This window comes from Periophthalmus magnuspinnatus, chromosome 18, assembly GCF_009829125.3.
Source record: "Periophthalmus magnuspinnatus isolate fPerMag1 chromosome 18, fPerMag1.2.pri, whole genome shotgun sequence".
NCBI lineage: Eukaryota > Metazoa > Chordata > Actinopteri > Gobiiformes > Gobiidae > Periophthalmus > Periophthalmus magnuspinnatus.
Window position 1 is genome coordinate 12,274,303 of NC_047143.1, and position 72,089 is coordinate 12,346,391.

The 72,089-nt window shown below is 42.9% G+C and overlaps 2 protein-coding genes across 2 annotated transcripts in view; both read right to left on the reverse strand.

Annotated features, from left to right (window-relative positions):
- si:dkey-183c6.7 (urea transporter 1) overlaps positions 1 to 22,948 on the reverse strand; it is a 72,688-nt gene extending 49,740 nt beyond the window's left edge. Inside the window, exons 1-4 of the mRNA XM_033983348.2 lie at positions 22,899 to 22,948; positions 20,494 to 20,683; positions 18,497 to 18,625; positions 10,226 to 10,415 (exon numbers count right to left, since the gene is read on the reverse strand). Of these exons, the coding sequence (XP_033839239.2) occupies positions 10,226 to 10,415; positions 18,497 to 18,625; positions 20,494 to 20,683; positions 22,899 to 22,935 (546 nt within the window). The 5' untranslated portion in view covers positions 22,936 to 22,948. The remainder of the gene's footprint in view (positions 1 to 10,225; positions 10,416 to 18,496; positions 18,626 to 20,493; positions 20,684 to 22,898) is intronic.
- An 8,737-nt stretch (positions 22,949 to 31,685) lies between these two features.
- syt4 (synaptotagmin IV) lies at positions 31,686 to 50,150 on the reverse strand. The gene is made up of 6 exons (XM_033983719.2): positions 49,929 to 50,150; positions 45,791 to 46,176; positions 44,167 to 44,400; positions 42,405 to 42,728; positions 38,385 to 38,502; positions 31,686 to 34,482 (listed from the first exon to the last, which is right to left on the reverse strand). The coding sequence occupies exons 1-6, from the start codon at positions 49,960 to 49,962 to the stop codon at positions 34,172 to 34,174; spliced, it is 1,407 nt and encodes a 468-aa protein (XP_033839610.1). The 5' UTR covers positions 49,963 to 50,150; the 3' UTR covers positions 31,686 to 34,171.
- Positions 50,151 to 72,089: the final 21,939 nt, after the last annotated feature.

Here is a 72,089-nt window from a genome sequence, read left to right on the forward strand (position 1 = left end):
AATGGGAAACATCCCAATTTTTCCCATTCATGGGAAAAATATTAGTTTCATGGAATAATGTGAAATTTGGCACCATGACTCTTCATGTCATCCTGATCAAAAAAGTCAATCAGACCCAAGTCATATTTTTCACTGGGTTGCCATGGCGATGCGCGAAAGCGCCCATGTTATCCTAATGGGAAAATTTCCAAATTTTCGTACATTTCAAAGTCTTATAACGACTTATTATCGTCAACGACGAACATAAAATTTTGCACAGTGATTCTTCAGGTCGTCCCCGTCAAAAAAGTCCAGGGGGCCAAGTTTGTATTTTGCACGGTGTTGCCATGGCGATGCCTGGAAAAACCAAATTTTGCCATTTTGTGCATCAGCACTTCCGATGTGTTTTGACTTGTTTGGTGACAAGTGCAGCCCAAAGCCGCAATAAAAAAGGGACAAGTGGCGCGTTAGCGCCACCCACAGGGAGTGCCGGGTCGGCCAAGTGCGAAGCACGGCCCGCGAGGGCCGTTCGATGCCGCTTGCGGCTTTAATTATTATTTTTATTTCTTCCTCTTCTGCTCTTTGAGCAGTAATTTGACCCCCTGAACATATTCAAAAACTCACCAAATTTTGCCCATAATTCAGGTCTGGCGAAAAATTTATTTTTTTATGTAGTGCATCATTTGGCATAAAAAAATGGCGCGACAGCGCCCCCTGCAAAAGTCACTTTTTTGACGTCAATGGGAGACGTCGACGTCAACTTTTTCATACAGCCACGAAATTCGGTACACGCATTCTTCAAGTGATGCCAAACAAAAAATATTATTATGGCCACGCCCTCTGACACACCGGAAGTCGGCCATCTTGGATTGAAAATTCCAAAATGCCGAGTCAGCGTTTTCGCTGACCTCGCATTTTCGTCAACTCCTCTGAAGGCGCTTCACCGGCTGGGCTGAAATTCACTGTACATCATCTAGACAAGTGGGGCATCAAAAGTTATCCAATTTATGATGATCCCTTTTACGGGTTCCGTGCGGCGAAGCCGCAAAATTCCATCGGAATTTTTGCAATTTTCAAAAGTCAAAATTTGCTCCCGTTTGCGCATGCAAAGTCCGATTTGGCTCAAATTCGAATCAGTTGTAAAACTTTTGGGCCTAAAGCTACTCATTATCACAGAAAGTAAATTGGCGCGATAGCGCCCCCTACAGAACATCTAATACATTTGTATGGAGGACCGAAAATTTAGTTTTCCCAAATGTTACCAAATTTGACACAAAATTCCATTGGGTCATCCCAATCAATAAAGTCAATCAGACCTATGTCATCTTTTGCACCGTATTGCCATGGCAATGCGCCAAACTGCCAATGTTATCCTAATGGAAATTCTCCCAATTTTTCCCATTCATGGGAAAAATATTACTTTCATGGAATAATGTGAAATTTGGCACCATGACTCTTCATGTCATCCTGATTAAAAAAGTCAATCAGACCCATGTCATATTTTTCACTGGGTTGCCATGGCGATGCGCGAGAGCGCCCATGTTATCCTAATGGGAAAATTTCCAAATTGTCGTCCATTTCAAAGTCTTATAATGACTTATTACCGTCAAAGACGGACATAAAATTTGGCACAGTGATTCTTCAGGTCGACCCCGTCAAAAAAGTCCAACGGGCCAAGTTTGTATTTTGTACGGTGTTGCCATGGCGATGCCTGGAAAAACCCAAATTTTGCCATTTTGTGCATCAGCACTTCCAATGTCTTTTCACTTGTTTGGTGCCAAATGGAGTCCAGAGCCCCAAAACAGAAGGGACAAGTGGCGCGTCAGCGCCACCCACAGAGAGTGCCGGGTCGGCCGAGTGCGAAGCACGGCCCGCGAGGGCCGTTCGATGCCGCTTGCGGCTTTAATTATTTTTATTTGTTCTTCTGCTCTTTGAGCAGGAATTTGACCCCCTGAACATATTCAAAAACTCACCAAATTTTGCCCAAAATTCAGGTCTGCTGAAAAATTTATTTTTTTATGTGGTGCATCATTGGGCATAAAAAAATGGCGCGACAGCGCCCCCTGCAAAAGTCAAAATACATTGCGTCAATGGGAGACGTCCCGACGTCAACTTTGGCGTAGAGCCACGAAATTTGGTACACGCATTCTTCAAGTGATGCCAAACAAAAAAGATTATTATGGCCACGCCCTCTGACACACTGGAAGTCGGCCATCTTGGATTGAAAATTCCAAAATGCAAAGTCAGCGTTTTCGCTGATGTCGCATTTTCGTCAACTCCTCTGAAGGCGCTTCACCTGCAGGGCTGAAAATCACTGTACATCATCTAGACAAGTGGGGCATCAAAAGTTATCCAATTCATGATGATCCCTTTTACGGTTTCCGTGCGGCGAAGCCGCAAAATTCCATCGGAATTTTTGCAATTTTCAAATTTCAAAATTTGCTCCCGTTTGCGCATGCAAAGTCCGATTTGGCTCAAATTCGAATCAGTTGTAAACCTTTTGGGCCTAAAGTTACTCATTGTGATAGAAACTAAATTGGCGCGATAGCGCCCCCTACGGAACATCTAATATATTTGTATGGAAGGCCGAAAATTTAGTTTTCCCAAATGTTACCAAATTTGACACAAAATTCCATTGGGTCATCCCAATCAATAAAGTCAATCAGACCTATGTCGTCTTTTGCACCGTGTTGCCATGGCAATGCGCCAAACTGCCAATGTTATCCTAATGGGAATCCTCTCAATTTCTCCCATTCATGGGAAAAATATTAGTTTCATGGAATAATGTGAAATTTGGCACCATGACTCTTCATGTCATCCTGATCAAAAAAGTCAACCAGACCCATGTCATAGTTTTCACTGGGTTGCCATGGCGATGCGCGAAAGCGCCCATGTTATGCTAATGGGAAAATTTCAAAATTTTCATGCATTTCAAAGTCTTATAACGACTTATTACCGTCAACGACGGACATAAAATTTGGCACAGTGATACTTCAGGTCGTCCCCGTCAAAAAAGTCCAGGGGGCCAAGTTTGTATTTTGCACGGTGTTGCCATGGCGATGCCTGCAAAACCCATGTTTTTGCATTTTGTGCATCAGCACTTCCCATGTGTTTTGACTTGTTTGGTGACAAGTGCAGCCCAAAGCCGCAATAAAAAAGGGACAAGTGGCGCGTTAGCGACACCCACAGGGAGTGCCGGGTCGGCCGAGTGCGAAGCACGGCCCGCGAGGGCCGTTCGATGCCGCTTGCGGCTTTAATTTTTATTCTTCTTCTGCTCTTTGAGCAGTAATTTGACCCCCTGAACATATTCAAAAACTCACCAAATTTTGCCGATTATTCAGGTCTGGCGAGAAATTTATTTTTTTATGTGGTGCATCATTGGACATAAAAAAATGGCGCGACAGCGCCCCCTGCAAAAGTCAAATTTTTGACGTCAATGGGAGACGTTGACGTCAACTTTTTCATACAGCCACGAAATTCGGTACACGCATTCTTCAAATGATGCCAAACAAAAAATAATATTATGGCCACGCCCTCTGACGCACCGGAAGTCGGCCATCTTGGATTGAAAATTCCAAAATGCCGAGTCAGCGTTTTCGCTGACCTCGCATTTTCGTCAACTCCTCTGAAGGCGCTTCACCTGCAGAGCTGAAATTCACTGTACATCATCTAGACAAGTGGGGCATCTAAAGTTATCCAATTTATGATGATCCCTTTTACGGTTTCCGTGCGGCGAAGCCGCAAAATTCCATCGGAATTTTTGCAATTTTCAAATTTCAAAATTTGTTCCCGTTTGCGCATGCAAAGTCCGATTTGGCTCAAATTCGAATCAGTTGTAAAACTTTCGGGCCTAAAGCTACTCATTATGATAGAAACTAAATTGGTGCGATAGCGCCCCCTACAGAACATCTAATAAATTTGTATGGAAGGCCAAAAATTTAGTTTTCCCAAATGTTACCAAATTTGACACAAAATTCCATTGGGTCATCCCAATCAATAAAGCCAATCAGACCTATGTCGTCTTTTGCACCGTGTTGCCATGGTGATGCGCCAAAGTGCCAATGTTATCCTAATGGGAAACCTCCCAATTTTTCCCATTCATGGGAAAAATATTAGTTTCATGGAATAATGTGAAATTTGGCACCATGACTCGTCATGTCATCCTGATCAAAAAAGTCAATCAGACCCTTGTCATATTTTTCACTGGGTTGCCATGGCGATGCGCGAAAGCGCCCATGTTATCCTAAAGGGAAAATTTCCAAATTTTCGTACATTTCAAAGTCTCATAACGACTTATTACCGTCAACGACGGACATAAAATTTGGCACGATGATTCTTCAGGTCGTCCCCGTCAAAAAAGTCCGAGGGGCCAAGTTTGTATTTTGCACGGTGTTGCCATTGCGATGCCTGGAAAACCCATGTTTTTGCATTTTGTGCATCAGCACTTCACATGTGTTTTGACTTGTTTGGTGAAGAGTGCAGCCCAAAGCCGCAATAAAAAAGGGACAAGTGGCGCGTTAGCGCCACCCACAGGGAGTGCGGGGTCGGCCGAGTGCGAAGCACGGCCCGCGAGGGCCGTTCGATGCCGCTTGCGGCTTTAATTTTTTTTTATTTCTTCTTTCTTCTGCTCTTTGAGCAGGAATTTGACCCCCTGAACATATTCCAAAACTCACCAAATTTTGCCCATAATTCAGGTCTGGTGAAAAATTTATTTTTTTATGTGGTGCGTCATTGGGCATAAAAAAATGGCGCGACAGCGCCCCCTGCAAAAGTCAAATTTTTGACGTCAATGGGAGACATCAACGTCAACTTTTTCATACTGCCACGAAATTTGGTACATGCATTCTTCAAGAGATGCCAAACAAAAAATATTATTGTGGCCACGCCCTCTGACGCACCGGAAGTCGGCCATCTTGGATTGAAAATTCCAAAATGCCGAGTCAGCGTTTTCGCTGACGTCGCATTTTCGTCAACTCCTCTGAAGGCGCTTCACCTGCAGGGGTGAAATTCACTGTACGTCATCTAGACAAGTGGGGCATCTAAAGTTATCCAATTTATGATGATCCCTTTTACGGTTTCCGTGCGACGAAGCCGCAAAATTCCATCGGAATTTTTGCAATTTTCAAAAGTCAAAATTTGCTCCCGTTTGCGCATGCAAAGTCCGATTTGGCTCAAATTCGAATCAGTTGTAAAACTTTCAGGCCTAAAGCTACTCATTATCACAGAAAGTAAATTGGTGCGATAGCGCCCCATACAGAACATCTAATACATGTGTATGGAGGACCGAAAATTTAGTTTTCCCAAATGTTACCAAATTTGACACAAAATTCCATTGGGTCATCCCAATCAATAAAGTCAATCAGACCTATGTCATCTTTTGCACCGTGTTGCCATGGCGATGCGCCAAACTGCCAATGTTATCCTAATGGAAATCCTCCCAATTTTTCCCTTTCATGGGAAAAATATTACTTTCATGGAATAATGTAAAATTTGGCACCATGACTCTTCATGTCATCCTGATTAAAAAAGTCAATCAGACCCATGTCATATTTTTCACTGGGTTGCCATGGCGATGCGCGAGAGCGCCCATGTTATCCTAATGGGAAAATTTCCAAATTTCCGTACATTTCAAAGTCTTATAACGACTTATTACCGTCAAAGACGGACATAAAATTTGGCACAGTGATTCTTCAGGTCGTCCTCGTCAAAAAAGTCCAGGGTGCCAAGTTTGTATTTTGCACGGTGTTGCCATGGCGATGCCTGCAAAACCCATATTTTTGCATTTTGTGCATCGGCACTTCCAATGTGTTTTGACTTGTTTGGTGACAAGTGCAGTCAAAAGCCCCAATAAAAAAGGGACAAGTGGCGCGTCAGCGCCACCCACAGGGAGTGCTGGGTCGGCCGAGTGCGAAGCATGGCCCGCGAGCTTGCGGCTTTAATTATTATTATTATTATTATTATTATTATTATTATTATTATTATTATTAACAACAATAATAATAATAATTAAAACTGCAAGAAGTGATAAAGGCCCTCGCCACCTCTTGCGACCGCAGGGTACATGCCACCATGGAATTCTTGCCTCTCGTTCCCGCTTAGATTGTCCCAAAGAGAAAATTTCTGCTATCGTCACGCCTGCATGGTTGGAAATAGAGGTATGTCTTCTTTGGCTTTTTTGTTCAGTATGATGAGAAGAATATGTGTATCAAATTTCAATGGTCTATGAGAAAGTAATTTTTTTTCATTCCAGTTAACCAAAACCCATGTATTTTAATGAGAAATGTCAGGCGTTACCATAGTAACATACTTGCAAATAGAGGTATGTTCTCATTGGCTTTTTTGTTCAGTATTGTAATAAGGATGTCCATGGCAAATTTCAAATGCTTTTTACAAAGAAATTTCTTTGGGGTTCCATTAAAAATTTCAAGGGGGCGCTGGTGAGCAATGGATTATCTCAGCTATGTCAATTTTATATTATTCCATTCAGATGATCATTGTGACCAAAATGTATATTAATGCCAGTTTACAGGACACTGCATTTTTGAGTTAAGTGCAAGTAAATATTTCAACCGATTTGCATGTTTCTTGAATGAACATCGATGGTGTAAAAAATTCAAACGTGAGAGTTAAAATTTTGAAAAAATTGGGTTCCGCCCACAATAGCCGACTTTCTGTAGGGCTTAGGGTGGGGTCATAAACTAATTTTTGACTTGTCTTGTCACGTTCTACAGTTGTACCAAATTTAATTTGTCTACGATGAATAAGGTCTCTCATTGCCTTAATGCATTTTGATTTTTGAGGTGGCATTATTGAGTCATTTTGAAAGATAAATTTTTTTGCACATGAAAATACAAAATTTTTCACCAACCTTAAATTTCAGCCATAGTTTGATTAGTCTAGAGCATCTATTTAGGCTACAATAAAGACCAGTACTCTGAACCCCATGTATTTCAATGACACATTTATTATGTTACCACGGTAACATAGTTGCAGATAGAAGTATGTTCTCATCTGCTTTTTTGTTCAGTTTGTCAAGCCATATGTCCATGTCGAATTTCAAATATTTATCTCAAAGTAATTTTTTTGGATCCTATTCAAAAGTTCAAGGGGGCGCTGTGGAACAATATAATGTCTGACCTATGTAAATTGTATATCTATGCGTTCAGAACAACATTTTGAAAAAAATTTATATTAATGCCAGGAAATAGGACACTGAATGTGTGAGTTACATGCAATTAAAAACTTTAAAAAATTGCTTTTTTCTTTGCAGGCTGGCCACACCCACATTTTATAACTTAGAAAATTGCAAAATAGTTGTTTATAATCCCATATAGAACTAGTTCATTTTGACCAATTTGCAAGTTTCTTAAAAGGAAATCCGAGGCGGAAAAATTTCAAACGTGAGAGTTAAAATTTTGAAAAAATGGGGTTCCGCCCACAATGGCCGACTTCCTGTAGGGTTTAGGGTAGGGTCACAATATAATTTTTACTTGTCTTGACATGTTCTATGCTTGTACCAAATTTCATTTGTCTACAATGAAAAAGATCTCTCATTGCCATAATGTATTTTGATTTTTGAGGTTGTGCTATTGAGTCATTTTGATACATACATTTTTTTCAACATGAAAATAATTATTAATAATAATTTCTCACCAACCTTGAATTTTGGGTCCAATAAAATTGACTTTCCGTGAACGTTCAGGGGGTCAAAAGTGGCTTCAATCTGGCCACCAAAATAATAATAATGGAATATTTTTTTTCTCCACCCATTATTTTTTATTCTTCCAAACCAAAACAGCTACAGTCATGTGACTTTCTCACATCCCCATCACAAATAAGGCACCTGTGAATTTTTTCACAAGTCCACGACAAATCGATTGTCTTCTACGAATTTTTGAAAATGAAAATTGAAGAGGGCGCTAGAGAGTCATTTTGTGGAGTGCCACTATTTGCATATCATTGTATTCAGCTCACAAATGTGCATAAACCTTGTATTAGCATTTTCCCAACAAAAAATGTGTGAAAGAGAAATATTTTTGTTGAAATATTCCAAAAATTGCGATTTTGTTGAAAATTCACCCTGACCACACCCAAAGTCATATTCAAAATATAATTGATAATCTTTAATCACACATGGGTTTAGTGGGATTTGGCCAAATTTGACGTGTTTGTGATGAAAACTGTGTGAGGAGATGTCCTGAATGTGAGGGTGTGCACTTTTGTCATTCCCGGGTTTGGCCGACTTTCTGTACATTTTAGGGCGGGACCATAATATCTTTTTTGTCATGTCCTGATATGTTATATTTTTTTTTATTTGAGTTTCAGATTTTTACGTTGACTTTTTTCCGAGTCGGGCTCCCATTGGCCCCATTAAAATCAAAGTTTCAGGTGGCGCTACCGAGTTGTCTTTCATTATTTTTTCTCAGGGTTTTCAGTGACAATTAGAGCTCATCGAGTTCTAATTTTTGACACCACTCACTGGCATGTCGGGCCGTGTTTACTACTTGATTTCTGCCATTTTCCATGCTCCGGATGCGATTTTAATGAGTCCCTCGCCGGGACGTTGTCCCAGCCTTGGGCCTAATAATGGAAACGCATTTTCCACCCATTATTTTTCTCCTAAATCATAACAGCTTCAGTCATGTGACTCTCTCACATTGTGCCCAATCACAAATAAGGCCCCTGTGAATTTTTTCACAAGTCCAAGTTAAATCGATCTTCTGTCTTCTATGAATTTTTGAAAATCAAATTTCAAGAGGGCGCTAGAGAGCCATTTTGTGAGAGAATGCCTTGATTTGCATATCAGTGTGTTCAGCTCACAATTGTGCATAAACGCTGTATTAGCGTTTCCCCAACAAAAAATGTGTGAAAGAGAAATATTTTGTTGAAATATTCAAAAATTTGCAATTTTTTTGAAAAATCACCATGACCACACCCAAAGTCATAATCAAAATGTAATTGATAATCTTTAATTACACATGGGTTTATTGGGTTTTGACAAAATTTGAAGTGTTTGGAATGAAAACTGTGCAAGGAGATGTCTTAAATGTGAGGGTGTGTGTTTTTGTCATTCCCAGGTTTGATCCAATATGGCCGACTTCCTGTACATTTTAGGGCAGGGCTATAATATAATTTTTGTAATGTCCTTACATGTTCTATTTTTTGACGTGAGTTTCAAATTTTAGATTTTTTTTCCTAGTCGGGCTCCCATTGGCCCCATGAAAGTTTGAGGAGGCGCTACCGGGTCATCTTTTGTTATTTTTTCTTGGGGTCTTCAATGACAATTAGAGCTCATCGAGTTCTAATTTCTGATACTACTCACTGGCATGTCGGGGCGTGTTTACTACTTGATTTTTGCCATTTTCCATGCTCCAAATGCGGTTTTAATGAATCCCTCGTCAGGATGTTGTCTCAGGCTCGGGCCTAATAATAATAATATGTTTTAGTGAAATCAGTAGTAGAAATGTCATATGGACAGCATATGCCAGCATCTGCAAATAATCAATAATCAGCGCTAGTGCAGCCTCTGCAGCTCAGTGAGTGAATTCTTGGAGATTCTGAGCTTTCACATGAGGCATGGCCTGTCCATAATCTGAGAATGAGAAAAACTTCTGTATGTGGTCTCTATCTGCAGGTTAAGGCACTGGCAACAGGTTCAGTGATTATAGTATTTTTCTAAGAAAAACAGTAACAGCCTCAGTTATTATTCCAGGCACTTAACTGCAAGTATAAACTGAGAAGTAGCATAATTTGTGGTTGTGTTGCAAGCAATGGGAAATGTGCACATTATTTCTACTGCAAAACTGATATGTAAATGAGACTATTCAGTGAGTGCAAACGTTTGAGTGCCTCTGCTCCTGTGGGATTTAAATTGTTGAATTATGTTGTGAATTAGTGTTTGCCCTACATTATATTATGTTAAAAACTCTAAGTTTGCCAGCCAGTCAGCCACAAGAGCAGCCAACTAGGACCATAGCAACTATGCAGTCGCGCCTCATCCTGGATCTATATGCAATACCGTGTGTCTATAAAACTGTACTGCGTCTTTAGTATCTCTGAGAAAGTGTGTTGGGTTGGGTCCTCTTTTAGTGTGGGCCTCTGTTTTGCACAAGAGCAAACACTTGATAAATGAGGCCGTAAGAGCAACACACACTTTCAAGGAGGCATTTTCTGATGTTTTATGACTTTTTGTCTATGGAGTAAACCATTGTGAATCAGCGCGGTTGTAGTTAATAGCCTCCCTCACCTGTAACACATTGAGCTGTGTGGCATTCATGTCCCTTGCCCCTGGCGGGACACTCCAGTGCCGGGGGAAGTAGGGGTGCTGAGGGCCGGTGCAGAGGAGGAACAGGAGGATGGTCATGTTAAAGGGGAACACAGCCACAGGAAGATCCCAGCGGTCCAGGAGCGAGGAGAGGCTGGAGAACAGGAGCACACTGGACACACACACAAACACACAGGTCAGGAGCATAGCTTTCCACAGAAAGTACAGCATGTTGATATTATGTTAGTCCTGATTTAGACCTCGTTTTGTCCTTGTTTGATATGGGTGTAGCAGGGCAAGTGTGTTAACCTTCCACACGGTTTCCTGTAGTTTAGAGCTAGTCTGATGCTTTAGATTTGGTTTGCTTCAAGTCTCAGTCTAGATCTGGTTTAGTCCAGTTTAGCAGACTGTTGCTAGGTAAAAAGTTACTCAAGTAAAAGTATCACATTAAAAAAAAAAATCTACTTAAAGTAAGTACCCATTTAAAAATGTACTTTCAAAGTAAAAAGTAAAAGTAATGCTGTTAATTTGTTAGTGTTAAATGTAATGATGTTGATTTAAAATGATGCATATTTTGTTCAACAGTAACAATATGAATCTTTTTTTTTTTTTTGTCCTCATGAATTTTGTGTATTTATTTTTGTTTGCTCAAAGCTAAAGCTTGGACTTGAAAATTTAAGTCAGGATGTTACCACAAACATAGTGAAAATAACCCCTGAAATCATATGAAAAGTACTTTGTACTATTCAGTGCAGTTAAAAAGTGTAGTGAAGCAGAAAGTATTGATACTTGGTCTCAAATGTAGTGAAGTAAAAGTAAAAAGTATACACTATAAAATTGACTTAAGTAAAGTACAGATACTACTTGTACTTGATTACCTTGCACCACTGCCTACGAAAGGTACTCATTTTCAACAGAGGGATTTATGAAGACTTCTAGATCACCCTAATCACTCGCTGTGGTACAAAATTATTGTGTTTTACACAGGGCACAGTACACAGTGGGTGATTCTGAGCAAACATGCGGTGAACCGAGTCATGTGGCGTGTGGTCACTACTTTACAAACCTATCTGGACGCATTCATAAAGTTCGCTCGCCATTTGGACAACCTCACTGTTAAAGAGGGCTTCTACAAATGAGCTGGTATTTGATGGGCACCATTGCTGTTGTTAAGTGCAAATTTATTATTAAAGGCATGCTGTTTTCACATCTAAGTTATAATGTTGATTTCTTTTCAAAAACATACCCAGTGGTTTCTTTTGTTTTACTGACACATATTTAACACACAATTCCTGCATATTTAGGCTGAGTTTTTCTCTCAAAAAGAAAACACTCTGTCCCACCTTGTGATGTCATGTGGTAATACAAGAAGTGCTCCCCTGTGTTTTTAAACTCCATACACCTTCAATAGAATCATTTGGATAATGGAGAACATTAACTGAACAGAACTGAACAAGACTGAAACAGACTTAAAATAAGGGGTTACTCTAATGTGTGAATTCAACAAAACACAACTCCGGGTATATTCTTGACGAGGTAACAACATTCTAACATGGTTTAAAGGACCCATATTATGCAATTTTCTGATGTATGTTATGTTTTTTCCTCATTAAAAACATACTTGGAGTTGAATTTTGTTTCATTCTCACATGTTTAACACTACATTAAAGTCCATACACCTTCATTAAAAATATTTGGATAATTTCAGCTCTGGAATTGCCCATCTCTGCTGAACAAGAGGTAAAAGGGAGCTGTTAACTTGAAAATTACTACTAAATGACATCACAAAGTGGAAAAGAGGATTTTGGCCTGTGTGAATGAAACAAAAGTCAGGAAAATAAACATTCAAAATGCTTGCAACCACTGTTTCCTCTAAGCTGCCCGCGTGCGCAATTGCGCACTGCTGACACGGTCTCCGCGCACAGAAAATCTGTGCTGCGCACAAAAAAATCAAACTGGAGTTAAAAATAATATAAACACACAATTCATTCTGCGCTATTTTTCAATGTGAGTCAGTGAGCGTGAGTGTGACGAGCTGCTCCAGCCAATTATGTGATTCACATACGTATTTGCGCATCTTATCAACGTCATTGACAGGCGTCCTCATGCGCCGCTACCAGAGTTTTAGCCGATGTGGCCGATGTGGAGTGAAGACTCGCTAATGATTCTAAGTGTTTAACCCCTTAACGTTCCGACGGCCCGCCCTCGGGCAAAGATCTGCGCGAGTAATTGCGTAACTTTACGCACCGTTTTGCAGCAGTTTTGCGTTTTAATCATGACGAAACGGACAAAACAAAGGAAGTACGCGACCGAGGACACTGTGGATGTTTGTACAAGTTAAACTGGAGGCATCTCGGACCGGGAGCGGTTCGTGGAACCGAGTGAAGATCTCATGGTGGACTCAGGAGCAGAGGACCTTATGATTTGAAGGACTGGATGCTGTTCCTGATCGGTAAGCGTGGTTTATTCTGCTATTGACTTAATTGTGGGTCCCCTCAAGGCCAATGACAGAACTAAGGACACAATGACAGAAGTTGGTCCGAGCGGGACTCGATCCACCAACCTCTGTCACAGAATGACTGTCACACTGTCACATGTACAGTGTATTTTTAGTTTCCAGGGTGTTTGTTTACATTTTGAAGTGTGTGTTTGTTCACTGTTTGCAGTGTGTGGTTTGTAAATATATATTTATTTTGACCCATACCACTTGTTTTGAATATATTTTATATACAAATACACATTATATATTGTGTTTTGATACGATATATAAATGTACAGTAATAGAGCAGCTGGGTGTGCAGATACAGATTCCTCTCAGTGTGTATTGGTCATTGAATACTGTCATTAGTTTATGAGTTGTAAAAATCAAGCAAAAGCTTCACACAATGGGTTATACTCATAATACAAGTCAGAGCTTTATCATAAAAATGTTAAGTGTGTTTTCAACACTGGAGTTTACAGTTGGCTTGGTTTGGTTGGAAGCTCATGTTTTTCCATAGTTAAAATTAAATATTTATACTTCCAATAGCATTAACATACTACCAGTGTTGGGAATAACGGAGTTACATTATAACGGCGTTACTAACTGCGTTACTTTTTCACTAACGGAGTAATCTAACTAATTACTTTTCCCAGCGTCGTAACGCAGTTACCGTTACTGACTATAAAATGTGGCGCGTTACTTTTAATTCAGTTCACTCTTCTCTTCATCAGAGTCTCTCAGCCGAGGAGCTGCAACGCGGCTTGGGGTGAGACAAAAGGCTTGTTTGAGGTGAGGCGGGCGCAGATACTATCGCCGTCGATCGGTGCGCGGTGCATGCCGGTTAGTTTTTTGTATGGCGTCATTTGACTATCTTTAAGTTGTAACGCGTATACAGAAATCGTAGCGCGCAGTATCTAAAAGTGAGCGGTGAAAATGTGAAAGCAAAGCGCGCATGAGTCTGACCGCGCGCTGTTTATCCTCCAGCGCCCGCTCTCTTTCTACCTGTGCTCCGCCACGGTTTTTATTTTCTTCAGCGAGCGCCCGCTTTGGTTATTTTTTCTTCAACAGAAATACGTCATCAGAACAAGACTTGAACAGATGATCACAGATTTATCGTCAGCGTCAGACTCAGAAGTGAGACGTTGAGTTGATATCGAGAAGTCATGGACAATCCAAACGTAAGTTTATTCTTTATCGCAGAATTTGTAATTTTACAGTCAATTTAATATCAGCTTATAACTGCCAAATCTGAACTTAAAAAAACAAACATCTGTAGTACTTTAGACATAATACTATCTCAAAATCACATGATGGTTTCACGAAATACGTGATAGTTTCATGTAAAAAAAAAAAAAAAAAAAAAAAAGATACAAAATGATCATGATATCGTGTGATATTTAAAATGAGGATCTATAGTAGAGGATCTATCCACTTTTGCGCATTGAGATAGGCTATGATACTGATGCTGGCATGAATTATGCAATATGTATACATGTCATATGTGTATTTGTGAAAGGATTATTGCAACAAAGATGTAGACCTATGTGTGTTGTAAAGTATGAACCTTGTATTTTGTAGGAAATACTTAATGGAATACTGGAGCGGCTAAAGATCAGACTTCAGTGGGCCCTGCATCAGCCCACTGTGGATCTGGATTATCTGGAGTATGCGTGCAATCAAGAATGCAGCTTCCCGCATATTCCACGTTCCTAAAGCCATTATTGAGGGTCTGGAGCATTTAGGTAGACTTGTTCAGTCTGCCATTGAAGATGAGCAACGTCCCACTTTCTTTAGCTTGGAGCAAGGGGAAAGAGGAAGACCTGAATTTGTGTTTGCATCTGACTTCCTTCAAAATCTCCTTGAAATATCTTTGCCTGTAACATGTGTGTGGCCAGTCTTTTAGGTGTTTGAGATGAGGTGAGATTACCATTTTCAGAAGGATGAAAGAAGAGGGCATTTCAACCAAAACAGCATACTTGTCAATGTGTGATGAAGAACAGGACAGCAAAGTTGCTACTGTTGTTGCTGTTGTCCGGGGGCCTTTGTCACTGGTGCACATTGATACAAATCACAAACTAATAAGGTTTGCAAAATACTTTACCTAGAGAAAACTGTGGACATTATACATAGCTTGCACTACTCACTACAGACAGCAGAACATATGTGCACCACTTCTACAGCAATGATAGAGTACACCGAATACTAATATACTAATCTACTAATCTACTGATTTTATCAATCTAACAATCAAACTTTATTTATAAAGCACCCACCCCCCTACACACAAGCACCTACACACACACCCCTACACACAAGCACCTACACACACACCCCTACACACAAGCACCTACACACACACCCCTACACACAAGCACCTACACACACACCCCTACACACAAGCACCTAAATACTGTAAGCTGCAGTTACTTTTTTTTTTTAATCAGGTATTTTTTATATCTGGTTTAAAAATCACACAGGCAAAGTCATGTGTTTTTTAATCTGATATCCTCTACATTTATAATTTTTTTTAACTTTATATATAGTAACATTTATTATGTACTTTTTAGATACAATATTGTGATATTTGTAAATGTGGATGGCTACTCCAAAAAGGTGAATTTGGTGATGAAATCAAACAATTGTGCTTTTTAAGGTGTGTGGCTGCATGCAGCAGGTACAATGTACAAAAGCAATAGGCCGAGACAGTACAATCTGACCTGTGTATAAATCAACATATTTACACAGTAATGTAATTTAGAAAATAATCATTTGATGGTGTAGTGCACAATTATATACTTTATAATACAAATTCATGGTGTAGAACTAATATATATATATATATATATATATATATATATATATATATATATATATATATATATATATATATATATATATATATATATATATGGTTTAATTCTTTATAATTAAGTTTATGTTATGGATTTTACCCTAATCCATGATTTTCCCCAATAACTTGGATCTATGATCGTCTGTTCAAGTCTTGTTCTGATGACGTATTTCTGTTGAAGAAAAAATAACCAAAGCAGGCGCTCGCTGAAGAAAATAAAAACCGTGGCGCAGCACAGGTAGAAAGAGAGCGGGCGCTGGAGGATAAACAGCGCGCGGTCAGACTCATGCGCGCTTTGCTTTCACATTTTCACCGCTCACTTTTAGATACTGCGCGCTACGATTTCTGTATACGCGTTACAACTTAAAGATAGTCAAATGACGCCATATTTTTGTCCAAGATGCCACCGACTTGCTCTGACATAACCTGTGCGCCGGTAACGGGAAGTTTTTGAGCAAGGCGAGCGCAGCAGCTCTCCACCGCCAGCGGCCGCCTGCATGGACTACAAACGCTTAATGCATGATGGGAAATGATGTCCTGTCCACGCGTGCATCGACAGCTGATTGAATGGATAGATAGATAAATAAAGGAATAGATACGTGTTAGAGGGATTGTGTGAATCTTTTAATGAATGTTAAACAGTTGGATAAAGTTCAGTTTATGTTGAAATGAGAGTGATTAATATCTGAATACTGGACAGAGAATCACAGTGTGTGGCCAGAAAAGCTTAAAGGTTTTGTCTTATTTTACATGGTTTACATTTGAATGCCTTAGTTTTGCAATACATTGCAATGATTTTTTTCAGTATTATAATGAAGAAAATATTTGAAGTACAGTTGTCTGAAATTGCGTGACATGTTGATTTATTTGCACTTCAAATAACATTTTTTATATATTTTTGATACATTCTATAATTTACTTGTAAACAAATACAATATAGTGGCAATCTGTTAAAGTGAAATAAATGGTAAAGGTTCACATCTGTTGTGTTTTTATTGTTTTAACATAATAAGTAATGGCATAGTTACTTTGCCTAGTAACTAGTTACTTCTCCCAAAAAGTACTAACTCAGTTACTTTTTGGGAGAAGTAACTTGTAACCATAACTAATTACATTTTTGAAGTAAGATGCCCAACACTGCACACTACACAGGTCATGATTTTTGTCATTTTCATTGTATAAGTGCGGTATAAATGCGGTAATTTGATTCTTTTAATAAACCATTTAACTTGGATGGATGCGATGCAGCATGACCACAGTGCGCACGTCTGATGTTGCTCACAGTGGTCCATGGGACCGCTCAGGGAGTTTGTGTGTTTGCTCAGACTCGTGAAAAATTAGAGGGAACATTGCTTGCAACTATAAAAGGTTACCAGTGATTTCCAGCACATGATCACAAGTCTGGATGCAAAATGGCCTCAGCTTCATATAAGAACAATGCAAGTGTGAGAAGATGGTGAACATTTCAGACAACAAAGCAGTAATATTTTGCATTAACGTAACACCAACACATGACTGTATGTGTATATAGCAGTTTAAGATTTCTTGTCCTGAATAGTGTCCTGAAATGACACTATTACAACAAGCATCCACACAAACTAATTATTCAGTTGGTTTCTTTCTTTTGTGAGTATTTTTGGTATTTGTTTGGTATTAGTTATTGTGGCGGGCAGCATGGGTCCTTTTGTTTTTTATGTCACCTGTCACCAATTTCCTGTGCCAGCGGAAGTTGGGTTTAAATATGCTCAGAGGCAAAACCTCAGTCTCGACTCCCCTGACTGTTGAAAGGTAAGAGTTTCTGCTCTCCCTCATTTTAGCTTAGATTTTGAGATCTTTTAAACCATTTTTAATAGCTTTTTATTGTAGGTTTTAGAGCTAAAGAGTATCAGTGGAAGCTATTTTCCACCTGTTTCATTGTGATTTTAAGGTAGGACAGGTGTTTGTTTGTATAGTTTACTTAGTTACATTATTTAACACTTGTCTTTCTTTTTATATTATAGGATTTAGCCTGCTGTTTTGTTGAGTTTTGTACAGTTGTTGTTGTTGTTGTTGTTGTTGTTGTTGTTTGTTTTTTTAGTTATTTATGGGTTAAAGTTATGTTTGTTTTTTCAAAATGATTTATTACCCTTATTTGACTCTTTTAGCTCTATTGCACTAGAAATAAACTTTTTTTTGTTTTTAATAGTTGCTGTCCCTGGGCTTTTAGCCTTACTTTAGTTAACATTTAGGTTCTCAGATCATTGGGAGGTTTTTAGCACATATCCTTCAGTTTGTACTTTAGGTTTTTAAGTTATATTGCTGTGTCTGTGTGGTAGCACTTTCTGTATTGTTTTTAGGTGGGGCTACCTCCTCTCAGGTGGTCCTCGTTTGTTTCTATCTAACATTTATTTAGTTTCAGAATTAAAAACATTAAACATTATTTATTAACATTACCTTGGGTCACATTATTATGTGAGTAAAGTTGCTGTGAAAGATAGGTACAGTGTTTTTTTTTCCCTGATAGATCTGTAGAGATGCACAGTATGAATAAAAAAACAAAATTACAGAAAAATCTAAAATAAAAAAACTTCTCAACTTAATACTGTGCCCCATGGAGCACATCTTTATTCATGGTTGGGAGAACTGCAAAAGCTGAAGAACAGTTGGGCGGGGTTTGAGTTGGCAGGAGAATATTTCCAGATGAACTATTGGCTGATAGCAGAGTTAGCTGTTTTTGCCTCAAAACACGTCAGAGAAATGTTTACAGTTATCAAAAGCATGCAAGAAATATAAGGGGGGACAAATGTATTTAGATTCTGCGATAAATATAGATGGTGGAGATCCATCAACTGCACCAAACAGGCTGTTGACCCACTATTTATTTTCAGAGAGTTAAGATTCAGTCTTGTACATATTGTTAGCGTTTGTGTGTGTGACTTACCACGTAACTGAGCCCAGGCACACAGGCAGGAGCAGGGGCCAGTACCAGTCCCTCGAGGAGCTGAAGACCCCCATGAGTAGAGACACCAGCATGCCGTTATAACCATGGAGCCCACCACACACCTCCGACCTAAAGCTCAGCACAACAGGGAGGCCAGTCAACCTGAGGACACTGAACTTAAAGCAGATCTATTCTGCAACATTGACTTTTCAGAGCTTTTTATCATGTTATAGTTGTTTCCCCTCACTATTTACACACCCAAAGTTGTATTTGGAGTGAGTCATGCATGTTTGAGCAATCTTTAATCGCTTATTTTCAAAATCTCCATTTTGCTGATCAGCCCCTGTTTTCACCACCACCAGCAGGACGCCTGCTCCCATTAGGCACTGCAGTTTTCTAACACAGAAGTCAGCGGAATTGTTTATTTTATTCATTTATCATTTTAGACAAATATTGCTGTTTAAAATGTCCAAATTATTACATAATGATCCATAGGCATCATAGATTATAACCATAATAGAAGACACAAGCACAATAGGTCTTTTTAACCAGGGTCCCCCACCGGCAAGTCTCCATCGAAATGTTATTGCTTTGTCTGAAATGTTCCACAGTATGGTATTAAAGGGGAACTTAACACTAAATCAAATTTTTTCCGCTACTAAACTGTGCATATGCAGTTTGAATAGCATTATCTACTGTTTCTAGACATATTTTGACCAGCACAAGCTAGGTTAATCTGCAGCTTCTAAAATGAAGTTTGTGCTGTCTCCAGTGGCTACTGCAATTTCAAGTACTATGTGACATCACAAAGGAGTGCCCTGATTTTCAACCAAGTGTTTCTGATTAAAAACACTTGGCTGCAAGGGTGGAGTGTGAAGTGTGGATACCTGTTAGACCACATGTGTCAAACTCACGGTCCGCAGGCCAAATGTGGCCCTCCACATCATTTAATGTGGCCCTCGACAGGGTAAATTTAAAGGTATGATGGTCTTAACTTGTCATTTTATCAAGAGATATGCTGTTACACAGCCATATTTTTACACCTATGCAAATAAATATGCAATATTTGTAACTTGAATAAGTAATAAATACAGAAACAGTTAATTAAAAGTTAAAAAAGGAGTTACATTTATTTTACATCTGGCCCTTTGAAGGTAGCAATTTGGCTGATGTGGCCCTTGGTGAAAATGTGATTGACACCCCTGTGTTAGACCAATGACACTGTTCTTCATATGTCCAGACCCTGCACCTCCTTTCCCCTCACTAGGTGTGGGATTAGGTGTTTTGTCCCACATTAAATTTATTACACAAAGACAAGTAGTTGATGTCATCAGGTCAAGTTATAGGGTCAGATCTGTGGAGAGGCAACCCCAGTTAAAGCAAGAATGCCTGTTTTTCAAGGTGTTAAAAACCTATTTAACCTATATTTACATCTCAATGTGTCAAGCAGGACACACACCCCCCGCCTGAAAAGTTACACTGTGCAGCTTTAAGTCTCTCTAGGTTATAAGTCCTGTATTTCCCCCAATTTGAGTAAACATGTGATCTACACATACCCAAATGCTTGTGTACAAGTGCTAGTCATTTACTATGGCAACACATACAGTGACAAACTATATCTAATATGCTATCATTTTATCTCACTCTTTTCAGATTTTTATTTAAATATTTGCCCAATGTTCATGAAAACACATTTAACAGTTTTTTTTTATTTATTTATTTATTTATTTTTTATATCTGAGCAAAATCAGGATCAGTGCAGACAAACATGGAGGTTAACTGACTAGGGTAAAAATTTATTCATTACAGGAGGTATGTTATTTTAGATCTTCTTTGCAAACTCTGTTTAACTTTAACAAATTTCGAATAGACTGCAATTCATAAATAACATTTGTAACTGTTTCTGGTGAGTAAGATGAAAATATAATTAGACTAACGGAATCGCGTGATTGACACAAAGTCAAATTGAATAAATGACAGTGCTCCTGTGGACTCACCTGTCCTGTCCTGTGATGATGGCTGTGAGTGTCGAGCACAGCACCCCTACAATCCCCAGCAGCGCCTGCCAGGGGGAAGCCCAGAGGAGCGCAGCCAGGATCAAGAGCCCACTCAGGGGGTTGTTGGCCAGAATGACCCTGGTTACTCCACGGAGCCCCCAGATCAGCAGCTGCAACCCCCACCACCAGTCTGAAACACACAGGACAGGCTCTCAGTGCACAAGCTCATGTGCACAGGCTTCACATGCACATTCTTACACATCTGCAGTGAAGGCATTCTCAGAGGGAAGTAGAGAGGACAGGATTATGGGCTGTTGCCAGATCCTTAGAGAAAAACAAGCAACCGAGCATCAAAAAAGAGAGCTCCAAACAAACAGCTCCTAGTTAAAGAGGGGATATTATCCAAAATATTTTTTTTTCATTTCATTTTTTTTTTAGCTTTATGCCGTGAGATAACATTGCTCTCTCATCAAAAACATGCCTTAAAAAAAGGTTTTAGATGTCATCAATGCATTTTAGCAATTTCATCCAGGCCTACTCAAACCTTCCATATGGTTAGCTGTAAGATTCTATGCAATGCTAAGTCCACAAGCTTGAGTCATCCATTGCCCCACATGACAAATATACAAAAACGTGAGAAAAAAAACAAACAAAAAAAACACAAAAGTGATGCACTGTGCAGTCATTAGTGCAATGCATGCTGATTGTGTTGTGATAGTGCTCTAAACAATGAAAGGTAACATGGTGATCTAAGTATGTGGTAGCAGTTAATACCCCATAGAATGTAAAATACCCCCTAATTAAATCTTGTTCATAGTGTAATTGCCCGGATAGCAACCTTAGCGGTTCAATAAGGAACATAGCAGAGCTGAGACAGTTTGTCCAGTGCAGACCCAAGTGCATTTATTCGAACACCAAAAATATTTACAAAAACAAGTTCAATTTTAAAAGAATCAGCATGGCAGTACCTACTGTACACACAGCACCCTCTCACTTAACCGACTGAGGTTTGCTCCTTTTATAGACACCTCCCTAATTGTCTGAGCCCACTCTGTAGTACAGGTAAGTTTTCGAACATCCAATAATATTGTTAAAAGTTAGCTCTAACCAAACAGTGTGAATGTTTAACTTAAATAATGAATATTCAATTAAGTTGTTTGTTAAAAGAGAGCCCTACATTTAATTTATCCTGTTAAACAGTGAACACAAAATTCGATACACAAAAAACTAAAATATTTGACACCCCTCCTTGTTAGCACCCAGTTGTCTGCCCCGGAACTTTCTTAAGGTGCTCCCCAGGGACTCATTTGGCCAAAAGACCTAAGGCAGACAACATGGGTAAGTTGAAATTTGCAACAATTATTCAATTAGAATCAATTAGCTGATACACAACTTTTTCATCAATAAAACATTTTGAACTTTTGTGTATTGCCATTCTTTCTGCTAGCCTCAAAGATAGGCCCATGTAATGGACTAGTTACATTACACATAGGCATCCAGCACCTGTGCCATGTGCATCTTTAGTCTTTAGTGTAGTGTTAGTCTTTAGTCTGTAGTGTAGTGGTTGATTTCATTTCATCAACTTACTCTGTAGACAGATGCCACTGATGCACTCTAATAATCTGGTGATAAACATTTATATCTCAACTGCACTTGTTTTTAATGTTTTAAATGGACTATGTAGTTATTTGTTTTGTTTTTGTTTCTATTCTGTATTTTAACAGGGCACTCATGAAAAAGAGAATCTGGTACTCTCATTGGACTCTCCCTGTATAAATAAAGATAAATCAGTAAATGAAATGAAAACAAACTTTGCTTTCTACTACTAAACTGTATATGGTGTTTTAATAGTGTAATCTACTGTTCCTAGTCATTTTTTAAATTTTTGTACAAAAAAGATATGTTTGCAGCTTTCTGATCATAAACATTCAAAACTGTGTGCTGGCTACTGTGGTCTCTGATTACAGCCAGGTCTGTCACCCCTCAATCTGTAGTCCACAGGTACTGCTCAGCCCTATTTGATATGTGGTTGTGGGTGGAGTGTGTTTAGTTCTTTAATAAGATTTTGATAAATCATACAAAAGTATTTGTTGATATGTAATCTAAAGCCTCTGTTTTGAAAGATTAAAGTCTAAAATGGCCTGCAAAATAAGATTTTTTTATTTTTTATTTTTTTTTTGCTACTTTACTCAAATTTATTTAACGTATTTAAGACATTCAAAACCCCTTCTGTATATGTATTTGTATCTAAACTCCTATCCACTTCTACTCCAGATTTTTATGTCCCAGATATATAAAAACATTCACAGATGAAAAATTTGCAATAAATATTTTTTCTTAGATCTTAGCGAGTACTTTTGTGCTATCCACCTGCAGTGTCTTTCAAATCCTAGAGCATGTCTTACCCTGCACCAGTTTGTCCAGCCACAGCATGTCTCCCATCCACAGGAGCAGTCTGTGGACAAAACCCATGCTTTTGTCCTCCGTCTCAGCTTTAGTGTCCATCCACATTCTGTCCTGTGACCACTGTCTCCTGGTCCCTCAGCTTCCACTCTTCCCTCCTTTTTCTCCTTTGTCCCCTGTCCTCTTGGATCCTCTCCTGTCCCCTCTGGTGGATGTCTCTGACCTCCGGGTGTTCTCACTCGTTACTGCAGTCAGTTATAAACCAGTGCAGCGGTGACAGATTGACGGAGCTCTGAGCCAAAGTCCAGCTGCTCAGTGCCCTCCACACATTTCACAATCTCCCTGCTCCAACACCTCCCTAACCCCCACCCCCTTCCCTCCTCCTAGTCCTGCCCCAACACCCCCAAGTGCCCTCCTTCTGCTTCAACTACTCCTAATTCCAACTACTAACTCTCGCCTTAATCCCTCCTTGTGCCCTGTCCCCTCTCTGTCCCCTGCCTGTCCTCTGTCCCCTCTCTGTCTTCTACCTCTCCTCTCTTTGTCCTCTCTATCCTATTTCTGTCCTCTCTCTGTCTCTGTCCTCTGTCTCCTCCCTGTCCTCTCTTTGTCCCCTCTCTGTCCCCTCTCTGTCCACTGCCTATCCCCTGCCTGTGCTCTCTTTGTCCTCTCCGTGCCCTCTCTCTATCCTTTCTCTCTCTCCCCTCCCTGTCCCATGCCCCCTGCCTATCCTCTTAATGTTATTTGCAGACCAGAGCTACTGATCCACCTTTTATTGCCTTTATAGCAAGTTTGTTTGTCTTTCCCTCTCTTTCAGCTCCATTATGCCTCAGAGTTATCTTCAGTTTAGCTTTAGTTTATCCTCAGGTCCAATGTGTAACTGCTCATCTCTGCACACACAAATTTAAAATCAACGCTTCAAATGCTATATAAAAGAGTAGACATTGTGATAAATCAACATAAAGAAAAAACTGTGCTTGTGTCTGCTTTATAGTTATAATGTGGCAGAATGTGACTTGGCATTGTCTTGCTGAAATAAGCAGGGGAGTCCCTGAAAAAGACGTTGCTTGGATGGCAGCATATGTTGCTCCAAAACCTGTATGTACCTTTCAGCATTAATAGTGCCTTCACAGATGTGCATGTTACCCATGCCATGTGCACCAACACAGCCCATACCATCAGAGATGCTGGCTTTTGAACTTTGCGCTGATAACAATCCGACTGGTCCTTTTCCTCTTTGGCCTGCAGGACACTATGTCCATGATTTCCAAACACAATCTGAAATGTGGACTCGTCACACCACAGCCCACTTTTCAAATTTGCGTCAGTCCATCTCAGGTGAGCTCAGCCCCAGAAAAGCCGGCAATGTTTCTGGGTGTTGTTGATATGTGGCTTTTGCTTTGCATGGTACAGCTTTAACTTGCACTTGGAGAAGTAGCAACGAACTGTGTGTCAAGATCCCAGTCTGCCCTGCCTTTTGTTGTACTGTTTTCCCCCTCCCTTCTGTGTCTGAGCCTGAAGCTGGGTGGAGAGTTGGGCTCATCCCATGCACACCTGCATCTAATCAGTAATCAAGCTGCACCTGGGGAGGACAAAGGAAGCCAGGACCTGACACTCAGCACCAGATCGCATTTTGTTATTTGCTGAAGTTGGATATTTTTGCTCCTCGGCAAAAACCCGGACCCGCTCCTGGACCCGCTCAGCTCCTCTATCTCCAACCCAGCTCTCCACGACCGGTACGAACCTCACATCTTCCGACCCCGCTCACCTCTACCGGTACTGCTCACCTCGTCTCTGACCCCGCTGCTCACGCTCTACTCCTGGACCATGGCAAACAATCCCATTCTCAACTCCCTGACTACCTGAAAGTTTAGACTGGTATTCGATCACCCACACTATCAAGCTAACGCCTCTCTCCGCCTATTAAACCTAGTTTAGGGATCCAGATCCTTCGCAGATTACACCATCGATTTCTGGACGCTAGCGGCGGAGGTGGATTGGACCGACAGTGCGCTAAAGGCTGTCTTCACGAACGGACTAAAGTGAAAAATTAAAGGATGAGATGATCCACCTGACCTAAAATCTTTGATTTCCCAAGCCAACCGAATCGACAATCACCTGCAGAGCCACCAACTCCCAGTGACACCCCCACTAGAGGAGCCAAATGCATTGCCACTCATCGACTCCGCTTTTACGCCACTCCATGGAGCCACCATCTTCACCAAGCTCTACCTTCGGAATGCATATCACCTGGTGCGCATAAGGGAAGGGGACGAATGGAAGACGGCCTTCAAATCCTGAGACATTTCCAATATCTAGTCATGCCTTTCGGATTAACCATTGCTCCAGCCGTCTTCCAGGCTCTCATCAACGACGTGCTTCGAGACTTTCTCAATCGTTTTAGATAACATTCTGATCTTTTCTAAATCCCCACAGGAACACCAACAACACGTGTGCTAGGTCCTCCAGTGTCTACTGGAAAATAAACTCTACGTCAAGGCAGAGAAGTGTGAGTTCCACACGGATAAGGTCAGTTTCCTGGGCTTTATTGTGGGGCGTGGACAGGTACAAGCTGACCCAGAAAAGATTGAAGCAGTCACGGATTGGCCTACGCCCACCAACAGGAAACAATTTTCTTGAGTTTGCCAACTTCGTTTCATCAGGGACTTTAACGGTGTTGTCGCTCCCCTCACTAAACTCACTTCTCCCTCCAAACAGTTCTGTCGGACGTCTGAGTCCCAGTCCGCCTTTGAAAAGCTGAAGGATCTATTCACCTTGGCCCTGATCCTACATCAGCCCGATCCCTCCCGCTAGTTCGCGGAGGTGGATGCCTCAGACACAGGTGTCTGAGTGTCACACTGAGAGATTGAGGACCTGGTCCGGGAGGCTCAACGCACCCATCCTGATTCAGATAATGGCCCACTTGGTACTCCCTTTGTTCCAGATCCTGTCCTCTCCAAAATACTGGAACTAACTGGGTTAACTGCTCTCGGTTCGCCTGCCATCCACGGGTCAACTGTGCATTCTCTCTCTTGAGACCTCACTTGGCCCACCGTCGACAAAGACACCGGGGCCTATGTGTCAGCGTGCCAGGTGTGTGACAGGGGTATGCTGAGGAGTGTGATACACCTGTAATTCGAACACACCCTCCAGTCCACCTTCTTAAATAGAGGGACTACCACCTTGCCAGTCCAGTGGTACTGTCATGGACCTTCATGTGATGTTGCAGAGGCATGTCAGCCAAGACAGCCCCACAACATGTCATCCATCGCCAGAGCATTGCCACTGAAGAGCTTGCCAACCACCTCTTGACTTCAGCCAAGGTGATAGATGACTACTCAGTCTCTACTTTCTACTCGGTAGATGTGACAGTGGGATTGAGGAGATTGTCAAAGTATTCTTTCCACCCTCCAACAACATCCCCAGTCGAGGTCAGCTGCTCTCTGCCCGGACTGTAAACAGTGCTGGTGAATTATTGCTTCACCCATCCTGAGGTGTCAGACAGTTTGTCAGAATTTCTTTGAGGCCAACTGATAGCCCTCCTCCATAGCCTCCCAAAACTCCTCCCAACGACCGCATGGCCTCTGTCAGCTATTTTATTTTTAGTTCTAAAACATGTGTTTGACCTGGAGTAATCATCATCATCACAAGTAATTACAGGGCTGTGGGTGGAGAGGTGAAAGCAGTTAGTGCAGTGGGTGGGTAGGTGAAAGCAGTTTTTTTTCCCCTGAGAACTCAACTCTCAATAAAATAAGTAAGTTAAAAAGGCACGAATAACTTGAAAAACAACTTTAAGTTAATGATAAGGGAACATGGCCTGAAGCCTGTAAAAGTACATTTTACATAATATGTTGTATTTTGTTTTATTCTGTATTGCCAAATGACATCTGATAGGTTCACCTTTTTAACCTATATTACAGTTCAAAAGAGAAGAGAAGACAAGAGAGATTATTTTGTCTCAATATTGAGGAGAAAGAGCGGGGAGGCAAAACCTTCAGTTTACAACCTCACTCCTTTCTGAAGTCTCCACCGTCTTTCTCCTCCTTTTATTTAGTTAGGGACCCTAGTTACAAATGCATTCTCAAGGGATGGGGGACATACTTTACATACTTTGCAAACAGTGTAAAAACATATGACGAGATTCACAGAGAAATATATTTAGTTTTTTCATTTCCAAAGGTCATTCCCAAGATGTTTCTGTTTCAGGGTTTCAGAGTAACCTTCTTCCCGTGGGATCCTGCAAGTTTCAAAAGATAACTTCTGCAAGACTCAAGAACAAACATTAGTGCAGATTACATAGTTTACATAGTTGAAATGAATATAATGATTATAGTAACTACAGTTACAGTACAGTACCTACAGTACCTTTAAAATGAACAGTGAGATAACATCATATAACTTGAATATATATTTTGAATCCATCAACATCACAAGGTGGAACAGAGTGTTTTCTGTTTGAGAGAAGAACTCAGCCTAAATATTAAACATGTCCAGGTAAAACAAAACACACTCCAGATTGTGTAATTTGGAGGGCCCTATTACCCAGACAATAGGTTAATAAGGGCCTTTACGGTAAGATCAAGTGATTATATTCCCCCCAATACTAAACGTGCTCTGATACAGCACTTCTGGCAGCTACACAAAAGTACTTGTGGGCCAGCTTAGTAAGTTGTGGAAAGTTGAGAGCCTGCCAAGAGATGTCTTTGCTTTCACTTGCCTCCACCATAAGACAACAACGCCGTATCATCTGGATCATCGGCTAGTACAGATATAGCTAAATGATAGAGAAGTAGTTTCAGGTAAAAAATGCTGACACACTGTTCCTGAGAGAGCATTGGTGAAGTCCAGGACAGGGTGCAACACCTTGTGAATGAACTCCAGGCCTTCCATGTCTTGCCAGGTTGGAGTACGACAAGGTGCATATCGGTCACCTAACAAGACTTGGAATATTGCTTTAACTTGTTCCACTCCTTCAATCATCCTTTCTTTTAACCCCCATCTGCTTGGCACTTTGTATAAAGAAGTGGGAAGTTATAACTTTCTCAGTGCTTCATTGTTAGAGAAGTGTCACTGTCTTCTTGCATGACCCTGTTGCTTTTGACACTGTCATCTTTGAGTGAATTTTTTGAAATTTTTTATCATTCAAATTAAGATGCTCATTTTACATCTTAACACAATTGAAAATCACATACATTTTTCATAAACAGGTTAGCAGCAGTGTAGCAACAATTGTGTAAAGATCACTGAGACTAAAGTAACTACTACTTGGTTATTTTATTTCTTCAGCAGACTGACTGACTTGTAGTTTTGTGAGTTTAGCTTTAAAACATCATACTGTTGTTACCTCCTCAAAAACAGACCTGGAGTTGTCCATCCATCCATCCATTTTCTTCAGCTTATCCGGGGCCGGGTCGCGGGGGCAGCAGTCTAAGCAGGGACTCCCAAACTTCCCTCACCCAAGACACGTCCTCCAGCTCCTCCGGGGGGAACCCAAGGCGTTCCCAGGCCAGCTGAGAGACATAGTCCCTCCAGCGTGTCCTGGGTCTTCCCCGGGGCCTCCTCCCGGTGGGACATGCCCAGAACACCTCCCTAGGGAGGCGTCCAGGAGGCATCCTGAGCAGATGCCCGAGCCACCTCAGCTGGCTCCTCTCAACGTGTAGGAGCAGCGGCTCTACTCCGAGCTCCTCCCATGTGACCGAGCTCCTCACCCTATCCCTAAGGGTGCGCCCAGCCACTCTGCGGAGGAAAGTCATTTCAGCCGCTTGTATCCGCGATCTTGTCCTTTCGGTCATTACCCAGAGCTCATGACCATAGGTGAGGGAAGGAACATAGATTGACTGGTAAATCGAGAGCTTCGCCTTCCGGCTCAGCTCCTTCTTCACCACAACGGACCGATACAGCGACCGCATCACTGCAGACGCTGCACCGATCTGCCTGTCAATCTCACGCTCCATCCTTCCCTCACTCGTGAACAAGACCCCGAGATACTTGAACTCCTCCACTTGGGGCAGAGACTCACCACCCACCCGGAGAGGGCAAACCACCTTTTTCCGGTCGAGAACCATGGCCTCGGATTTGGAGGAGCTGATTCTCATCCCAGCCACTTCACACTCGGCTGCAAACCGCCCCAGTGCCTGCTGCAGGTCCTGGCTCGATAAAGCCATCAGGACAACATCATCCGCAAACAGCAGAGATGAGATCCTGTGGTTCCTGAACCAGACCCCCTCCGGCCCCTGGCTGCGCTTAGAAATTCTGTCCATAAATATAATGAACAAAACCGGTAACAAAGGGCAGCCCTGGCGGAGTCCAACATGCACCGGGAACAGGTCAGACTTACTGCCGGCAATGCGAACACAGCTCCTGCTCCGGTCATACAGGGACTGGACAGCCCTTAGCAAAGAGCCCCGGACCCCATACTCCCGGAGCACCCCCCAAAGGACACCATGAGGGATACGGTCGAATGCCTTCTCCAGATCCACAAAACACATGTGGACTGGTTGGGAATACTCCCATGAACCCTCGAGGACCCGATGGAGAGTATAAAGCTGGTCCAGTGTTCCACGACCGGGACAAAAACCACACTGCTCCTCCTGAATCTGAGGTTCGACTATCGGTCGGATTCTCCTCTCGCCACGCGATGTTGCAGAGACGTGTCAGCCAAGACAGTCCCACGACATCCAGAGACTTGAGGTACTCAGGACGGATCTCGTCCACCCCCGGAGCCTTGCCACCGAGGAGCTTGCTAACCACCTCGGTGACTTCAGCCAGGGTGATGGACGAGTCCGCCTCCGAGTCCCCAGTCTCTACTTCCTCCTCAGAAGACATGACGGGGGGATTGAGGAGATCCTCAAAGTATTCCTTCCACCGCCCGACAACATCCCCAGTCGAGGTCAGCAGCTCTCTATAAACAGTGTTGGTGAAGCACTGCTTCCCCCTCCTGAGGCGTCTGACGGTTTGCCAGAATTTCTTTGAGGCCGTCCGATAGTCCTCCTCCATGGCCTCCCCGAACTCCTCCCAACCCAGAGTTTTTGCCTCTGCAACCGCACGAGCCACGGCACTCATCGGCTGCCTCAGGAGTCCCACGAGCCAACAAGGCTCGATAGGACTCCTTCTTCAGCTTGACAGCATCCCTTACTTCCGGTGTCCACCACCGGGTTCGGGGATTGCTGCCATGACAAGCACCACAGACCTAACGACCACAGCTACGAGCGGCCGCATCGACAATAGAGGTGGAGAACATGGCCCACTCGTAGTCCATGTCTCCAACCTCCCCCGGGATCAGGGAGAAGTTCTCCCGGAGGTGTGAGTTGAAGACCCCTCTGACAGAAGGCTCTGCCAGGCGTTCCCAACAGACCCTTGCGATACGCTTGGGTCTGCCAGGTCTGTACGGCTTCCTCCTCCGCCAGCGGATCCAACTCACCACCAGGTGGTGATCAGTTGACAGCTCAGCCCCTCTCTTCACCTGAGTGTCCAAGACACGCGGTCGGAGATCAGATGACACGACAACAAAGTCGATCATCGACCTCCGACCTAGAGTGTCCTGGTGCCACGTGCACCGATGGACACCCTTGTGCTCGAACATGGTGTTTGCTATGGACAAACTGTGACTAGCACAGAAGTCCAATAACAAAACACCACTCGGGTTCAGATCAGGGAGGCCGTTCTTCCCAATCACGCCCCTCCAGGTGTCACTGTCGTTACCCACATGGGCGTTGAAGTCCCCCAGGAGAACAACAGAGTCCCCAGTCGGTGCACTGTCTAGTACCCCTCCCAGGGACTCCAAGAAGGCCGGGTACTCTGCACTGCTGTTTGGCCCGTAGGCCGACACAACAGTGAGAGACCTGTCCCCGACCCGAAGGCGCAGGGACGCGACCCTCTCGTTCACCGGAGTGAACCCCAACACGAAGCGGCCTGAGCTGTGGGGCAATGAGCAAACCCACACCAGCTTGCCGCCTCTCCCCGTGGGCAACACCAGAGAAATGGAGAGTCCAGCCCCTCTCAAGAAGTTGGGTTCCAGAGCCCAAACTGTGCATGGAGGTGAGGCTGACTATATCTAGTCGGTAACGCTCAACCTCCCGCACAAGCTCCGGCTCCTTCCCCCCCAGCAAGGTGACATTCCATGTCCCCAGAGCCAGTTTCCATGTCCAGAGATCCGGTCATCGAGGCCCCCGCCTTCGACTGCCGCCCAGATCTTCATGCACCGGCCCTTTACGGATCCTCTTGCGGGTGGTGGGTACCCGTTAACTACCATAAAAGATGCCAAACAGTGCTACATGCGGACATGTTTTCTACCAAGACTCTGGTGTTACTCATGTGTGATCAAGTGGTTGTCAGTCATTATGGTTTTTTAGTTTGTGATGTTTGGAGGCTAATGCTAACTTTCTCATTGAAAATGCATTGGAGCTAATCTATGGAATTGTAATAGTCTGTAAAATGCTGGCATTCCGTTTACAAACACTGGAAGGGTCTATACAATATATCTATACTCAGGCAAGGCCAATTTAGCTCAAATACATAAGAAAGAAATCATATATAAATACTTAAAGTGATTGATTTTGTGATTATTCAAGTATTTTATAACTCATAAATGCCATGAAAAATTTATATTCTTTCTGTGAGCTGGTTTGCCTTAACACAGATCTGACCTGTAAGTGGTGGCATATTAAAATTACCTCACCCTTACATAATGTTTGGAACAGTACCAAAAATGCCCTCCCCCTATCCACCCTTCCCTCTCCCTCTTCCCCTTCAAGAATGCTCAAAAACAAAAGACACCACAATAGCCAGAACTTCCAGGATCTGCAACATTTTATGACATGTACAGCGTAATTCCTTTGTGCTCACAGTTAAAGGACAACACGCCATCTCCACACACGGTCCAGTCCCCAAACAGCGTAGTACAAAACATGTTCACAAACAAACCAAGTAAACAAAAACATAAATAAAACATTGCACATCCGTAAGCATCAAAGAGCCATTATAAAACACATTTGTACAGCTTAGACGGCACGCTCAGGTCTGGTACAATGGAGCTGCGTTCACTAACAAGGGAAGAACTGATGGAATTTAAAGTGGGAGGAAGAAGAAAGAAAAAGCCATATTTCACTGTTACCGGGACAACGGCTGTTGCCATAGAGACACGTTTCCAGGTGATGTCGGGACTCTGCGTGATTATCCTCTGAGGTCCATGCTGGGCTGCTTCACTGCACAGCCATTTTGTGTTTATTCTGATTTGAATCAAAGCTACTATATGTAACAATAGAGCAACTGATACTCTGCAGTGACATCATTCTGCAGAGAGGGGGGCAGCAGGTATATCTATGGAGCCAAGTTCATCAATTATGATGAAGACATAATGGACACATTTGCAACTACAGTCTGTTATGTTTTTAGATCGTCTGAACAATGCATTTTTGGGAGCCTGTGATCAATATGAGCATTCATGATCCCATTCAGACTAACTGAAAAAACTGGTAACTTGTGACTGTGATTTTGAGAGCACAGACTATATATATGTGGACATAGTGGACATAGGAAGTGAGCATGGGCGTGATTCAGCTCCATCAAATCTGGCTCTAGTTAATTTTCTATTGAAAAAATCATCACCTTTCAGGCTCGTCATTTTGGTCTTAAAATGTTCGTATTAACCTGCTCTACATGATACCTGTGTTTTATTTAGCTGTTTTGTTCATAAATCAAAATATATATTTAACAGATCAATAATGTGCCTCATTTAACCGAGGTTGCTCCTGCTATGGTTAGTAACAGGTTGGATTGATAACATTGCTAAGTGCATGCTCCATGCCAAGCCAACAACCTGGCTCCTGATTAGCTCTTTGGTTGCTATGATACTCGCACTCAGATTTCCAGATACGGATGTCCTATCCAAATTAGCTACTATAACTGCTAGCCACAACTGGCTTCAATTGGTTGGAGTTGAATGATATGGGTGACATCAGACTGCCTTAGACCACTTCTTTATACAGTTCATGTTTGAGAGATTTGTTAATGGCACAAATCAGCTCATATGTTGTAGCTCCAATTACAGTCAGTTTTTTACAGTCAGATTGTGTTTAAACAAAGCTCCGAATGAAAGGCTAACTTGAATTTTCAGTTTCAGACAGAGCAGTGCCCCTAGAATCCCAAAAAATACCCAAAGAATGGTGATTACATCAGCTGCAAAGTATCAATAGAAAAGATAAGGAAGAGATTTACAATAAGGAATTATAATAACAAATTAAATAAATACAATCTGAAGTTATAGTCATGTGGAATATACAAATGAACAGAATCCTGCTCCTGGACTTCTGAACAAAAGTCAAACGCCTGTAGCCCTATTCACACAGGCAGCATGACCCAGGACTTTATCTGCATTCATGTGCGAACAAAGCCAGAACAGATTTTCCAGTTTTTTGATCTGGCAGAGTCCTGGTTGAATAACCGGGAATATGCAGCAAAGGAATAAAGCTAGAAAATTCCCAGTACTACAATTTGCTTTCCTTGGTTACGAGCTTGGTCTCCATGATTACGGGCTTGGTTTCCCTACGTACAAACTTGCTATGTGAAAGAGAGCAGAAAGCCAAATGCCATTTTAAGTGTGAACAGAGCAGACACGAGAATATTCTGAGACTGGTGCATGTGTGAATTGGGGTCACTGCTGAGTGTTCTGGCATTTTCTACTCAGAAATTTACTGGTCTCTATTTGTGAAAGGATTGCCTGGGATCCAGAATAAACACTTCCGTAACATTATGAAAATGTGAGTCTGGTCACTGGTGAATCTCCCCATTTTCAAATGGGCGTGATTGACAGGTGGATTAGCCAATCAAGGACATGCATGGTCCATCAGTAATAGAAAAAATAAAGTAAAAAATATATCATAGGGGCCTTAAAAACATTGCAGGTTTCTGCAGAAACAATGAGCCGAGCACTAAACTCTATTAATCTGAGATGAGATAAATTAGATTTTATTTGTAAATGATAGGTGACCAATTAACTCCTTCGTTCCTTTTCTGATTGTGTGATCACTTTTTGACCGGGCTTGAGACACAACACTGTGTGGGGACCAGACAGATATCAATCTGTATAAAAATACAGACAGATATCATTCTGGATTTGCCAGGCAAGTGAATGGCGCTTTAGTTTGTTTTAAAGATCATAGATGTGAGCCCCAGCACCTCCCTCCCAGTCCCCATTCAATGGCAGCTGTGGAGTCAAGAAACCCCGCCCCCCTCATATCATGTTCGTTCTCTCCTCTGATTGGTCGTCTCCAGAGATAGTCTAGTCCTGGCTCATGGCGTGCCATTTGGCAATCTGGCGGCGTGGGTGCTCGCAGATCTCCCTCCAGTGCTCACCGAGGGTTCCTGGAGAGGTGGTCCCAAGCAGCAGGCGTCCCAGGACAGGGCAGGGGCTGCGGGGATCTGAGTCCATCAGGAGCAGCTCCACACTGATGTCCCTGAGCTCCGGCTCCGAGGGAAGCTCGAACACAAACAGCTCGTTGAACACGGGGTTTGGAGAGCTCTTCTTTACATGGGTTTTCTTCTTACAGATCCGCTTCTTGCCGTGGAACATGTTCACCTTCACGAAGGGCTCTGCACAACAATACAGGAACAGATGGGATTAGAGTCCAGATCTACCTACTTTAGGTGTGCTGGTTCTGCAATGATGATGGGAAAGTGTTGTCACGATACTAATATTTTAAACTTGATTTTGATACTAAGGAATAGATTTGATACTCAATACAAATTCTAATACAACTATGTCAATTAAAAATAATATTTAGACAATAGAATGTGATTTTTAACATTAAATAATAGTACTTTCTTTTATACCGCCACCTTAACATGGTGGAGGAGTTTGAGCACCCGAATGATCCTGGGAGCTTTGCTGTAGGGGGCTTCATGCCCCTAGTAGAGTTACCCATGGCAAACAGGTCCAGGGGGATGGATCAGAGTAAGAACATGATCAAGGCCAGTTACGTCAATTGGCATTACCGGGACCCACTCTGGAGCTAGGCCTGGGGTGGGTGCTCGCCAGCGAGCGCCTGGTGGTTGGGCCTTTCCCCACAGAGCCTGGCTGGGCTTTGCCCTAAGGAGCAACGTGAGGAAGTCCTCCTGTGGAACCACCACCTGCAGAAGGAGTGGGGGCCTCGGCGACCAGATCTCCGGACATGGAGACTGGCTCGGAGGACATGGAATGTCACCTTGCTGGGGGGGAGCCTGAGCTTGTGCGGGAGGTTGAGTGTTACCTGCTGGATATTGTCGGCCTCACCTCCATGCACAGCTTGGGCTCTGGAACCCAACTCCTTGAGATGGGGCTGGACTCTCCATTTCTCTGGCATTGCCCGCGGGGAGAGCCGGCGAGCTGGTGTGGGCTCACTCCTTGCCCCACAGCTCAGCCGCCTCGTGTTGGAGTTCACCCCGGTGAACGAGAGGGTCGCATCCCTGTGCCTTCGGGTTGGGGACAGGTCTCTCACTGTTGTGGCGACCTACGGCCAAACAGCAGTGCATATTATCCGGCCTTCTTGGAGTCCCTGGGAGGGGTACTAGACAGTGCAGCGTCCGGGGACTGTGTTGTTCTCCTGGGGGACTTCAGTGCCCATGTGGGTAATGAGAGTGACACTTGGAGGGACGTGATCAGGAAGAACGGCCTTCCTGATCTGAACTCGAGTGGTGTTCTGTTATTGGACTTCTGTGCTAGCCACAGTTTGTCCATGACGAACACCATGTTCGAGCACAAGGGTATCCATCAGTGCACGTGGCACAAGGATACCCTAGGTCAGAGGTCGATGATGACTTTGTTGTTGTGTCATCTGACTTCCATCCACGTGTCTTGGACACTCGAGTGAAAAGAGAGAATACCTATGAGGATCTCCTCAATCACTGTCACATCCTCTAAGGAGGAAAGAGACTGGGGAACCGGAGGCAGACTCGTCCCTCACCCAGGCTGAAGTCACCGAGGTGATTGGCACGTTCCTTGGTGGCAGCCCCGGGGGTGGAACGGGGTGGTGGTCCCTCTGTATAAAAAGGGGGACTGGAGGGTGTGTTCCAATTACAGGGGAATCGCACTCCTCAGCCTTACCGGCAAGGTCTATTCCAGGATACTGGAGAGGAGAATACATCCGATAGTTGAACCTCGGATTCAGGAGAAGCAGTGTGGTTTTTGTCCTGGTCATGGAACACTGGACCAGCTCTACACTCTCCCTCGGGTACTCAAGGGTTCATGGGAGTTTGCCCAAACAGTCCACATGTGTTTTGTGGATCTGGAGAAGGCATTTGACCGTGTCCCTCGTGGTGTCCTTTGGGGGGTGCTCCGAGAGTATGGGGTCCAGGGCTCTTTGTTAAGGGCTGTCTGGTCCCTGTATGACCGGAGTTGTGTTCGCATTGCTCGCAGTAAGTCAGACCTGTTCCGGGTGCATGTTGGACGCCAGGGCCCTTTGTCACCAGTTCTGTTCATTGTTTTTATGGACAGAATTTCTAGGTGCAGTCAGGGGCCGAAGGGGGTCTGGTTCGGGAACCACAGGATCTCATTGCTGCTGTTTGCGGATGATGTTGTCCTGATGGCTTCTTTGAGTCAGGACCTGCACCAGGCACTGGGGCAGTTTGCAGCTGAGTGTGAAACGGCTGGGATGAGAATCAGCTCCTCCAAATCTGAGACCATGGTTCTCGATCGGAAAAAGGTGGCTTGCCCTCTCCGGGTGGGTGGTGAGTCTCTGCCTCAAGTGGAGGAGTTCGAGTATCTTGGGGCCTTGCTCACAAGTGACGGACGGATGGAGTATGAAATTGACAGTTGGATCAGTGCGGTATCCGCAGTTTTTTGGTCGCTGTATTGGACCATTGTGTTAAAAAAGGAGCTGAGTCGAAAGGCGAAGCTATCAATTTTACTGGTAATCTGTGTTCCTACTCTCACCTATAGTCATGAGCTCTGTGTAATGACTGAAAGGACAAGATCGCGGATACAAGCTACTGAAATGGGCTCCTCCACAGAGTGGCTGGGCGCTCCCTTATAGAGCGAAGAGTTCAGTCACACAGGAGGAGCTCAGAGTAGAGCCGCTGCCAGTTGAGGTTGCTGGGGCATCTGCTCAGGATGCCTCCTGGACACCTCCCTAGGAAGGTGTTCCAGGCATGTCCCACCAGGAGGAGGCCCCAGGGAAGACCCAGGATATGCTGGAGGGACTGTCTCTCGGCTGGCCTGGGAACGCCTTGGGGTCCCACCGGTGGAGCTGGAGGATGTGTCTGGGGTGAGGGACCTCTGGGAGTCCCTGCTTAGACTGCGGCCTCCGCAACCTGGTTCCGGATAAGCGGAAGAAAATGGATGGATGGACTTTTTTTATATTACCATTTTACCTTATATTGATTATTTAGGAAATGTTCATTTCTGTCCCGTAAATGTTACTTTTTTAGTATCGACACCTGCTGAAATGAGTATTTAGTTTCTATACTAGTTTTAGTATTGATTAGTATCTGATTTTCAATACTTTTGACAACTTTAGTATGGGTTTTAATATGCAGTGTGCTAACCTAACTAAGGTCAATGTAATTTACACTTATGGCTAGGCATATGACACAAAATAAATCACTTATTTCTTAACAGTTTTTCAGGCCCGAGCCCCTACAGGGGGTAGGGCCTATTGCTTCCGCAACCATGATCATCATTGCATTGCTTGATGTGTCCAGTTGCCCCCTGCCCTTACTCCAGTATCCTAGCAACCCATGCCATAATTATGGGATATGCATATTTGTTCTTGCTAGCATGTCAGCGTCAACATTGTGTCAATGGGCGAAGCCACTTTGAAAGAAAAAAAAATGTGTACGAATAAATTTGTATGGAGGTCCGAAATTTAGTTTTCCGAAATGTTACGAAATTTGACACAAATTTCCATTGGGTCATTCCAATCAATAAAGTCAATTAGACCCATGTCATATCGTTCACTGGGTTGCCATGGCGATGCACAAAAGAGCCCATGTTTTCCTAATGGGAAAATGTACCAATTTTCATACATTTCAAAGGCTCATAAGAACTTATTGGCTTCATAGAGAAATGTGAAATTTGGCAAAGTGACTCTTCAGGTCGTCCCCTTCACAAAAGTCCAAGGGACCATGTTTGTATTTTGCACGGTGTTGCTTTGGCGATGGCGAAACCCATGTTTTTGCATTATGTGCATCAGCGCTTCAAAAGTATTTTTACTTTGTTCAGTGCCAAGTGCAGCCCAAAGCCGCAATAAAATAGAGGCACCCTTAGGGAGTGCCAGGTCAGCCGAGTGCGAAGCACGGCCTGCGAGGGGCATTCGTTGCCACTTGTGGCTTTAACTAGGCCAGAGCCCCTACAGGGCATAGGGCCTATTCCTTCCGCAACAATTAATGCACTCATCGTTGCAATCTGTTTTCACAAAGTGGCACGTGAAGCGCTCTCTCTCTCTGTCTCTCACACACTCACTCACTCACTCTCTCTCTCTCTCTCTCTCTCTCTCTCTCTCTCTCTCTCTCTCTCATACCTGTTGGTCGGTTGTCATTGCGGGGCAGATGGCGTGCCTTCAGCACCACCACACTCAGGGTGTTGGTGGTAGACTGGTAACACAGGGACAGGAGCAGCTCTCCTCGGCCCGAAGTCTTCTGCACAAAGCACAAAACACGAAACATTTACATCTTCTCTACATCAAATACATACACCAAGAAGGGTTATGCAGATGACATTGGCAATAATGTATTAGTGTTTTTTCAGATTCTAGAAGAGACAGACTTCCCTAATGACTACATTGTATTTTACCATGAAATATTTGAAAGATAAACATACAAATGCTCAATCTGATCAATTCTATTAGTGACTAGATCCATTCACTCCTAGTATTAGTAACAAGAAAATTAAGTAATTATTTCCAATGTTATTTATTTGATTTATTTCTTGAAGCTTGACAATTCACATTTCAAAGCCATAGAAAAGTTACATGGTACACCTTTAACACATATGTCCTAGAGCAAATGAAGCACTAACTGATTGTTCTAGACCTATGTTCAACTAAAGAATTTCTTGGTCCAGCGAGATGATACTCATTTTGATTGGACAACATTTAAGCCCTAGTTTAGTCCTAGTTTAAACCTCTTAGAATTTATGTAGTCTTAGCGTTATTCACACTTGCATGAACACTACCAAAACTAGAATTGGGCCAAGAGCAAGCCTGTCTAAATAGGGCTAAAAGGACCAAACATGGACGAATGTGAACACACTCTTTACGGTTAAGTTTGTCTCTGCAAATACCTAGTATAAACCTGGTTTAATCCTGCAAGTCTAAAATAGACCATCTTTGGTATTGGTTTAGTCCTGGATTAGTCCTTGTTGAAAGCTGGTATGGTCCAATCTAGATCTGGTTTGATCTGGGTATCATCTACATTAGATTATGTCTAGACCTTGTTTCAGGCTGCTTTAGTCATTATTTAGACCTGGTTTAGTCCTAGGTTAGACTTGGCTTAGTTCTAGGTTAGCTCTGGTTAATAATAGATTCCATCCATAACATAATAAATATGTCGTTAGAAAATGGCTACGTCCCTCAGTCCTTTAAGTATGCTGTGATTAAACCCCTTTTGAAAAAACCTAACCTAAATCCTGATGAACTAGCCAACTATAGACCTATCTCTAATCTTCCCTTCCTCTCAAAAATTCTAGAATGAGTGGTGATGAAACAGCTCTGCCGCCACCTGCAGGACAATAATATATTTGAAAAATTTCAATCTGGATTCAGAGGTCACCACAGCACAGAGACTGCACTGCTTAAAGTAACAAATGACTTACTACTAGCTGCTGATAACGGGCTGGCTTCAGTCCTGGTCCAACTGGACCTCAGTGCAGCGTTTGACACCATTGATCACAACATTCTACTGCAGAGGTTAGAATGTGACATTGGAATCAGAGGGACCGCCCTCAAATGGTTTAAATCCTATCTATCAGATAGGTACCAGTTTGTTAGTATAAACCAGAGCACCTCTCCCTGTTCTAAAGTAGCCTGTGGTGTTCCACAAGGATCTGTGCTTGGTCCAATCCTATTTACTCTGTATATGTTGCCATTGGGTAACATTATCAGAAAACATGGCATTAATTTTCACTGCTATGCTGATGACACTCAGCTGTACTTATTAATTAAACCAAATCAGACTGATCACATAGATAAACTCAGTGCCTGTGTGAAGGACATCAAAACCTGGATGACCTCGAATTACCTGCTCTTAAATCCTGAAAAAATAGAGGTCATTGTCGTTGGTCCCAAAGGTCAAAGAGATTCTCTGTTGGACCAGATAATCTCACTCGACAATGTGAATATAGCTTCTAGCCCTACTGTAAAAAATCTTGGAGTCCTATTTGATCAAAATCTCTCATTCACAGCCCATATAAACCTAGCTTGTAAAACCGCATACTTTCACCTGCGAAATATAACTAAAATTAGAAATATTTTACCCAAAAATGATGCTGAAAAACTCAACCATGCATTTGTTACTTCCAGACTTGATTACTGTAATTCTCTGCTCCCTGCCTGCCCCAAAAGTACTATAAGGAGCCTCCAGTTGGTCCAAAATGCAGCGGCCAGAGTCCTAACAGGAACTAAAAGAAGAGACCACATCAGTCCTGTACTAAAATATCTGCACTGGCTTCCTCTCGAGCTTAGAATCAAATTCAAAGTCCTCCTCCTGACATACAAAACCCTAAACGGTATGGCCCCATCCTATCTGCAAGATGCTATTGTCCCGTACCAGCCAAACAGAGCACTCCGCTCTCAGAATGCAGGACTATTAGTGGTTCCTAGAGCGTCCAAAAGTACAGTGGGAGGGAGAGCATTCAGTTACCAAGCTCCTGTGCTATGGAATCAACTCCCTGCTGATGTTAAACAGGCCCCCACAGTCTCTGTATTTAAGACCATGCTTAAAACCTTCCTCTTCGGTATAGCTTATGACCAGGTTACTTAGTGAGGGAGTTAGGGAGTGACATTAAAACCCGGGATAAGATAGGCTGCAGTAGGAGATAACTAGCTGGGGGAAGTATGGCAACCTGAGCACTATCCTCTGCTTTGTCCTATTTTCTCATCAGCAATGCTATTCACATGTTGTCTCCTGTCCCACTCCCCCTGTGGAGTGTAACTCTTTCAGATGCCCTGATGACAGCTGGACCCTCTCCTCCTCCCCGCCTGGCCCTCCTCCACCCGCCTCCCTCTCCTCCTCGCCTGGCTCTCATCCTCCTCGCCCGGCTCTCCTTCTCGCCTGGTCTCAGCACGGTGGCTGAGTGGCAACACTCATGCCTCACAGCAAGAAGGTTTGGTTCGATCCCCGGGTCGCCCAGGCCTTTCTGTGTGGAGTTTTGCATGTTTCTCCCTGTGTCTGGATGGGTTTCCTCCGGGTACTCCGGTTTCCCCCATCAACCAAAACATGAATGGCCTTCGAGACAACTGTTGTTGTGATTTTGGGCGTTACAAAAATAAAATGAATTGAATCGAATTGGTTTAGTCCTGGTTAAGTCTCAGTTTAGACGCAGTTTAGTCCTAGTTTAGAATTGCTTTGAAGAAGATTAAATTCTTATACAGTTTTAGTCCTGGTTTAATCTGGGTTAGTCCATTTTTATTCCAAGATTAGTCCTGGTGTAGGCCTGGTTTCAGTCTGGTTTAGTTCTTGTTTAGACCTGGTTTAGTTCTGTTCTTAGTCCTTTTACAGTAAGTCCTGTGGTTGGATTCAGGGAGTATAGCCCAGTGTTATGTTTCTGATCTATATCAGTGTATCGCTCTCACAGGAAGTGCAGGCTCAGGTACTGATTGGATTTCACATGCAGCAAATGTGCCTCTCTCAGAACCATTCTCTTTTCTTATGTTCCTTTTACAAATCACAGATAAGCTATAAATGTTTCATTTACTCTTCTCTGTACATTGTAATATTCGTACATTTAATATGTACTTTGTTGGAATGATACTGTGAAGGACAAAGTATCTATTCTGCTTGTGTCTGGTATATAGTTATAATCTATGACACCAGTGGATCATTATATTATGAAGTGGAATTTTACATCCTAATATTCATCTAAAATGACTGACTAAAAGAAACAGATCCTCTGACTTCTGCTTTAGAAAAGTGCCGTGAGCAATGAGAGCCCCACCCATGGATAGCTGCACATCATGCTCCATCAAAATGACTACGCGATGCTGTTGAATTCTATGCACGTCACTGTTTAAGAAAATAAAATTGGAGAATGAAGTAGAAAGCAACAACTGTGTACCAGTGGCAGTGAAAACAGGAAGTGGTTGGCAATATGGTGTCTTGAAAATAATTGATTAAAGATTGGTCAAGCATGTACAAACCACTTCAAATACAACTCAGGGTGAGTAAATGGTGAGGGGAAACAATTGTAACATGGTTAAAAGCTGAAAAGTCCATTTTGCAGAATAGCTCTGCTTTAATGTGTTAGTATCTAACTTTGTCAATATAAAAAGCAGACAAAATGAAGGTGTTTGGACTAAGTTGTGAGTACATGTTGCCACAGTTACCTTGCTGTCCTTTTTAATGATTTCACGGCTCATGAGGATTCTGCCTTCACTCAGGTCGATGCCGGTCAGGGGCACCAGGCTCTCCCCAATCACCTCATCCCTGGAGAACCGGTCAAAGCTGAGGACCACAAAGTGCAGGCTGAGCTGGGCGACGCGTGCCTGGGACAAACCGTAGAAGCTGAAGGTCTCGTCAAAGGCTGGGCTCAGAGTCTTCCTCAGGACCCGGGTCTTCACACGGTGCTTCTTCTCTGGCAGCAAGGTCAGCTTGATGTAGGGGTCAGAGGTCAGAGAGTGCTCATCTGTGGGGGTCAGGCCCTGGGCTTCCTGTGGGTGTGGAAAGGATGGGTAAAGAAGATGTGTCACACACATCAGAAAGGAGAATGAGCCTCACATGAGTCTCTCATTTGAGTTACCAGTTCCAATGCTGAAATCCAGTTGATTTAAACCTAAAAGGACTTTCACCGATCTGAATCATCTCTACCTAAACCCCAGCACCTGCAGTCAAATATTAATGAGTGCCAGTGCAGCCTCTGCAGCTCAGTGAGTGAATTCTGGAGGTTCTATCTACAGGTTAATGCACTGTTGTGATTGTAGTACCTTTTTAAAAAAACTGTAACAGCACAGGCTACCTACAGTTCCTTTAAGGTGTAATGTTTGGTTTTATCTTGTATTTTATAACTGTACATATAAATGTATTACACAAACATAATTATGACCAAATTTCTGTCCTAAAAATGTGTTGTTATTTCAAGTTCAGAGATATATAAGGATTCTATTTTAATGAAACACACATGCACGGACGCATACACACACTCACACACACACTACACAAGGCAGAATAAATGAGTCAGACAGGAAGTGAAGCTCTGCCCGCACTCTGTCAATAACACTCATGGACACAAGTGCGTTGGTAGAATATCAAATTATTCAGGATTATGAAGATTACATTACAGTGGTTCAAGTAGGGTTATAGAAATAATCAATACTCAAACTCTGATCAATACAAGCAGCTCTTGAGATAAAAATAAGTATGTTGTGTACCGTCTGCATTATAAAGCATTGTATTGTCAGAATCAGTAAGTGTGTGATTATCATGCTAGCTGTTGTTAGTATTACAGTGATGACTGCACTCTACCCTCTGAAACTTGTGAAAAGCACTTACCGTATAAACTCATCACAGTGAACAATTAGGATGCACAGAATGCATAAGGTGAAGAATATCTTGTCTTGCAAACTGTCTAAAATGAACTAGTTCTGTTTTTTCACATTTCTAAGACAGTAAAAATCAGGGACAGTGCCTTTAAAGCAGACATATGGTGCTTGTGTCTGCTATGTAGCAGACGTCGCCTATAACACCTGTAGATCATTACAATATAATTAAGACATTTTAAATTGCAATATTCATCTAAAACAACTTAATAAAAGAAACAAGTCCACTGACTTCTGAAAACATCATCACAACAAACTGCTCTGAAGTTGTTGGCACCTCCATATCTACATATCAGGTAGAACCACAGATTTTTTTCATTTGTACCAAAATGAATCCTACGTGTAACACCGATACAGAGCAGTGGCCATATGGCGGTGGTGGTGAAAGCGGGAGTTGATCTGCAATAAGGAATCTTGAAAAGAAGTGATTGCTCAAAATGCAACTTCAGATGGGAAAATTATGAGAAGAAACAATGAAAATAAAGTTAAAAGCTCTGAAGTTGATTCTCTGAAGTAGGTCTGCTTTAATGGTAAACCAGTATTTTGAATGTACCTTAATGTGCACGATGAAAGCCTTCTTCTCAGCCTGGTACTCTAGAGAGAAGTGCAGTGTCCCTAGCCCGCCATCACGCTCCTCTGCTGGGGCTTTCTCAAGCATGGGTGTGGGGGCCTGGCTGGAGGTGGTGCTGGAGGGAGAGGTTGGCTCCCTGTGCTCCGTCACCCCAGGCTGAGTGAAGCCTGCATGTGGAAAGGGCAGTTCCAGGTCGGGGGAGCTCCGGACCTTCAGCTGGGGGTAATTCAAGCAAGATTTGAATTTGCTTGTGCAATGTTTTGAAACACACACAGAAACACAAAAATGCCTAATATGCCATTAGACTTTATTTTCAAAGTTGGAATATCAAAGTCCTAAATATTCAAATCATAATTACTAATCAAAGCTGAAATCATTACACATAATCTATGAATATTTTTTATTGACAGTAGATTAATTAAGATTTTAAAACTTAGGTATAGTAAGATATAATTACATATCTAATTAATTTAATTTATTACAAAAAATATAAGGTCAAATAATCTTGAAATAAAAAGTAAAACAGAAAAACAAAATCTGAAGGAGTCAAAATTACTACTCATGAAATATTTTTATATTGACAGTAGATTAATTACATTTATAATTAATAGTATTAACTGTATATATATATATATATATATATATATATATATATATATATATATATATATATATATATATATATATATATATATATATATATATATAATTTATTAAAATATCATACTATGGAAACAAGCATTTCAAATAAGAGTCAAGTTTGTGGAGATGCAAGATGCATTTCTGAAAGTAAAAAGTTGCATACTGGCTTTAACTGATTGTTTGGTCAATTTTTTTGTTTTTGTTTGTTTGTTTCTAAAACCTGCTACCCCTATAGTTTAGACATCTACAAACATGTTCTGAAATGTGCCTGTGTGTCAGATGCCCTCCTTATGCCTCTATGGGGTCTTATTCTGTGTAAAAGCTGAAGTTGTTGTCTATACCTCTACAAAAATGTTCTGGAATATATGGGATCCCAAGGTTTGTTTAGCAGTTCAGATTTAAAATTGGAATTAAAATATAGAAAATTTGATACTAACTAGATACTAGATACTCATTTGAAGTATTGATTCTGCAAAAAATCACATTAACAAAATTAAAGCTTTCCTGGGCAGTTTTATTATGATTTTGAGCTCCGTCATAACAAGTACAAGATTTAAGGGTAAGATTAAAAAAAAAAAAAAAAAAAAAAGAGCTGACTTGGTTGGAGCTTCAACAGGTGGGCTGATTTGTGCTGTTAAAGTCTCTCACACATTAAATTACAATCACAAGCTAGCTAGCATTAGCCAACAGTTTTTCAATTCGTCACTCTCACCTTTTTTGTTGAAAATCAAGCATCTAAACAGAACCAAGAACACTCATATTGATCACATGCTCCTGAAAGTGTGTTGTTTAAATACATTTCATATTTTTCCTTGTGTTTTAAAACTTTTTTAGTGATGTTTGCTAATGTGTGCTTTGCGTCATCATGGTTATGGCTGAACATTCCACCAATGGAGATGCATGTAGAACACCCCCGGCGATGTCACAGCAAAATATCAGTGGCATCGCCCATAGCTGTACCCACCTCTGCCCTCTGCTGGTGGTGGTGGAAGGGCTTGGTGGTGAAGTTCCCATTGAGGTCCCTCTTCTCAAGCTCCAAGTGCATGGTGGGCCGTGTGGTTCCTCCCGGGCTGGAGGCCAGTTGTTTGGGGCTGTGGGGGCAGACGCTATGGGTGTTGCCGTTGACGTCGGTCTTGGTCAGCTTGTGGGCGGAGGATGCGGCGGCAGTCTTCTTGCTTCGGGTCAGGCTCTCAGGGTAGATGTCTACACCCTTGAGCATGTGGACGAACTTGTAGGGGGGACTTTGTTGGGTCTTGGAGGTCTTGCGCTGGCAGCAGATCCAGGCGAAGGCGGAGAGAGTGAACACTAGACCGAAAATGCTCACCAGAGCTACACCAGCTGGGACCGCCACTGATAACACAACCAGAGGAGATTTTTAGTACAGAGTTTTTGTGTTTATGCATTTTAATAGCTTACTTAATTCAACTGTGAATCATTTTCTTAAAGAAGGTCTGTTACACTTCTATGGGCTATCAACAACACAGTCAGCATGCATTCCTGCTAATAAAACTACTGCACATTGTTGTACAGGCTTGTACTGCTAACTGTGAGGAGTGTATGAATAGGGCCTGGGAGACATTGCTTACAACATACACTTAAGATGAATGTTATGAATGTTATGACATGGGAAAAAGGTCCAAAAACAAAATTTTAAGACACTGGCAAGGTTCAGTTGTGATTATAGTACCTTATTTAAAACTGTAACAGTGCAGCCTACATATAGTTCCATTGAATAATGCACTTTTGCCTTATTTGTGTTGTAACGTGCTCTTTCAGCTATGATTCAAGAATTACAAAGAAAGCAGATAAACAAACCCACACTTTAAAGGTGCACTATGTGACTTTTCTGGTCAATTGTTTGACACACGCTTGTCTCCATGGAGATGTTACTTTATCTGGAATGTTTCACAGTATGGCATTAAACGTATATTCTGTGTCCACTGAAACAAACAGTTAATGTTACCCGGTCAAGTTAAAAGTCAGATCTGTGCTGAGGTGACCCAGCTCACAGTAAGAATACATGGATATTAAGGCATTTGTTTAGCAATACACCTGTAATTGTAAATGCAAGACATTTAATGCCATACTGTGGAATATTCCAGGCATAGCATCTCAATGGAGACAAACAGGTGATGGACCTCCACTACATAAGTCACACATTTTGCCTTTAAAATGTAATACAAATCACCTATTATTAAACCAAAATGTATTTTCTTTTGAAATGGACTTTATTAATTGATTTTAATGAATTAAGTCAAATGGGGGGAGTAACTAGATCTTCACTTTTGGAAACCATGGTCTGAAGAACTGACTCAATCATGTCTCCACTCAGAGAACCAAGGTCACAGTGTAACCTTCACCACTAGGTTTAAAGTGCATATGACTGGTTAGACTGCTCATTTCACTAAAACATAATCAACATCATTATATTTAAGATTTGCTTATTTTCTCATAATTTGACAATTTTGGTGAAGTGCATAATTTAACTTCCAGGTTGGACCCAGGCAGCATGTGACCTACGTAAAGGTAATTCCAGAACTGTTTCCTTGCAACCATAATGGTAAAAAAAGGCAAAAACCTGTCTAAATTACACAATAGTTATGATTAGAATAATAAAAAATAAATAACAACACCTTTATTTTGTTAAATGAAGGTTTGAACTGTCATAAAAATGCCTTTATTGTGCATTGTCTCCCTGCATTTTGAATGGAATTTTCCGTGTTGATTGACCACAGGTACTATCCACCAAACCAAATCATGATTAGATTAAATGTCAATGTTAAAAAAAAAAAAATGTCATATGCACTTTTAATAAGAAAATGAATCAAAATGTCCAAATGCTTTACTGCAGAACATTCTAGGCAAAGCAATAACATCTCCTTGGAGATAAGCAGGTGCAAAAACGTCCACTGCATTCTATCATGTTTTCTGTCTGCTCTGGCACAAGATTCTATGGTAGTAATGAAGTTATATCTAATCTGAATCTCCTGTAATCCATTTAATTTTGATTATCCATCCTTATAATACTTAGTCCCATTATCTCATGCCTGATATTGCCTCAGCTCTGACCACTTCCTCTATGAAACCCAATGACCACATTCTCAGCATCACTCAGGCCACAAGACACAATCAATATCCCCTTATGATATTTGCTGTACAATATAGTCCTGACTCAGTCTTGGTTTAGTTCTGGTTTGATCCTGGTTAAGTCTAGGACACATTTTTAGTCTGTCCTAGATTACCTTGGGTTTTAACTTGGTTTAGTCATAATTTAGTCAATATGTTTGTCCTGTTTTTAGCCTGCTTTAGTCCTAGTTTGGTTCAGATTTTAACCTGGTTTAGTCATAATTTAGTCAACATGTTTGTCCTGTTTTTCGCCTGGTTTAGTCCTGGTTTGGTTTGGATTTTACCCTGGTTTAGTCAAAATTTAGTCAACATGTTTGTCCTGTTTTTAGCCTAATTTAGTCTAGGGTTGGTCTGGGTTTTATCCTGGTTTAGCCCTGATTCAGTCAATATGTTTGTCCTGGTTTTAGCCTGTTTTTGGTTCGGTCTGAGTTTTATCCTGGTTTAGTTCTGTTTCAGCTCTAGTTCAGACTTGGCCAGTTTAAAGGTTGTCTATCTGAGGTTTTTCATGGTTCGCTCCTATTTTAGTCCTGTTTCAGTTTTGGTTCATTCAACAGCTTTGTCCAGTTATTAGCATTGGTTTAGTCCTGGTTTAGTCCTGATTTAGAGCTGATTTAGTCCTGATTTAGATTTGATCTAGATTTAGTCCTACTTATGTTCTTGGTTAGATTGTGGTTTTGTCCCTGTTCATTCCTAGTTTAGTCCTGGTTTAGTTCTGGTATAGTCCTGGTTTAGTCCTGTTCAACACTCATTCAGTTTTAGCAAATCTATAGTTTAGGTGTTTATTCCTGTTTTAGCCATGGTTTGGTCATGGCTTAGTTCTCATTTTGTCCTGGCTTAGTACTGGTTCAGTCTTGGCATATCAATAGACTGTCTACCAAGAGTTTATTATGGTTTAGTCCCACTTTTTCACGCTGTTTTCAACTTTGGTTTGGTCCTGCCTTAGTCCTGGTTTAGCCCAAGTTTAGTTCCAGTTCCGTCTTGGCCAATCTACAGCCTGCCTTCTCGGGGTTTGTCATGGCTTAGTTCTGGTTTAATCCTGATTTAGTCCTATTTAGGGTTCTTGTTCAGTCCTGATTTGTTCTGGTTTAGTTGTGATTAAGATTGAGCTCCATTGTGACCTAAATAATTGATTAACCTAATAACCTTGACATCACTTCTAATTACAATTACATGGCAGGAATTCTACTCAATTACAAGTGCAAGGTTTAAAAAACAAAAACAACAGCACAAAATAAAAATAAACAATCACCCCAAAAATCTACTCAGTTACGCTTCAGTATGTAACACGAGTATTTGTAATCAGTCATTTTCCACCCCTGGTTCTCCTCGTGCTGGGTGGAGCCCTCTCTACCCCAACAGGACACCGTGCCAGCGGGGGTCGAGACTCACCCCGGCCCCTCCCTCCGTCCCTCCCTCCCACCGCGATGCCCTTTGGCGTCGTTAAAAATCGATCCATTTACGTTCAATGAAACCGACGTACTTAACCTATACAATTGACATGTATTCTACAAAGCGACAATTCTGGATTTTTCCTCATAATTGTTAACCCCAAGAGGTCTATGTTACTTAACGATCGTGCAGTAAGTCTACGTATCTTAATCGTGACGTTCATCCATTGCATTGCGTCATGCGCGTAATCTTGTATTTTAAGCATATTTAACTAAGAAAAGTAACATATTTACATTATGAACGATAAACTAATTCATACTGATTTCCCTCCCTTTGCTTGGAGACATTGGAACCAATATTAAGCAAATGTAGGGCTATCCTTTCCAGTTTGACTATCAACCATAGAAAATCCACAAATTAACCTTGTCATTTCTATTAGTGACAACCCGCATAATTCAATCATAGGTTTATAATATTTAATATCCTTCTGTCAATCATTTACGTAATTTCGTCATTTCCTCCACTCCAAACCCAGTCACGAACCAGGGTTAGTTACGAAAAAACAAACAGGTTTTGTCGTTTCTTACCGATCTGCGCCCCTTCTACCACCATCGGAGCCATGTTCGCTGTCCAATGTTCTGAATCCCTCCGCTAAGGATCCCCTTCAACGTTCTTTTTTGCTCGTTTCGTTCCTTTACGCTCCCTTACGTCTGTCGCTTTCAGCAGTTTACGTTTTATCTGTTTTGGAACGATGGAAAAGCTTCGTCGTCTGTAGGATGTTGCTGTCTGTGCGCTTGTCTCGGTGCTGTGTGTGCGGATGAGACCAGGGACACACCCGCCGTCTCCCCACCCAGTAATATAGCCCATAATAAAACTAGAGGATTCATCGTCATGGTAGCCAATAGTAACCGACATCCAGCGGCCATGTTTGTACTTTACGATTATACATAAGAACTGTCTACATCTGTCTACATCTCCAGAGCTCAAAATGCTCTGTTCCACCTTGTGATGTCATTTAGCGGTAGTTTTCAACGTTTTGTTAAGTAGACTTGGGCAATTCCAGGGCTGAACCTATCCAAATAATTCCAGTGAGTGGAGGTGCATGGAGTTTAAAAACACAGTGGTGCACTTCCTGTATTGCCACATCACAAGGTGGAACAGATTGTTTTCTGTTTGAGAGAAGAACTAAATATGCAGAATTTGTCTGTTGAAGATGTGTGAATGAAACAAAACACAACTCCAGGTATGTTTTTAATGAAGAAATAACATTATAACATTGATCAAATAGTTTAATATGGGCTCTTTAAAAGTGCATTATAACTTTATATATATAACTTTTTATTTTTTTTTTGCTGTCATCTATGCATAACTGAGTAATCTAATGATCTCATCCGGGCCATATTCAAACCCTTCTTACAGTTTGCTGTAAGATTTTGTGCAATGCTCAGGCCAAAAGCCAATGTCACCCATGCTCCCACATGACAATTCTTCATAAATATACAAAAATCTATATACAAAAAAATATAAATACATCAAAACTGTACACAGCAATTTGACGAACTTGATGTGTTGTGCAATAGTTTCATTAGCGAGATGCACACTGATTGTGTTGTGATAGACCTCTGAAGGGGGAGTGACTTAACATGGGGAGCAAAGGGAAGGAAGTCTCAGATCGTCAAAAATAAAAGTGAAACTTACTGAACATGTTAATATGTTGTTTTCGGCAAATACAGTATTTTCAAAACAATAATAATCCAAATATATTATGTGTTAGCAGTTAGCGCCCCATAGAAGTAAAATAACCTCTTTAACCTTTAAGGTTATTTTCTATTTATGGGTTTCAGAATAATGAGAAATTAGGATTCTTGCCATAGAGATGAAAGGTCTTGCATTACAAAAAAATAACTCTTGTAAATTTTAAGCCATGGAGCACTTCCTGTATGACATCACAAGGTGGAAGAGTGTTTTCCATTTGAAAGAAGTCTAAATATGCAGGATTTGTGTTACACATTTGTTACACATGTGTAAATGAAACAAAAAAATACTCCAAGTGTGTTTTTGATGAGGAAACAACATTATAATATAGATCAATAAATAGTGTAATATAGATCCTTAACAATGTATATCTTTAAAATGGGAGAAGCCCTCAAAAATACTGTCAATAATAGGAAGTGAAATCCCATGAGTTGGAATTTTGCTGTTTCTACAATGACATGATGGCCGTCGCAATTGCCAGGGAGACAGTATAGCCGTGGTATGTCTCTAGCCTTTTATGAATAACTTTCTCGCTGCTCTGTTGGCTTCCTCCCTTCCTCCGGTCCTTATTTGTCAGTGATGTACCCCCCCCCCCCCTCCATCTCCCCTCCAGTAATAACGCTGAGCTCATCCAATGATGCTGCCCATGACGCAGAGACTGAGGAAGGACTGAACCAGGACCAAAACAGGGCTAGATCTGGACTGGACTGAACCTCCAGTAAAACAGGACCGGAGCAGGACTATATCAAGACTGAATCAGGGCTCAACCAGGGCTGAACCAGGGCTGATCTAAAACTGAACCCAAACTGAACCCAGATTGAACCAGGACTGAATCAGGGTTGAACCAGGGCTGAATCAGTACTAACCCAGCACTGTGACTTAACTGGACCAGGACTGAACCAAGACTGGGCCAGTGCTGAACCAGGACCAAAACAGAGTTGAACCAGGACTGAACCTAACTGAACCAGGACAACACCATGTGGCTGAATCATGGTTAAACTGAATTAGGGTTAAACAACGACTTAAACAAGACTAAACCAGGACTAAGCCAAGACTAAGCAGGACTGACATTCCATCCAAACTGACCTCTAGTGGTTTTCATTACAAATGATTTTCCTCGCAGTGTTAAGTCATTTATGTCTATCATATTTCTGAGCAAGTTTTACCAAATCCTATGTGTATAAATGATTAAGAAAATAAAATTGGAGAATGAAGTAAGTACAGAGCAATGGGTGTGTACCAGTGGAGGTGAAAACAAGGATTGATCAGCCGCCCCTGGTTCCAGAAAAAAATTCCCCATTCATTTTTCTCAGAGGCTGTTTGAAAAAATTTATTGTTGAAAGCTTGTTCAGGGCTAATCAGCTCTATGGTGACTAATGATCTATAACAGTATTTCAAAATCTGTTATATCTGCTATAAACCACTAAATTATTAAAGCATGTTGCAGAATTTTGTGTTTTCGACTCAAAACAACCATGTCATGGACACACATTATCATGTAGGCGGTTAGCCTCCACAATGCCTTTGAACTCTTATTTAAATTTTTTGAAAAGTCCATCCATCCATCCATCCATTTTCTTCCACTTATCCGGGGCCGGGTCGCAGGGGCAGCAGTCTAAGCAGGGACTCCCAAATGCCCCTCCCAAATGCCCAGAACACCTCCCTAGGGAGGCGTCCAGGAGGCATCCTGAGCAGATGCCCGAACCACCTCAGCTGGCTCCTCTCAACGTGTAGGAGCAGCGGCTCTACTCCGAGCTCCTCCCGTGTGACTGAGCTCCTCACCCTATCCCTAAGGATGCGCCCAGCCACTCTGCGGAGGAAACCCATTTCGGCCGCTTGTATCCGCGATCTTGTCCTTTCGGTCATTACCCAGAGCTCATGACCATAGGTGAGGAAAGGAACGTAGATTGACCGGTAAATCGAGAGCTTTGCCTTTGGGCTCAGCTCCTTCTTCACCACAACGGACCGATACAGCGACCGCGTCACTGCAGACGCTGCACCGATCCGCCTGTCAATCTCACGCTCCATCCTTCCCTCACTCGTGAACAAGACCCCAAGATACTTGAACTCCTCCACTTGGGGCAGAGACTCACCACCCACCCGAAGAGGGCAAACCACCTTTTTCCGGTCGAGAACTATGGCCTCGGATTTGGTGGAGCTGATTCTCATCCCAGCCACTTCACACTCAGCTGCAAACTGCCCCAGTGCCTGCTGCAGGTCCTGGCTCAATGAAGCCATCAGGACAACATCATCCGCAAACAACAGAGATGAAATCCTGTGGTTCCCGAACCAGACCCCCTCCGGCCCCTGGCTGCGCCTAGAAATTCTGTCCATAAATATAATGAACAGAACCGGTGACAAAGGGCAGCCCTGGCGGAGTCCAACATGCACTGGGAACAGGTCTGACTTACTGCCGGCAATGCGAACACAGCTCCTGCTCCGGTCATACAGGGACCAGACAGCCCTTAGCAAAGGGCCCCGGACCCCATACTCCCGGAGCACCCCCCAAAGGACACCACGAGGGACACGGTCGAATGCCTTCTCCAGATCCACAAAACACATGTAGACTGGTTGGGCATACTCCCATGAACCCTCGAGGACCCGATGGAGAGTATAGAGCTGGTCCAGTGTTCCATGACCAGGACGAAAACCACACTGCTCGTGCACGTGGTCACCGTTGAGTTCCATTGTCTGTAGATTTTCAATAGCTTTCTACCATGTTATTAAGATGTTTCATCAACAAAAACATGCCTGAAGAGGTGTTATATGTCATCCATGCATGTTTGAGTATTTTAACGATTTCCCCCAGGTCTTAAATTTAGTTAGGTTTAAGGTTCTGTGCAATGCTTAGTATTTGCATCAGGATCAAACCAAGATGGAACCGGGGCTAAAATAGGGCTGGATCCAGGACTAAGCTAGGAGTAATCCAGGACTGAACCAGGACTGAATCAAGACTGAACAGAATGAGCCAGGACTGAAATAGGATTGAACTATACAGTTCTTGTCTGAACCATAATCAGAGAAGTCGGAACCAGTGCTAAAATAGGGCTAAACCAGGGCTGAATCATGATTGAACATGGTTTGAACCAGGACCAAACCAGGACTGAATCAGGATCAAACCATCACGGAACCAGACTCACACCTTTGCAAAGTATTGAACCAGTACTTCTCTGATCAACCCTAATGAACCGCTGAGGTTTTCTAGCCAAGTGATTCACAAAGTGGTTCAGTAATGAAGCTTCACATTGCTGCCATCTGCTGTGGATTTGTAAATATTACAACCAGAAGTATTTTTTCCCCCATTGTGACAGAGACTGTGTGCATTTCACTTAGCATAGGCGGAGTATAAGCTCTAGCTCTTTGTATAGGCCGACTAATTTCTTTACAATATAGGCTACATACAATTGCTAAATACTGAACAAACATAAGCCAATGAATGCACTTTTATCTTGTTTTCATTCAGAAACACCATCTTCTTAAGCACTTTGGGGGTTAAATGACTTAAATGACTGGTACTGATGATGCTGGAGAGCACAAGAATCATTTGGCCAGTTTGTAGAGGTTTGGATGCTGGCACTGGCACCTGGTCCAGTAGAGCAGTGGATCCTCACTTCTGGGGATTTGGACCTCAGCCATATATCGATCCTCTTCAGTGGTGGCGACCCCTACTGTAATGTCCTGTCTGCAGCAATGACTCTGGTGAACTGCTGGTCCCTGTCTCTGTTCGACCCCTTTGTTGATGAATGTGACATCTTCGTAAAGATGAGGGCCTAAGCATTGTATAGAATGCCTGGTGCTTGGGAAGAAGATGTTTGCCAAAATGTCTAGTGTCCTTGAAACAAAGTGTGACAGATAGGTTGTATTGTTGGATTTTATTTTATTCAAGGCAAGTTTTGAGCCCACATTTAAACTTCTTTGTGGGCACAGTGTCAAATAGGTCAGGTTTTGTTTATTTTATTGTTTATTTTGTATACCGTAAATTTCGGACTATAAGCCGTGACTTTTTTTTCCATGCTTTGAACCCTGCGGCCTATACAGCAGTGCGGCTTATTTATAGAATTTTACTGGATAACGGCCACCGGGGGGCGCTCTCTAGCTGTAAACGTAAAAGTGAGACAGACGTGGGGAAAGATTCTGCTCTGAAGAATTCACTAGTTTTGATTTTGAACGATCATTTTGCGCATCATGAAATGGATATGATGCAGTTTTTAAGATAAAGAAGGAAATAGAGCAGGGGTCGGCAACCTGTAACACGCAAAGAGCCATTTGGACCCACTTTCCACGTAAAATAAAACACTGGGAGCCGCAAATACTTTTTGACATCTAAAATGAAGATAACACTGTGCATAATAATAATAATAATGTAACGGAATAATGTAGGTTTTATTTTCACGGACAAGCCTTCTACACATGGCAGATAAATATGGCAAAAATAACTTAAGTGCATAAAAAATACAACTCACCAAACCGCTGCATCAGTGTGAGCTCTGCGCTGATTATGTGATTATGTCTACTCTGCTCTGCAAGTTTCTTTAAAAAAAAACAAAAAACAAACCTCTAAAGGCGTATCGTTTAATCCCAGTTGCTTACTCTCCATGTGCCAAAGCAGTTTTGAAGGTTTCATTGGCTCATTTGCTTTTCCCTCATATTATGCAGAGCGGACTGTGCGTGAGAGTCACCTGTTGCGACAAACCCATATTTTAAGTAGGCATTGTCTGTTGAATTTATCTTTCTTTTTCTTGGAGGTCGTAGTCTCCTCTTCTGGCTCCTCAGTTGTCCTTTTCCCCTTTGTTAAAAGCTCTCCAAAGACTTTTGTTTTGGCTCATTTTCACTCGCTTTTGGCTCTACTTTTTGGGCGACGTGTCTGATGTGTTATACGTGATACATCATCGCGGAGACAAGAGCAGATAATATACTTGCTACTACATCAAATAGAGTTCTGTGGCGATTTCCAGCAGGATTTTCATGATACATCTACGGACGAGCTTATTAGTGTGTCATTAGGGACAGGCGAAAGTTGCTCCTGACCCCTGTGCGCACAGCGTCTGAAAATCAGGGCTCTTTACGCAGGACTGTGAGCTGTGTCAGTGTCTGTGTCTGTGAGACGTGAGACGTGAGCGGTGTTTCTTTCTAACATTGTTCCGTGAGTGTGACGCTTATTTTGAGTAACGAAAAATAATATAATTTTATTTTAAGATCATAATAATCTTCCAATTTAAACTACAATAAAAAAGACACTTCAATTAAATACTTAAAATTTATTTCCCAGGCCACGCAGAGCCGCAGTATAAGGCTGAAAGAGGCGCATGCGGCTCTGGAGCTGCGGGTTGCCGACCCCTGAAATAGAGCCACTGCACGTAAGCTCGGCATCAATGAATCCAACTTGGTCAATGTAAAAAGACGACAAAAGTTTTCAGAGGAAATAAAAGCAGATTTTCTGTGTTGGTGCAGCTTTATTTTCTAAACCTGCAGGTGTGTTCATCCCGTGTTGGTGCCAATTTTCAGGCACAGTTTAAAAAAAAGAGTGTCAGTACACCGTCTTTCTGTGTAAATATCTCATGTTAAAATATGAAAACCTGTGGCTTATATTCAGGAGCGGCTTATATATGTACAAAATTGATTTTCTTTTCAAATTTAGCTGGTGCGGCTTATATTGAGGTGCACTCTGTAGTCCGAAATTTACGGTTATATATATATATATATATATATATATATATATATATATATATATATATATATATATATATATATATATATATATCAATAAATCAATAAATATATATATATATATATATATATATATATATATATATATATATATATATATATATATATATATATATATATATATCAATAAATCAATAAATCAATAAAATCAACTTAACAATGCCACTGGAACTTAATCCGGAAAAAAACAGATAAAATTAAAGCCACAAGCGGCATCGAATGGCCCTCACGGGCTGTGCTTCACATTTGGCCAACCAGGCAGTCCCTGAAGGTGGCGCTATTGCGCCACTTGCCTCTGTTTTATCATAAAAACTTATTGGCTTCATTGAGGAGCGTCAAATTTCGCACAGTGACTCTTCAGGTTGTCCCTGTCACAAAACTCAAAGGGCCAAGTTTGTATTTTGCATGGTGTTGCCATGGCAATGCCTCAAAAACCCATGTTCTTGCATTTTGTAGATGAGCACTTCCAATGACTAGACTGAAATGTACAGAAATTTGTAAATTTTCCCATTAGGATAATGTAAAGGAAATTAAAATATTGTGTGATTAGTTTACCTTTGAGAAATCACATGGTCTTGGAACTAAACTAACTAAACTAGACTAAGATTTCTTTGTCTCAACAGTTGACGGCACTGAAGCTGGATCCTGATCTGGATGGAACCCATCCGAATTGTCACACCGAACCTTCACTGTATACAACAACACAGCCAAATGGACAATTACAACCCCAGCTGAACAGAAGTGATCTTCCACAGCAGAGTGAGATAAACTCACAACGGACAATCTCACCTAATGCCCCCCTATCTGTAGTACTACAGGAATCACCTCCCATTGCTCACAGATTACGCCAATGACAGGAAGAAACATTTAACATGCCCATGGCTGAGGTCTCAGGACCAGAAGGCCCAACACTGGTTTTTCGTCCTTGGATCATATCAGAAATCTCAGCTGCGTCACAGCATCTGCCAAACCCCACCCACTCAGGTAAAAATTTTGCTAAAGAACTTTTGACATTTTGTCAGGATTTTAAACCCACTATGAGTGAACTCAAAAGAGTACTACTCATGAGGATAAAACCAACTGACTGGCACAAAATAGCAAATGAACTCCAAAATACTGAACTGCGGTGCAATCATGTGGAATGGGAACATGACTCTTATGCTTTATATAGAGATGCTTTAAACAAGAAATGCATTGCCATCTCAAAAGCCTTCCCAGTTACTATTGACATTGACAAAATGAATGCCTGCAAACAAAAAGAAGATGAAGAAGCCGTAGATTTTCTCACATGATTGACAGAACTGTACAACACTCATAGTGGATTTACAAGACCTGTTACATTAGGTGACAATCGTGATGTGTGGGAAACATACTTATGTACCTATTTTTTAAATGGACTAAAGCCAGAAATTGCTTCAGCTGTCAAGCAGTCATGTATTAGGGTGGAATGCTGCCCATCTAACTGAGCTAAAAAGGCATGCCACACATGCACAAGAACACGCAACAAGAAAAGAGCAAGACAAGACAAAATGCAGAAAGAACTCATATGGCAGCAATAACCATGTACAAGGCAAACACAAGACATGACTATGGAAGCCGCCATCACAACACACATTTTCGTTGTGGGGGACACACAAGGCGAGAACCCAAGAGATCAGCCCTTCCTCATGATATATTCTACCGTTGAGGACAAATGGGACATTGGGGGCGCAACTGTCCACTTTCTTCAGAAGCTCCTTCAAATATGAGACTATTGGCTATAACCAACACATCAGATTGACTAGAGTCGGATGGGACTGGAAAGAGACGGATCCCAGCTGATGAGCCTGATCAACCTACAACTTCAGAGAAAGGTACTGCACCACATACCCCCATAGTACAAAATAGTACCCTTACAACATATGGTCAAATGTATGTTCAATATACATCTGAAAACTTAAAAAAAATCCCACAATAGTGTTTAGCAATCACAGATCAGATTGTATAATTTTTGGTAGATTCAGGAGCAACACATTCTGTCATAAAAGCCATGCAATTTAATCCTGAACCTCCATTAAGTGGAAAACACGTGTATTCAATTGGCTCATCAGGTCAAACAATTAAAGAAAACATCACCATTCCACTACAATGTGAGGATGGACCAAATTCAAAATTCACGCACTCATTCTTACTCTCAGAACTATGTCCCATCAATCTGATGGGAAGAGACCTCATGTGTAAATTAAATCTGTGCTTAATCTCAACACATGAAGGCATTAAAGTATGTAAAATGTCTGATTTGGCTTCCAACTTCTCCAACTCTTTTGTACAATGTGCCACTGAAAACCTTAAGCATAAGATAAGATAAGATATGCCTTTATTAGTCCCACAGTGGGGAAATTCCAGTATTGCACCGCACAGTTAAAGAACAGAAGGAAAATGGTACATGCAATAAAACAAGATAATAGATAAATAGTTTAAAAAAATTAAAAAATATATACTTAAAAATAAACTAAAAATAGACTCTAATATAACATCTTCGTAAAGTGACTTAAGTATTGCACATGGTATGGAATGGCACATGTTCAGTGTTAACAGTGTTCATTGTACAGTCTGACAGCAGCAGGAAGGAAAGACCTGCGAAACCTCTCCTTCACACAGCGAGGGTGAATCAGTCTGTCACTGAAGCTGCTCTCCAGGGCAGACAGAGCGTCCTGCAGGGGGTGAGACTCATGGCCCAGCATAGAAATGACCTTAGCCAGGACCCTCCTATCCCCCACCTCCTGCACTGAGTCCAGAGGACAGCCAAGGACGGAGCTGGACTTCTTGATGACCTTGTCCAGCTTCTTCCTCTCCCTCTCTGTGATGCTGCTGCTTCAGCAGACCACACTGTACAGGATGGCTGATGGCACCACAGAGTCATAGAAGGTCTTCAGGAGTGGCCCTCTCACTCCAAAAGACCTGAGTCTCCTCAGGAGATAGAGCCTGCTCTGGCCCTTCCTGTACAGTGCATCTGTGTTGTGAGTCCAGTCCAGTTTGTTGTTCAGATGAACACCCAGGTACTTGTATGAGTCCACTCTCTCAATGTCCCTTCCCTGAATGTTCACTGAGGGGGCAGTAGAGTGGCGTCTGCAGAAGTCCACCACCATCTCCTTGGTCTTTCCTGCATTAATGATGAGGTGGTTCTGCTGACACCAGTCCACAAAGTCCTGTGTTAGTCCTCTGTACTCCACATCGTCATCATCCTCGATGAGGCCAATGATGGCAGAGTTATCAGAGAACTTCTGCAGGACGCAGCTGTCCGTGTTGTGTCTGAAGTTTGCAGTGTAAAGGGTGAAAAGAAAGGGCGCAAGGACAGTGCCCTGGGGCGCCCCCACACTACAGGTCATGAGATCAAACACGCAGTTCTTGGCTCTCACAAATTGGGGCTACGTTACAACACTGTGCTTTTAGACATGCCTAACGTCACAGTGAAACGATGTAATGTGTTAAATCCTGCAACTCTCATTCCCACTCCCGAGGATGGAGAGGAACACAACTCTGTTTCTGTTCTACAACAGGTCTGCTCTCCAAGACTGGATTTAAAAGAAACACCATTGTCTAATCCTGACTTGCTTCTTTTTGTAGATGGATCTGCATCACGCAATCCACATACAGGAAGAAATGATGTTGGCTTTGCTGTTGTTGATCTTCATAGAACTATTATCTCTAACTCTCTTCCTTCTCATTATTCAGCACAAGCAGCAGAACTAATAGCATTGACAGAGGCATGCAAAGTGGCAGAAACCAAAACTGTTACCATTTATACTGATTCAAGATATGCATTTGGTGTGGTGCATGACTTCAGCACCTTATGGAAACACAGACATTTTTTGAAATCAGATGGAAAACCAATTCTTCATCATGATAAAGTTGCTGTCCTCCTTGATGCCATTTTGCTGCCAAAATCAATTGCTGTTTGTAAGTGTCAAGCACACACTAATAACTCTGACTCTATTTCACAGGGAAATGCTAGAGCAGATGCGGCAGCAAAAGCTGCAGCACGGAAATCACTTCCTCAACATAATCTGTTTGTTTCAGTTCCAGTCTCCATCCCCTCTTCCCTTTCAGCTCTACAGTCCTTTGCCACATCAGACGAAAAGAAACTGTGGCGACAAGCAGGTGCAATGTACAAAGAGGAGGTGTGGTGGGGACCTGATAACAAACCATGTTTGCCTAAACATTTTTTTCCCACATTTTGCAAAATTGACACATGGGATGGGCCATGTGTCACAAGGAGGGATGTTGGATGTAATAACGGAACATTGGTTCAACATATGCACAGAAATACTGTCAAAGTTGCATGATCTGTGCTGCACATAATGTAGATAAGACAATTCCAATGAAACAAGCTGCTCATCCTCCACCAGAACGTCCATTTGAACACCTAATGATGGACTTTATTGAATTGACACCGGCACAAGGTAAAAAATATTGTTTAGTAATGGTAGACATGTGGTCAAAGTGGGTTGAAGCATTCCCAGCTAAACATCCAAGCAGTCAAGTGGTAGCAAAAGCTTTATTAACTGAAGTTGTACCAACCAAAATGAGCAGTGATTATGGAAAACATTTTGTTAACACAGCAATTACACAAATAAGCAACTTCCTTGGCATTGATTTAAGAAAACATTGTGCTTATCATCCAGCCAGTGGAGGGGCTATCAAAAGAGAAAATAGCACTGTAAAAAGTAAATTAGCCAAATGTTGTGAAGAAACAGGACTATCATGGATACAAGCCTTACCTATTGTTTTAACTCACATGAGAATGCGAAAGAGGTCCAGAGTAAACATGAGCCCTTTTGAAATCCTATTTGGCAGATCACCATCTCTAGGACTGGGTCCTAGTGTTAGACCACTCCCCTCCACTGGATTGAAGATGATATGTTACAATATTGCAAAAACTTATCTTCCACTCTCTCTCTCATTTCTCAACAGGTGAAAACAGCCCCTCCAACTCCCGTATCCAAACACCTCCACAACTTCCAACCTGGTGACTGGGTGATGGTAAAAGACCTATGGAAGAAACACTGGTGTTCCAGATGCTGGCAAGGTCCCTTCCAAGTCCTCCTGACAACATGGATGCATGGATACACAGCAGCCACTGCAGGAAAGTCCCAAATCCCAGAGATGACCCAACATCTACAGAGAACCTCCAAGCACCAACTGAAGAACCAGCTCCCCAAGGAACAGGCATCTAACAACTACATCTACTACAATGGCAGCCGACTGAAAAAGGTGGTGTATGTAAACTAATTAATGCTTCCTGCTGCTTCCACATCCCAGATGAATTTAACAATATGACAGACATTATTAAACACATGCAAGACTCCATTCAGCCCTTGAGACAAACACCTCATGGCTTTCGTGGCTTGAGCCCTGAAGCCAAGACTGGCTGTCTTGGATTTTAACAATGATCATGCCCATTCTAATCATATTTTTCCTTGTATGCACTCTAACCCCATGTATACTGAAGTGCATGGTTAATGGCGTGGTCAAGAACATGACAACCTCTCTAACTTTCCTGCAAAAGGACACTGAACACAATGTTGCATGGGAAACGCCTTCCCAAGTCCCAGATGAAACCGAAATTCCAAAAACCTATCAAACGGATTCTGATTCAGATGATGAACTATTTGTGTTGAACTAGTCACATCTATGTTATTATTATGTACCTTGCAACACTGTGAAACAACGATAATGATGATACAGTTTTAAATCCATTTGAAAATAATGTGTTTTATCAGAAATTGCTTTAACCACTTTACCTTTACGTTACAACTTTACAGCAATGTACGTGTATTTCTGCGTCACCCACACAAACAATCTACACATCAAATGAAAGCTACGACATTCATCTTTCTGAATATGTAAACCATTTACACCTCTAATCACCACAGTGGTGACAGGAAAGCCGTTTTTACAGAGAAATCAGAAATGTGGATTTGGACTTCACTTACCATTGAGCGCTCTGGTTCTGTCAAACATCAAAATATTCACACAAAGTTGGTCTCATTCGTTCCGTAAAGGTCCAGAGAATATAATCCAGTCAAGAAATTATGTCCACAAAGGAAGTTAGAGCCTCCATGTCCAATCTGCTGCAGGAAAGTGAAATCTTTTCCGTCACTTCTCTGCATTTCTTTTGTCAGTTTCAGGCATAATAAACTTCTGACAGTGTCAACTTTGTTCCTCAGCGCAAAACAAACTTGTTAGCTTGTGATTGACACCAAAGTTGGCCAATAAGGTGGGGGCTGTGGGTTACTGGAACCGTGGACAGTGAATGAGTGCTACAGATGACTGAAAGAGTACGCCCCACTCTCCCCCTTGTAGAATCAAGCTGTTACATCACACACATTTAGTGATGTTTTCCTCTTAAAGCCCATGAACTGCAGAACACGCTGATGCATGACATGCAGTGGTTTACTGTAAACAGACAGAGTTTGCTGCGCACGTAAAAAGGCGAGACTGGATATAAAGATCTGCTGTTGCGTAATTTTACGCCACAGTTTTGTGTTTTAAACATGACGAAACAGACAAAACAAAGGAAGTGCGCGACCGAGGACACTGTGGATGTTTGTACAAGTTAAACTAGAGGCATCTTGGACCCGGAGCGGTTCGTGGAACCGAGTGAAGATCTCATGATGGACTCAGGAGCAGACCTTATGGTTTGTTGGACTGGATGCTGTTCCTGATCGGTAAGCGTGGTTTATTCTGCCATTGACTTAATTGTGGGTCAAATGCGTATCATGTGTAATCATTAGCATTAGCTAATGCCAATCTGTGCACCCCAACCACCACCAATCATCACGCACACACCACTTGGGTGAAGTGTCTTACCTAAGGACACAATGACAGAACTAAGGACACAATGACAGAAATTGGTCCAAGTGGGACTCGATCCTCCAACCTTTGGGTTGCGGGACCAAAGCTCTAACCACTGAGCCAGTTTCCAGTGTGTGTTTGTTTACATTTTGAAGTGTGTGTGTGTGGTTTGTAAATATATATTTATTTTGACCCATAGCACTTGTTTTGACTGTATTTTATATACAAATATACATTTTATATTGTGTTTTGATATGATATATAAATGTACAGTAATAGAGCAGCTGGGTGTGCAGATACAGATTCCTCTCAGTGTGAGTTTTCAGTAGAGCCCTCGTTGATGTCTGTGGGTTGAAACATTCAAAAGTTATTGCACTTTTTCCAAACGTTCTCCAAATGTCTTCATTCGGATAGGTTTGGAGAAGCCTGGACTTACTCCTGGATAAAATGATTGTAAAACTCATTTTTATAGGTATTGACCTCAAATTTGAAATGTAAGTGGTCAACAATCTTGTCAGTTGAGGTACGGTGTACTTTTGTCCCCAGCTACTTACTTCAGCTTTCTACACCTTCATTTTCACAAATTAGTTTTGGCGAGGATGAGAAATTTTTTTTTTAATGTGTGTTCCAAAGTGTATAAATGCTCAGCAGACAAACTTACAGTGATTCTGACGCCTGTGGGTAAAACTATAGGGTGTTACCTTTACAAAGACCCCAAACTTGTGCATTTACTACTGAGGGTTCAATAATGGTGATTATTTTAATTTGGAGAAGTCAGAGCAAAGGCAATTTCACCAAAATCACCCGGAATGCTAAGGGGTTTTAATATACCCTCTTTAATAACACAGACATTCACTGACATCATCATCATTATTATGTTTGTACTCATAACGGTTTAATGGAAACTTCTTCGCAGTTCAGCAGCTTTCTCATCCAAAAAGTCAATATAGTTTTTTACTTTTCAGTCAGCTGTTCATATTTGTTGATCTGGGCCTGGAGGTCCTGTAGCATCAGTTTCACCAGGTGGTCCAACACGTAAGTGAACATCTTTGTATGATCCATCACTTTCTCCGAAGGGGGGGAGTCTGAGAGGATGTCTTCTACCATGTGAAGAAGATCCAAATCGTAATTCATTATGGTGACTTTTCTGTGACGCAAGGGCTTCATATTGTTCCTATAAAAGTAAAACAACATATGACTACACAAAACATACATTCCAGAATGGAAGCACAATGAATAAGTAGATCGTAACACCTATTCATCAATTAACTGATAACTTGTCTAAAACATAATTAAAATGATTAGCATTAACAAAAAAGAAGCAACCCAGTAATGTTGAATTTCCTGCAAGAAAATTTTTGCCGTTCTTCTAGAAAAAAGAGAAAATAAAATGTAAATACTTAAAATGTTATGAGATTTTTTATTTATTGTATATATGTAATATATTTGTAGATAAAATGAAAAAAATAAAATAAAATGGGACAATATTTTGTAATTATCTGTTCAGTAAAACCTCAAAAGTCCAGATTTTGCCTTCATTAAAAATGTTTGTGTAATAATAATAATTAAATAAAATATAGCCGCAAACGGTAATAATAATCTCTTTCCCGCGCTTACACAAGCACCCAACACCATAAGGGGGGGGGTTTATATTACACCCACAGCTGGTGTAAGGCGGACCAAAGAGTGCAGAACTCGGGGCAGTGTTACAGTGTTTATTTACAGTTTGTGCGATAAGACAAGAGTTCATTAAACCAACAGGGAGTGTGGAGCGGGGTGCGAGCCGGGGTCCAGGAATACATCGCGGCGAGCCGGAACCCATGAGCGTTCCTCCGGACCGTACCCTTCCCAGTCCACCAGATATTGAAGGCCCCTTCCGCGATGACGGACGTCGATGAAGGCTGGGTGACCGTCGATGACCCGGGCGGGCGGTGGGGGATCAGCCGGAGGGCACAGGTCGCTGGTATGGATGGGCTTGACCTGAGACGTGGAAGGTCGAGTGGATACGGAGAGACGGGGGCAGTGATAACTGGATGGCGGACGGATTATTGATCTTGGTAATCTTGAACAGACCAAGAAAACGGGGGGACAGTTTGCGGGAATCGGTCTTCAAGGGGATGGTTTTGGATGACAGCCACACCATCTGGCCGGGTCGGTACTCAGGAGCCGGGACACAGTGATGATCAGCCGCCGCCTTGATGCGTGCTCCCGCTCAGAGGAGTGCGGTCCTGGTTTTCCTCCAGACCCTGCGACAGCGCTGGAGGTGATGCTGAAAGGAGGGAACCGCCAGATCCCTCTCTTCTGTAGGAAAGAGCGGGGGCTGATACCCGAGGGACGCCTGGAAGGGAGACATGCCTGTGGCATTATGGGAGTATTCGATCCAGGGCAGGTAGGACATCCAGGCCGCGGGGTTCACGGAGACTACACACCACAGGGCCGACTCCAGGTCCTGGTTGGCCCGCTCGGTCTGCCCATTCAACTGCGGGTGGAAACCAGACGTATGGCTGACCGTAGCACCCAGACCCTCGCAGAAGGCGCGCCACACCTGGGACATGAACTGGGTGCCCCGGTCCAACACGTTGTCCGCTGGGATGCCATGGAGCCGGAAGACATGGTTGGTGAGTTGATTTGCGGTTTCTTTGGCGGACGGGAACTTGGGCAGAGCAATGAAGTGGGTGGCCTTGGAGAAGCGATCCACCACCATCAGGATAACCGTATTCCCCTGGGAGGGAGGAAGGACAGTGATGAAATCCACCGCCACATGGGACCAAGGCCGCCTTGGAACTGCGAGGGGATGTAAGAGACCGGAGGGTGGTGAGTGGGAGGCCTTAGCCCGGGCACATACCTGGCAGGCCTACACGTAGGCCCGAGTATCCTTGTCCATGGTGGGCCACCAGAAGTGTCGCTTGAGCACCGGGATGGCAGGTGAACCGTGGACAGGTGAGCCGTGGACCCACTCAAGCACCTGAGAATGGACAGTTCGGTACGGAGTTAGGTACCCAAGTTAGGAGTTAGGTACAAAGAGTTTGCCTGGTGGGCCGTTACCTGGGTCGGGTTCATTGTTCTGGGCCACCCGGAGTGTGTCCTCTATCTCCCAATGGATGGTGGCCACCACACAGGAGGGAGGAATGATGGTTTCGGCGGAGGTGGCACTCTCTTTCGATGTGAACTGACGAGAGAGGGCATCGGGCTTGATATTCCGGGATCCGGGATGGTAGGTGAGGGTAAAATTAAAGCGACTGAAGAACAGGGACCAGCGAGCTTGACGAGAGTTGAACATACTCAAGATTCTTGTGGTCCGTCCACACCACGAATGGCTGTTCCGCTCCCTCAAGCCAGTGGAGCCACTCCTCCAAGGCGAGCTTCACAGCCAACAGCTCCCGGTCCCCCACATTGTAGTTGGCCTTGGCCGGGGACAAACGACGGGAGAAGGCACAGGGGAAGAGGCAGTTATGGGGGTCAAACCGTTGGGACAGGACGGCCCCCATTCCTGTGTCCGACGCATCCACCTCCACAATGATTTGGCGCGAGGGGTCAGGTTGGTGGAGGATGGGGGCAGAGGTAAACAATTTCTTGAGCCTGACAAAGGCAGATTGTGCTTCAGGGGACCAGGAAAACTGTAACGAGAGAGAGGTGAGTTTAGTGAGGGGCGATATGACTCGACTAAAATCTCTTATGAACTGTCTGTAAAAGTTAGCGAAGCCTATGAACCGCTGGAGCTGCTTGCGATTAGTGGGAACTGGCCAATCTGTGACTGCCTGGATCTTCTCTGGATCAACCTTTACCTGGCCCCGCCCTACAATGAACCCCAAAAAACTGACCTCCTCAGCGTGGAATTCGCACTTCTGCCTTAACGTAAAGTTTATTTTCCAAGAGGCGTTGCAGAACCTGGCGTATGTGGTAGTGATGCTCTTGCGGGGACTGGGAAAATATCAGGATATCATCAAGGCATACGAAGACAAAGCGATTCAAGAAGTCACGAAGAACCTCATCAATCAGAGCCTGGAATACCGCGGGGGCATTGGTAAGGCCAAAGGGCATCACCAGGTACTCAAAGTGACCAAGGGGGGTCTTAAAAGCCGTCTTCCACTCGTCCCCCTCCCTAATGCGCACAAGGTGGTATGCATTCCGGAGATCCAGTTTAGAGAATATGGTGGTCCCGTGGAGGGGAGTGAAAGCTGAATAAAGGAGAGGTAGCGGGTATTTAGTTTTAACCGTAATGTTGTTGAGGCCACGGTAATCGATACAGGGACACAAGGACTTGTCCTTCTTGGCCACAAAGAAAAACCCTGCGCCCACCGGGGAGGAAGATGGACGAATGATACCGGCGGCCAGGAAACCTCGGATATACTTCTCCATGGTTTCTCGTTCGGGCTTAGACAGATTATAGAGTCGACTAGAGGGTAAGGGGGTGCCGGGCAAGAGACCAATCGCACAGTCGTACGCGCGGTGAGGGGGTAGAGAAAGTGCTCGACTCTTACTAAAAACTTCTCGGAGATTGTGGTACTCCGCCGGGACAGAGGAGAGTTTCGGGATGTCTGGAGACAGGCCGGAGGTGGGGCTGGCCTCCCCCGCAGAAGTCGAGGTGGACTGAAGGCACTGGGCATGGTACATGGGGCTTCACCCTGAAATCATTCCTCGGGCCCAATCAAAAACAGGGTTATGAACTCGCAACCAGGGGTGACCTCAAGCTTGATGCCGAGTTGTTCCGCTAACTGTACATCCATAAAATCCTCCTCTGCCCCGGAATCAATGAGGGCTAAGACAGGTAAGGGGTCCGAGCGCACACACAGGGTGGCATCCAGCCGCAGTCTATTATTTCCTTCTAGGATGCGAGACTGACCCACCAGTACTCCCAGTGCTACTGGTGGGCTCCCCCTTTTGGCCGAACCGGGCAAGAGGCCACAAAATGTCCCTGTTTGCCACAATAGAGGCATGCCCCAGCCAGGCGGCGCCGTCGATGCTCCTTGGCTGACAGGAGGGTCCGGTCCAGCTGCATAGGTTCCTCAGGGGGAGACAGAACGGAGCATGGCTCATGCTGGACCAGGGACTGGCATCTCTCCCTCTGGCGCGCCCGAAGCCGATTATCAATCCTATTCAAGGTAATGAGGGCACTCAAATTGGAGGGCTCGTCACGGGACACCAGCTCATCCTTTAAGTGTTCGTTAAGTCCTCTAAGAAAGGCTGCCCGCATCGGTCCAGTCCACCTCCACGGCGAGCATCCAGAACTCGATGGTGTAGTCCGCTACGGACCTAGACCCCTGGGCGAGGCTTAACAGGCGGGAAGCGGCATTGGCCTGGTAGTGCGGGTGATCAAACACTAAATTAAAAGCGGAAACAAAGTCGTTAAAGTTCAAATTGTCCACAGGGGTGTTCGAGAGTCGTGCCTCCGCCCACTGGCGAGCCCTTCCCCGGAGTAATCCACAGATGTAATGTATCTTTGTGGCCTCAGAACTAAAACTGGTGGGGCACTGCTGGAATACAAACATGCATTGAAATAAGAATCCCCGAAAAAGGCTGGGCTGACCTGAATACGGCTCGGGGTCCGTGCCCCTCGGCTCCGGAGGGTGCGGTGGCGCCGTGGTCCCGGCAGCGGCAGAGGTGGCGAGAGGCACCGCAGGTGTGGTGACGAGCAGTGCGGTGACCTGGTTAGTGAGCTGAGATACTTGTTGAGTTAGAGTTTGGCTGTAATCCAGCAAGGTCCTAATGGATTGGTCATGCTACCTAATGATCACACCGTGGTGGGAGAACGCCAGGCGCAACGACTGGTCCGGTCCCAAGTCTGGTTGGTCCATTGTGGCCACATTGTTCTGTCGTAATGGCTGGTGTAAGGCGGACCAAAGATTGCAGAACTCGGGGCAGATTTACAGTGTTTATTTACAGTTTGTGCTATAAGACAAGAGTTCATTAAACCAACAGGGAGCGGGGAGCGAGCCGGGGTCCGGGAGTACGTAGCGGCGAGCCAGGACCAGGGTGAGGACGGGACCGGGAACGGAGCCAGAGAGAGCCGAGCAGGGGTAGTCCAAGGATCGGGAGATGAGGAGCAAGCCGGAGCCAAAGATGAGACGAGGAGGTGAAGACAAGGGGTTGACTGTACTGGAGCTGGAGCAGGACCAGAGACCAGGAGCAGGGACGAGCGAGAGAGCAGGAATCTGGGGAGCAGCAAAAATCCAGTGAGCATCAAAAATAGAGAACCAGAATTGCAAAAAACAGAGCTGGAGCATTCATGTGAACACGCGGACGATCGAGTCTGAGTGTCTGAAGCTCGTTCATCTTATGCTCCGCAGCAGGTGGAGGTGATTGCGCTGATGTGCTCCAGGTGCGCGCGGGAGGAGTCAGGAACTCCGCCCAGCTCCAGGCTCAGACAGGAGAGGGAGGGGGAGAGCACACATGGAGACAACACAGGAGGCAGATAATGCGTGCATCATGACACTTTGCTCTCCAAATGGAGGCATTTTTACTGAGTCCAAATTTCTAAATATTGGGCATGGTGTGAGCGCAAAGATCGTAAGTGTAGAGGCCAGCAGCCCTGTGCCACCAGCTACTAGACCAGTGGTTCTTCACCTTGTTGGAGGTACTGAACCCCACCAGTTTCATATGCACATTCACCGAACCCTTCTTTATTGAAAGATAAAATATAATTTTTTTCAAATTCAAGCCATATGTGTGTTTTACTGGTGCACAAAATAAATCGTGCATTAACATCACTGTGTTCAAAGAATAAAACCAATACAATGTATGAACTCACAACACATTACATACATACCTTTTCACAAAGACGTGACCTTTTTTAATACTACCACACTGAAATTATTTAAATTTTCTATTGTATTATGTATTCCAATAATGAACTTATTGTATTTATGCTATTTATTATTTTTTAACATTTTAACACACACCCATCACATAATTTCCACCAGGCTACAATAATAATGAATATTTACTGCAAATCAGTGTGACTTCTGCTGTTGCCTTTGAGAGACCAGTTCAGAAATGCAGGGCTTCCCCTTGGCAAGTGCCACTCTCATGTCATTTTCACAGCAAAGTCTGTTCCTTTTCTTCGTTTTTATGTCGTTTTATGTTTTTATGCCGTTCGAAGTGACAGTATTCAATGACCAATACACACTGAGGGGAATCTGTATCTGCACACCCAGCTGCTCTATTACTGTACATTTATATATCATATCAAAACACAATATATAATGTGTTTTTGTAAATAAAATAATATATACTTACAAACCACACACTGCTATTGTGTGAACAAACACACACTGGAAACTAAAAATACACTGTACATGTGACAATGTGACAGTCATTCTGTGACAGTGGTTGGAGGATCGAGTCCCGCTTGGACCAACTTCTGTCATTGTGTCTTTAGTTTTGTCATTGTGTCCTTAGGCAAGACACTTCACCAAAGTGGTGTGTGAGTGAATGATTGGTAGTCAGAGGGGGGGCACAGATTGGCATTAGCTAATGCTAATGATTACACATAATACACATTTAACCCACAATTAAGTCAATAGCAGAATAAACCACGCTTACCGATCAGGAACCGCATCCAGTCCATCAAATCATAAGGTCCTCTGCTCCTCAGTCCATCGTGAGATCTTCCCTCGGTTCCACGAACCGCTCCGGGTCCGAGATGCCTCTAGTTTAACTTGTACAATTACGCAATTACACGCACGTAATTTTACATGCAGATCTTTTGCCCGAGGGCGGGCTGTCGGAACGTTAAGGGGTTAAACAGCACTTAGAATCATTAGCGAGTCTTCACTCCACATCACCCCTCCCCGAACCACCACCTTAACGTGGTGGAGGGGTTTGAGCACCCGAATGATCCTGGGAGCTATGTTGTCGGGGGCTTCATGCCCCTGGTAGGGTCACCCATGGCAAACAGGTCCAGGGAGATGGGTCTGACTAAGAGCGGTTCAGAAGCCCCCCATGAAGAGACAAACAACAAGGCCAGCTATGTCGCCCGGACTGGCATTACTGGGGCCCCACCCTGGAGCCAGGCCTGGGGTGGGTGCTCGGCAGCGAGCGCCTGGTGACCGGGCCCAGCCCGAAGGAACGACGTGGGGCCGTCCTCCCATGGACTCACCACCTGGAAGAGGAGCCATGAGGGGCGGGTGCGGAGAGATCTGGGCGGCAGTCGAAGGCGTGGACCTCGACGACCGGATCTCCGGACATGGAGACTAGCTCTGGGAACATGGAATGTCACCTCGCCGGCCTCACCTCCACGCACAGCTTGGGCTCTGGAACCCAACTTCTTGAGAGGGGTTGGACTCTCCATTTCTCTGGCGTTGCCCGCGGGGAGCGGCGGTGAGTTGGTGTGGGCTTGCTCATTGCCCCACAGCTCAGCCGCTGCGTGTTGGGGTTCACTCCCGGAGTCCCTGCACCTTCGGGTCGGGGACAGGTCTCTCACTGTTGTG

What these genes read in the sequence shown, in the direction of transcription:
- syt4 (XM_033983719.2), bottom strand. Translation starts at nt 49,962, where the DNA reads ATGGCTCCGATGGTGGTAGAAGGGGCGCAGATCG. An exon ending in GGTAGAAGGGGCGCAGATCG is followed by an intron (nt 46,177 to 49,928) that starts GTAAGAAACGAC and finishes TTGTGTTATCAG; the next exon opens with TGGCGGTCCCAGCTGGTGTA. An exon ending in ACCACCAGCAGAGGGCAGAG is followed by an intron (nt 44,401 to 45,790) that starts GTGGGTACAGCT and finishes AATTACCCCCAG; the next exon opens with CTGAAGGTCCGGAGCTCCCC.